The sequence below is a fragment of the Siniperca chuatsi genome, linkage group LG4, assembly GCF_020085105.1.
Source record: "Siniperca chuatsi isolate FFG_IHB_CAS linkage group LG4, ASM2008510v1, whole genome shotgun sequence".
NCBI lineage: Eukaryota > Metazoa > Chordata > Actinopteri > Centrarchiformes > Sinipercidae > Siniperca > Siniperca chuatsi.
In genome coordinates, this window is record NC_058045.1 from 29917551 (window position 1) to 29969636 (window position 52086).

Below are 52086 nucleotides of genomic sequence, written 5' to 3' on the forward strand. Positions count from 1 at the left end.
TTTTGGACGTAGGGGCCCGGGCTTGGGCCAGCGTTGCCTCATTTCACAAAACTATGTTGTCAGGGTTGTTGATCCACACCAGTGACTCATCAGTGATTATTTGATCACCCTTTTGTTCACTTTTGTTTTAATGACTGATCTTAAAAAAGGTTTAAAGTTTTAAAGGCAAAAACCTTTAAAGCACTTTTATTTGTCCAAGAAATATTCAAAAGCTAATCAGAGGACTTCCCTTCCCCATATCACGTATCGAATGTTTTCACTTTAGGAATAAATTATGTGGCTAGTGTCTGTACTGTCGACCAGTACCTGCATTTGACTTGTTTTCCTCAGATGAAACACTCTCAGGTTTTCGGGCGTGTGATATTTTTCATGTGCATCATTTCATTTGTTGCTTTGATGTGACTTTGAGGTTTATTTGAGGATGTTTTCCATTTCTGTCCCCCCTTCAGGACATATTTTACAAAGAAGTCTGCAGACACACTAGTGCCACTGCGAGGCTCTGACACTAATTATACATGGCATGCACATGTTGCACACAGTGGAAGTTGTTTCTCTGACTATCCAACATGGCTGCCAACAGCTCCGCTGAAATCCTCTCTTTATGTGCACAGAAAAAAATACACAACACAGGAGAACTGAAGAAAACTCTTTATTTGCAGTGCATTTACATTCAGGTAACATTTTTCGCATTGCATAGTCCTTGTTGCATATTTGGTTTACAATCCTAAGGAAAAAAAACACAGTAAATGCAGGAAACAGTTAATGCATCATGATGAGTGAAGTGAAACTCTTCAGACCTGAACTTCACCTGAAGGCTTGTTTGAGATGGAAGTGCTGATTAATACTGGTACAGAGACTTGTTACAGATGCTACATGTTTAACTTTAAAGACCAGAAAGTTACCGAGACTCAACCTTCATTAGACATCTTTGGGATGACCCGACCCGAACCAGGTCTCAGGTCCTGGATTTGGTTTACCATAAAATGCTCCAGGTCACTGGTCTGTGATTGGACCACAGAACAGTCTGCAACAAATTAAAAACTTGAATGTGCGTTAAAATGAATGAGTGTGCAGCTGCCACAGAAAAATCAATCCTGCTGTTTACTGGGAGAAACACAAAGGCGTGATCAGACTGAGAGCAAAGAGAATTTTAGGAGTGGTGCGATTGTGTACAAAGTATATGAAAAGACACAAGTGGAAACGGACTTCCTCTAGGTGGCACGAATTGAGTTGAGAAGACACATTTGCGCTAGTTGAAAATGTCAGTGTGAGCAAACAGAACTGCGTTTATCCTGAAGTCAACACGTCCATCAAACTAAACCACAACACGTCATTTGTCTTTGCCCTCCAAAACAACAGACATGAGCTTCTTCTGATCTGACGACAAAATTATTTGGCAGTGTCTTCCAAAACTATTACAATGATTCATATAACTGTTTTCTGCTCTGCCGCTTCTATGGTTAGTGTTTGGCAAAGTTTAGGTCACTAAAACTACTTGGTTAAGGTTGGAGAAAGATTGCGGTTATGGTTAAAAGAAAACTGTCACACAATCTGTGTGTACAATCAACCATCCACCCTGACCTTCTTCCCAGCAGGTCTTTTGCACCAAATGTTCAACTAAATTGAACTTTGGCCCACAATCCACAGACCTCCACAACGTGCGTCCAGTGGGATTCTGTGACTGATGGGAGGTGGAAGGTATGACGGCACCGATTTTACAGTACTAGAAACGAATGCTGGAAAAGTTTGTTTTGTGCGTCTCTGAATTCCCAGAGTTTTGTGACTCTACACTCCAGTCCTAGCGGAAGTAGAATAAAAAAATCAAAACCCTGGCAATATATGTTCCGGGAGAACGGGGATACCAGGTTAGAAAGTGAATGTTGTTTACATTCTGATGTAGTCGGTAGCATCAATGAAGTCCTAAACGTGATCAGAGTAATGAAAGTTTTAACATCTACAGTTTTACGACAACCAAGCAAACTTTATCTGCTGATGAAGGTTGAAAGCTCCACAACAAGCGAGGAAAATGGATGATGGCGCTTGTTTTGTCAACTGCTCGGTAGGGTTAAGCTTGGAATGGACCAGGTAAAAACCAATCAAGACCGAGAAAGAGACAGGCCAAGAATTTCAAACTAACTGGAGGCTTCAACAAACCGGTAAGAACAGTTTTTCTGGATTCTGATCTGTTCGGGTCCATGTCAGGTTTAAGAAGACTGCCTTGCCTTCTTTTTACATCAGGTACACATTATTAGACTCAAGGAACCTGCATTTAGCCTTCAGTCAGCTTTCTGCTTCCAGTCATATTTTTGCAGGAGATTATTCTTTAACACTTTATTTACTGCTCTATGTTCCAACTTTGGTTTGAACTGAAACCACCAACTTTGGCAAGAAGTAGGCGTTGCTGAACCATAGAACCACAGATAGCCACTGAGTCATGTATTCAGATACAGTATGTGCTCTTTTACATCCTGTTCAGTGTTTTGTCATACCTACAGTACTGTACATCAGCTTCAAAGACAGAGATATAACTGCTTGGTCCACTCAGACACAACAAGATGAGATATCATCAAAAACTAAACACAGTCTGTTGAACTGAGAGATGTAGTAACATCAACCTCTACATAGTCACAGAAAAGCAAACCTGATCCTCTATACTTGTACTTATATCTATATAGAAAAGATACAGATACATAATATTTTGAAATCAATAGCACCTACAGCATGTGCACGCCACGTCCCAACAGGCTCAAATATGAGGCGAGTATAATGTAAGCAACAGTACAAAAAATACACACAATGTATAATGTCAAGTAACATAACAACAGCTTATTGTTGACAGAAAAAACACGTTTCATGCCATTAGAAATAAACTAACAGCAATTCTTAATGGATGTCTTCAAAAAACACAACTGACCAGTTGTGTGTTAGTGATCATTTTCCTATATATGGCTGTGTGGTAGTATTAGCACCCTTTGGTTTCCATTGAAAAGCTTGGCTGTTGTGTCTCCACAAAACTAACTGTAGGATCGCCCTGCAGTGAGCCAGATTTGACTGTGATTCTATTGAACTGTGAAGCTTTAAGAGTTAAAAACATGGATCATGTCCTATCCAGTCCTCGGCTCTGCAGTGGCACTGGATGATCATCATGTCAAACCTTCTCTTTACTGAGTGTAACAGTTTAACAAACAGTATGTACATTTACTAATTAACATTCCTGGAAGAACTGATGCAGTTGTTGGCAAAAGAGGCAGTGCAGATGGTTGCAGAAGTATTACAATTAACCAAACCTCTGTGTCATGTAAAGGGCCATCACACTCCTTAAGAAGAAAGTGTCATGTTTTTACACGTTACTTTTCAACACAGCAGCTCTCAGAGAAAAAAGGCTTCGTTTTCATTTCACATTGAACACCATTCATTTTAAAAGTTTCTCTTCCACTCAGCAGCGACCTCAGCTGAGCGCTAATGTGTGTGATCAGTGTGTCGATCAGCTGAAGTTACTCTAATGTTCACTAGTGGATTACCATGACATTTTGAACAGACATTTACGCTTCCCAGAGGATAAACTCTACTGACTTTGGTGATCCCATGACCCCTGAAATTTGCTACACACACCAGCCCCCCTCAGGATGAACTGTAATAACTTTGGGAATCCCCTGACGTTTCCGTCTAGCGCCATCATCAGGTCAAAATTCCAGTTTGTGAAATACTTTGGTTTGTGACCAAATACCAGCAAAACTAATCAAGCAGTAACAGAGTAAACAAGCAGTTTGAAGAATCGCTTTGGACTCTGGGAACTAAAGATGAACATTTGGTTTTATTTGACATTTTAAAAGGCTAAATGATTATAGCCTGATATTCAGACTGAATTAGCATTTTGGTTTTTTTTTGCTTCATTAGTCATTCTGACATTGCTTTCATGTTGGCTGTCATGTCGATCAAAGAAATATGTCAATTCAAGTTTTTATTCCTTTAAGTCATCTTACAACTAGGCTACCTGTACAGCTGCAAACATCTCATCCAGCCAGGGAAACAGCCGTTAATGAGCACAACATCAGACCTATTTGAATCACTGAACTAATCTAAAGATGTGGGCAGTGATCCAGTGGTCTGGAACCAGGCCAAAATGATAATTGTTTAGTAAAAAACTATCACTAGATTCACTGATCAGCATTTGGTAAGTCTTTTAAACGGGGTGAAACAGTAACATCCTGGATTCAAATTCAGCCAAAGACCAGTTCGTCTCCATCTTAAATCAAAAATATCCTACTGTCTGTGTGTTGAAAAGTAACATCTGTACACAGCTGTGTTGAAAAATGACTGCTCCTTTTGTCAGAGTGCATCATACGACTGTCTTTACTAATGATAAGTTCAACAGGAGCATCAACAACATCAGGTGAAGGCTGTACCCGGTCAGTGTTGCCTCACTCTCCCCTCCCTCCTCCTGTATATCCTGCTCGTCCTCCCACTCCGCCCTCCGCCTCTCCTGCTCGTCCTTCTCCTCCTTCCTCCACGGCCCGTCATCCTCCCTCACTTTGTTGATGCTGTCACAGCTCTCTCCCTCGTGGCCTTCGTAGCAGTGGCAGCGAAACCTCTCAGTCAGCAGCTGCAGCTCGTGCTGTGAGTGCCACCCAGTGACGGCAAAGTGCCCATCAACGGAGGGCTGGATGTGGTAACTCTTGGCGCTCAGGTGGAGGTAATGGCGGGCGAGGGGGTCCCGGCGGACGCAGCGGCCGTTCCCCTGGCACAGGAAGTCGCTACAGACCTCGGCTGCTCGTGTCACGTTGGTGATGTACCGGCCAAGGCGGTGTCTCAGGAAGGATTTCACCTTGGTGCAGTTATGCTGTGGAAACAAAACGACACATGATGTGATTCCCTTTGGCGATTCGTATGAAACACCATCCACATTTTCAAGTGATGTCTTCCAAAAAAGCGAGGGCTCAATTTATCGTAACACTGATGTGAATTTTTATGCCAAATGACAAAACAGCAATGACAACTGTTGGTTGGGTTGTCTTTAGTTGGATAGTTAAATTATTTTGATTAAAGCTGCATTAATTGATTTTTGGCCACTTGGAGGCAACAGAACAAGTGTAAACAACAACATCATCAGCTTATAAAGTAGTTGTGGCTAACATGTTTGCAAACAGCTGCATACTTCCACATCCAGCAGACACAGAGCATCATAATCATGGAGTCATATTTGTGTCCACTTGATGAATAAAATCCAGTATTCACTTTCTTTTAGCTCATAGTTTTTGTTTGACTGCACATTTAGTGTTCAGTCTCAGTGTTTCCAGCAGCAGGCAGCTGTTTTCATCAACCAAGCTCTGATAAACCCACTGTGCACTACCTGCCCAGCAGCAAACAGCAGACAGACACAGTTAGAGACGAGCTGGTGAGGAAAGTTGAACATCTAACAGCTAAAGAGCCAGGTACTTTTCTCAGGAGTTGGTGGAGACCAAACCAGAGCTTTTGAGTTTGTCTGCCACCTGGTGGCCAGAAAAATCAATGAATGCAGCTTTAAGTGTGTAAGTGTCCCAGTGACTGACAGTAAAAGATCCAGAGTTAGTACCGAGATAATGACGGTTGACATCAGTTTTGGCAGCTAGCTAAGATTGTCCAAACCAAGCTGATACAGCAAGTTTTAAGAGTTAAGGCGGGCCAGGTTGAGGGATAACAGATATGCACAGAAAAATATTGCACATTTTTGTAGCTGCAAATTCATAGAAGAACACCCTCTAAGATTCTGGTAGTTCTGCCTGTCAAATGCTGTTGGGATGAACCCTTTTCCATGCAGATAGGATCACTGCAGGCTGTAAAAACATGTGCATTATAGTTTTCCAAATGTCAGAGTGGTTTCACAACACACAGCGACCACATGATGTCAACTTTCTATTGTCTGACTATATTTACTGCTGTGGTTTGTTTGGGGTCCAAAACAAACCGAGAAGCTTGAGAAAAGAATGTTTTTAACATGAAAGTACACAGTCAGACTTCATCTGTCTCAACGGCACAAATTAGAACAAAAGGAAACGTCTGTCAGCAGATCTTCTGCCACAACAACACGTATGACCTGTATTTCAATATTCTTTGTGAATCATTAGCTGGCAGAGGGAGTCAGGGGATCCTTTCCATCTGTTGGTTTTACAGAAAGTAAGAGGCGATAAAGATTTTGGGGGCTTTTTGACAAAGGGTAGAGGACACCCACCCTGGACGAGGTCAAGTTCAAGTCTCCCCAAATGACGAATCCTGCAGCTCCCAGAGCAGCACACTCGCCGATAGTGTGGATCAAGTCTTTCTGCAGGAAACACACAGGTACAGAAGTCACATCACATGGTCTGCCTCCGTCACTAACACACATATAAAATCATCTAAGACACGTTACTTAAACAACACCAGGCCCAGTGAACGTTCAAAGCTTTGAGAGAGGCGAACATTTACTTTTATGAACTTTTATCTCTTGATTCCAAAACATTAAGGGAACTCATTTAGGGACAAGTGGAAGAGCAAGAAGGGATTTTAACGAACCAAAAAGCTGTTAAATTATCAAACAAAACAAAAATGACATGCTGCTTTTGAGAATGGATCCTTTCGATCACATGGAACACAGTACATAATGATCATTTGTATTATGAATTTGGAAAGACATTTAATGTGCGTGACCAGAGAGAAAAGTTAGGTGGAGCAAAGAGCCACCAGATGGCACTTTAATCTGTTCAAGATCAAGCGAAGAAGAACTGAGGTATTTTTCAAATAAGCCTTTTTCTAAATTAAAGAAACAAATATCCACCTTTTGTCCAGAATTGTGAGGGCTTTTTGTTTGTTTCTTGCTACCTTATACCTCAGTGACTGAGATATTTCGAAGGTTATTTCTAAAACTCCTCAATTAATCTGCAGACTAGAAGGCAAGAGACTCCCTCTGGTATTGCTGATGGTAGTGTAGTTCAGGTAGAACAAGGAAGCCACAGCACTCTAAGTTTGTATTTGGTGACTCTGAGCTGCTTTTCTGTGGATCTCCATGAGAGGGCAGTAGTGAATAAATTCAGAAAGTAAACTCTGACCTTCAGTCGGTGCAAACAGCCAGTGTTGTGAAGAAAAGAACATCTTAATGTCAGAGATTTGTATTTGTTGTAGTGTCTTTAATAATAAGTTGCATTAGTTTGATACTATGGCTTATGAAGCTTCTCCACAATACACTTATCTAAAAATGAAAGGTGGTTAAGTAACAGTGGTGGGAAGTAACTAAGTACATTTACACAAGTTGTGTACTTAAGTGCAATTTTGAATGCAGGACTTTTACTTGCAACTTAGTATTTCTACACTGTGGCATTGCTACATTTACTTAAGTATACGATCTTACCACTGGTTAGTAAATTTAGTTGTGTTTAACCTCCTCTACATCGCTGGATAGCAGAAGATGCTGCCTTCATCCTTCTAGTGAGACACAGATTACTGTGAACTAAAGTCCAGACGTCATTGATTATAATTAAACTGTAAAGTTGTAGCCCCTTTTACAAATTTTAAGCCTCGCCATAACTCTTTTGCCTCCATGTTGTCTTTCTGAGGATATTGCTATGTTGTAAATATTTGAATATTTGAAGTTATTCCCTGTCTTCACTGTACTGTTTGAAACTTGCAATTAATAATAAATCATAATAAAACAGAAGCAAATGAGGTTATCTTAAAATTTAACTTAGATAACATAAGGTTGTCCATCTTGACGCTTCTTGTATTGTGTTCACCTGTTGTTGTAAAGGTAGCGGAGCGGAAAGGTTCATCAGAAGCTCAGGCGTCAGCGCTGTTGTGAAAATGTCCATAATTTGAGTTAACATTAGATTAGAATAGATTAGATTCAACTTTATTGTCATTACACATGTACAAGTACAAGGCAACGGAATGCAGTTTAGGTCTAACCAGAAGTGCAATAAGCATGTGCAGGATGTGAAGTGTGTGCATAAATGCAGGATAGAGCAATATTATGAAAATATTTTACAAGTGGTACTATGGACATTATATACAGATGGCATTACTATAAACAAAGGTATACTGTATACACTCAGCCTTTCCCCACCATTCCTCACCCCGTCTTCGTCTCTCTGTTGCTCATGCTGCTGGTGACATCCCATGGGCTTGTGAGTACTAACTATCCTTGCATGTAGGGCTGCGCGATTCTCGACTAAATGAGAATCAGGATTTTTTTCCCACTCAGAATTGAGGTCAGGTCTTTTTTTTTTGGTACACAATTGGGCAGGGTATGGTTACGAGAGAGATTTGAGTGAGATGCTTTAGGTTTGACTGGGTTGCTAAAAAAGTGGATGTGGCTCAGAGAATACAGCTGCGCAATATGGAGCTGTAGCTGTTAGCCGCTGAGCTGTTAGCTCCAACTTAACCATGTAAAAGCACTTCAGACGAAGGTGGGAAACAAGTAGATCGTCGCTGCAAACGGCTTCCACATTCAACATAATACATGCTTTTATCTCCTCACGCCGCGATTATTGTAACAGCCTGTTCACTTGTCTTAATCAAAGAACTTTGAAACGACTGCAGACTGTACAGAACTCAGCTGCTCGGCTGTAAACCAGGACCAAGAGGTTCGACCACGTCACACCTGTTTCAGCCTCTTTACATCGGCTCCCTGTTTGTTTCAGGATTGATTTTAAGATCTTGTTGATTACTTTTAAGGCTCTTTATGGCTCCAGACTAAATTTTAGACATTTTAATCCCTTATGAACCATTATGTAGTCTGAGATCTTCGGGCAGGGGTCTCCTGTCTGTTCCTGAGTCCAGGATGAAAACTAAGGGGGACAGAGCTTTTGCTCTCAGGGCCCCGAGGCTCTGGAACAACTTGCCCGAAGAAATGAGGTTGTCTGAGTCAGTGTCTTTTTTTAAGTCTCTTCTCAAAACATATTTTTATCTGAAAGCAGATCCTCATCTTACCTGAACTGGCTGTTTATTTTATGTACTTTATTTCTATATATTTCATCATTCACTGTGGTATTTTATTTCTCTTGTTGTGAAGCACTTTGTACTTTGTTTCGATAAGTGCTCCATAAATAAAGTATTATTATTATTATTATAAAACAGGGCTTGCTACAATGCATGGGAAATGAACTACTTCGTCATGGGCCAATATGGCAACTGGAGTAAATAACTGTCCAACCAGAGCTGAGTATATAAATCACATGCTTAATACTGAACTCACAGTAAAACAACTGCATTGCTGTGATAAACTTTGCTCTTACTGCTGTGAGGAAGGCCAGGGCCTCGTCTCGGTAGCCCAGCCGCAGGTACACGTAGGTGGGGAGGTCGTACTCTTTGGAGGTCAGCGAGGCGACGCGGAGCGACTCTCGGATCCTATGCTGGGAGAAGTGCAGGTTGCTGATGCTGTTGGTGTGACTTTTCCTGATCGCCACAGAGGGGAAGAGCGCCGTGCTGCTGTTCCACAGCCACAGCAGCTCGTCGTTCCTCAGCCTCTCCAGCAGGGGGCAGAAGCCTGTGTAGTTCTGCTCATGCAGGTTGTAGTTGTGGCAGTCGGGGTAGAGATAGAAACCCCAGAGGGCATTGGGGCGAAGGCGTGTCCCCAGCTGGATAGTCCTCTGCATGAATGCCCTGGCGCTCTTCTCAAACCGCCGCCGTGCCAGCTCCTCCACCTGTGCCGCCGTCACATTGACGTATGCCTTGGCGGTCAACTCCCTGGACTTGCGCCGGTAGATGTCCTTCTTGTGCCAGTTACGGTTCCACTGAGGCCGCCAGAACTCCCAGTCAATGACAGCCAGGCCACGGAAGTCCTCTGCGGGGATGAAGTGGTTAATGTCCTGGTAGGCCTTGAACAGGTGCTGGTCCAGGCTGCAGTTCTGCGGAAGGCCGCCATGCACAGCAACGCCCTGCGGTGTGTAGTAGGGGTAGTAGCCCAGCCGGTTGGCGTAGAAGATGGTGACGTTCTGGCCTGTCCAATCAGCACGCGGGCTCCCCTGAATGTGGAAGAGGCGGTCAAGGTTGGTGGTGACGTTGTACTTGATGGTGCACATGTCGAGCGGGGCGTTCCAGGCGGCGATGAAGGGCTTCCGGCCAATCAGCGGCAGCTTAGCTGGTTTCTGACCAAAGGCGGCGTGGAAGAGCAGGAGCATCCAGGAGCAAGTGAGGGCGACAGGTACGACGTGGTGGGAAGAGGATGCCCCGCCCACTGGCACCACAGGCATCCTGAGGTTCAGGTGGAGCAGCTGTCAATCATCCTGAAGAGAGAGAGTGTGAGAGAGAGACATAGGGAGGAAGGCAAGAGAAAAAGTTATTTTAAGAGTTTTTTCTAGCAAGGTCATTTTTAGCTCTCAAGATTCTCGTGACCACAGGGGTTATGTAAATATTTAATTTTTTTGTCTTTATTCTGTGGCTTCTCACTCTCCAGGTCTGCAATCTGTTGAACTATGGGTAGCATTTGTTACACAATTTTGCATGAAAGGATAGGATTAGGATTAGGGTGGAGTTTGGCATACTTCTGTCCCAAGTGTATCATATACAAATGGTGATATATTTCAGATATTTCATACGTTTTGGAAGCCCCTAACGAGGCACCCATATCTGGTCCAGAGACAACAGACAGCATTTCCGTTTTAAGCCTGAAATTTCAGGAATTTATGCAAATGTATTCAAAAGGATGTAACACGATTAACTGAGTAGCAGTAATGATGATGTATCAGGACATGACTATGTTTACAGTAGAAGAAGTAGAATCAGGGCGCGCGCCCAACGTCAAGGTGTATTTGAACAATCTTTGTATGTCAGCCTTTATCCCATCTTCACTTTTTCAGTATTTCACCTCTCTTTTCAAACGGTTCCCGTTGTTTAGGAATGTTTGATATTTCCTCTAGCGCCACCATCAGGAAAGAATCCTTACAAATGAGATATCAGTGGACAGAATTTCATAATTATCAAAAATATTTGAAAGAATCTATTCGTATATTGTTGTGTAGTGAACATTGCAGCATAAGGGGCAGTAGTAAGGCTTAAGGCTCTTTTTAAAGAATATTTCAAAACAAAAATTCAATATACAAGTTTATATTGAGAAATCTCCAGGGATGTTGGACTATACACGTGGCCTGACGCTGGGTCCCGACCCCGGGGTTAAGACACTCTGGCGTGATGTCTCCTGCAGCATTTTACAATGCTGTAGAATGAGCAGCGACACTGAACAGAGACACTAAACCAAAAGCTTTTAATGACAGTATGAAGTGTTTCAGCCCATCTGCAGAAGTCTCTTCAACTTCATTTGACCTTCTGACTGTTTTTATATTGTTGCTGTTCAATGAGTTTATGGAAGTCACAGCTGGATGAGCTCAACAGTTCCAGAGAATTTACCCCAAACTGGTCGGCCACAGCTTCTGTCATATATGACAGAACATCTGTTTTACTATTCTCTCTGTCTGTGAGTGTTACGGAGCAATAGTGGATCGTGAAAGCTTTAGCATTTACTTTTACATGTGATTTTATGAGACAATAGCTTTGTGCATGTCTAAGTCTGTGAAAGCATCTGGGATGTATTTGGCATGCTGACATTCTGCACAGCCTTTTATTGTAAGAAACTGTTGAAATTTTATTTAAAATTCTTTGGAGAGCCCAACAGTTTTCACAGAATCCAGAGATACAATAAACTACAATACAACAAACAGATAGATATATAGAATATCAGGCTTTTGGGTAAATGTATGCACAAGCCATGTGGATTTAGTTAAATTGGATTGGAGCAAACAGAAATTCAAAAGTTACTTAAAGTCACTTAAAACATTTTTTTTTAAATCAGGCTTCAGAAGCATAAATGAATCATCTGTGTTGATGATTTGGCATTGATTAATGGTTAATGGCTGACACGGTTTGTTGTAAAATAACTGCTGGATTAGCGTGAAATTAGCTGTGGATATTTCTGCTCCCCAGAGGATGATTCCTAATATTGTTTGTGAGCTTTTCTCCTAGAGCCACTATAAGAACAAACTTTCCAGTTGTACACGAAAATCCTGCTCATCCGTATGTTGTTTGCTCTGTCCAACACTTTCATATTGAGGCTATAATGAACACTGTAGCTTCAAGGGGAAGCTAGCAAGAATTTAGACTGACAGTCTGGTTTTATTTTACTCAGTAATTTCTGATGTTTTTTTGAAAACCTTCATAATGATATAATTCATTCATATCTGATTTTTCATACATACATTTCTGCCCTACTTGTTCTTGTATTAATTGTAACTGTTTCCCTCCACAGGATCACTGGTTTCATTGTATCTTGAATGAATTTAAACATTTAATTTTCATCTGTTGACTGTTGCTGTCCTGGGAGAAATAAATAGTTCTTGGCTCATTTCCATGGCACCCAAAGGTCAGAGGTCACAGAGAGGAAGTCAGTTGACACCCAGGGACTGGAACGAGGACTTCAGCCGAACAGACTGCTGCTTTCCTGTCCACATCTAGTCCTTCTCTGACCAGAGCTGAAGCCTCAGGCCATAATGACAGACTTCCCTGCCAAATGTCTCAGTGTTTGCTGTATCTGTGCGTCCCGTATACAGACGGTTGAACCAGACATCCAGTCAGAGAGCAGACAGAGAGACCAATCAGACGGTTGAATTCTGTACTTAAGTCTTATTTCTTTCTGTGTCACTCAGTGAGATTCAACAGTTTATTTAATACCCTACCAGCCATGTGCTAGTATGTGAACTCCAGGTTTGACCTCACTGGTTGACATTCTTGAAGGTTTCTTACTTCTTAACTTTTGTAAAAGTATCTTGTACTTTATTTATTGTAACGTTCAAAAATAATTGAATAACATTCTATCAAAAAGTTTGACTTTACTTTGGATATTAAATTGTTTACTTTTATCGCAAGCCATGTTAACTTGTTCACACCTCTTTCACCTAACTGTATCAGCTAACTATGAAATTTAAATTCAAATTTTATGTTTAAGGATATGTTAACAAATATGTATAGTTCATAGACTGTATAGAACATGGACGTGGTGTCCATGACGTCACCCATAGGTTTCTGAAGAGCCAGCAGTCGCCATCTTGGCAGTGCCTGACTCCGGCTAATCCAAAAATAGGCAAAGAGGTGGAGCTGAGGCGGGCCGAATGAAGCCCGGTTGCTGAGCCACCTAGCGGCAAGCCATCTGAGAGGGCACCCACCTGTCAATTAAAGCAGCCACGTCCTTAATTATGCATAACTTTAAGCCTTAATATAATTTAAACGCCCTGTACAGTTGTCATGAAGGGAGAAATTAGCTATAGAGACCAAAACCGTTTTTTGTACCAGGCTGTCAACATGTTTATTTCTGCTGTGAAGTTGGGTATTTTAACATGGGGCTCTATGGGGACTGACTCGCTTTTGGAGCCAGCCTCAAGTGGCCATTCGAGGAACTGCACTTCCGGGTTGGCTTCATCTTTCAGCTCCAGAGGTTGCCGCTTGGAAATAATTTCACACTATTTGAAACTAAAAGAAAAAATATACTGTTGTGTTAGTAGGGACCCTAAAACTTAAAATAGCCTATGAAAAATCATTAGCATGGAGCCCACTGTCACTTCACTAGCAGTGTGTATGCTAATGCATTAGCATGACGCCTACTATCATTGCAGGGCTGCAACTAATGATTATTTTCATTTTCAATTAATCTGCAGGTTATTTCTTGATAAACTCTTACTTGATAATGTGTATGCCAAAGCTTTAACATGGCAGAGCCTACTATCTTCTAACAACGTATATGCTAAAGTGTTAGCACACAACCAACTGTCTTAAACAAACTGTATGCTAAAGCGTTAGATCCTAATCTATTGTTAGATATTAAGAGTTAGCTTGAGGCATAAGTTTGTTAAAGTGCATGTTAAAGTGTTTCACGTCATCTCTCACTTTACAAGGCATAAGCTAACATGTTAGCATGGAGAATAATGCCACTTAACAAAGCGTATGCTAAATCGTAGGATGGCAGAATGTATACTGTCATTTACCTGATGAGCCTTGAGCGACGCGTTAACAGTGTTCACAATCCATATCAGCAACCACCTGTTCAAGGATTCCTGAGCTCAAGTTTACCTTTTGCGACATACACCAATGTTTTTAAAAATGTATAAGTTACAATTATTGTTCTTAAGAATGATGTTAAATTGCGAACATTTAACCATTTTTAAAAGGTAACAAGGCCGTTTTGTTTTCAGTCACCTAGTAACGGTGTCATCATTTTAACAAAGATCATTTTGTGTTTCACACTTACAAAGACCTCATCGGTTCAATGAGGTTAGCAGTGGTGTATGATCTATAGTTCAGACAGCAGTACAGATGAAAATCCTAAATCTATTTTCAAAAAGGTATCGTTTCATGTTCATTTAATAATTTGTAGTTGTATTCTGAGAAGTACTATAAAGCATTTTCATTTTGTTCTTGTAATTTTATGGGAGTTGTTTCTTTTCCCTATCTGAGTTATGTTGGTTTGGAATCAAAGTCTTTCCCTTTCTTTGTGTTCCTGCCAGTGTTTCCCTGTAGGTTTGGAAATAATTTGACTGCTGCACTTAATGAAAACAGATCATTTTTCAAAGCCGACTGTACTGCAGCGTTACAGTAAATGTATGGATGCGCGACTGGATAATGTTATCAGTTTGAGCTGAAATCACTTCCATCCAAAGCCTGGCAGAGAGTAGATTTCATTTTTCTATTATAACCTGGTTATATATATGTTGCTATATATAATTTTGTTATTATAATTCTGTAAAGGCTTTAATTATTTGATCATTTTGAATAATTCCTTGCTCTTAGAACGACTTATACTGATACTCACTGTTGATGGAGGGTCTAATGTAGGAGGAGGAGTTAAGGTTAGGGAAAGATTGGGATCGTGGTTAAAAGAAACCGAGTGTGATTGTTGGTCTGAAATGAGATGCAAAATGTCCCATGCTTTGTTGTACGTCAACTATTTCCAATCGTTGACGTGCATTAACTTTACAGAAAACCAAATCACGTTTGCTCAGTGACAGTGACACACCTGTCTACACCTGTCCTTCCAAAGAGGATTTTCATAACCACAAGTAGGGCTGCATCTAACGATTATTTTCATTATTGATTTAGTCATTTTCTCTATTAATCGATCAATCATTGTGTCTACACAATGTCAGAAAATAGTGAAAAATTATCATTTTTCTGTCCCCTCAATTGATTGATTGATTATTTGACCAAAAGTCCAAAACCAAGGGAGGACTGAAACAATGAATCCATTGTCGAAATAGTTGCAGATTAATTTTCTGTCTAATACATTATTCGTTTCAACTCTAACCACATGTTTGTCAAAGTGCTTGAACAAAGGACCAATGCCATTGTGTTTCAGGTGAGAATGGTGGGGATTCAAAACAAGCCTCATTGTAGATGGTCTGATCAAAGGAGTTCATTTGGTTGTGACCGCAGTCTGCGTCCACCTGGGAGGCTGAACTGAACCGAGACTTCATGTGCTCCAGTCGATAGTTCTTATCACGATAAAAGACTGAGGGAGCAGCCTCAGATTAAACGCGCTGGAGTTCATGTTTAATGTTTAATGTTTGTGTCAAAGTGAATTATTTACCCAGAGGAGCTTGGAGCCGCGGGCCGGTCTGGCATCGATTAAGATAAGAGTTTGTTGATGTCTGTGGTTCTTGTGGAATGGCTCCACTCATTCACCAAAACGAAAAGAGAGGGACTGTCTACTTTTCAGTGTATCTGTTGGAAAATTGGGGTGAATTTGAGCCACAGTTGCCAGCGTCTGAAATTCAGACGGTTCTTTTGGCCTCTCAGCAGTGTCCCTGAACCAAATGACGATGCAGGGCAAAGGTCATGGGGAAGATACAAGGCAGGAATGCTGGCACACCACCTCGCCGTTATCTGTAACTGCACAGCTGATAACGGATCAGTTCATGATCTCTTATATGTGTCACACGAGGACTGAAGGAAAGCCAGCTTTTATCTTTGGTGTAGGGCTCAGTGTGCCGCCGCACGTCCTCAACATCTTCAGCAACCAGGAGCTCATTTCACACCAGTTACTCCTGGAACACGGGCAAATTTCCTGCCCAAAGAAAGCATTTTGAACTCAGGAGTAAATGAAGCCGACAGTTCGATGGGGGCATTTCTGAGAGGATGGAAAGACGAGAACACTCTGAGCACCTTCAGAGATGCCAGGAGAGGGAGAAGCATGTCCTCGGTTTGATGTTTGGGAATCAAGCCGAACCCCTGATGGAAGGCTGAGGAGTAGGAGCCAGAATAACAGATTCCCTCACATGCGCCATCTGTCACGTAAATATGTTCCACCACCTACCTGACGTCACCAAGTCACATTACTACTCACTCAGTCTGATTCTGACTGTGTAAACGCTTTAAACACCATGAAAGCATTGAACATTTCATGCTGCTGTCTGGTAACAGACCTGTAGACCTGTATCTACAAATCATAAATAGATACCTGCATGTCATTCAAGTCTCTGCAAGTTGTATATAGACAAAAAAAAAAAAAACCTTTCCAGTTCTATAGAATTAACTGGAAAGGTCTCCTGGAACGAGGAAAATCAACCTGAAAACTGAAGGTGTGATTTAGAAAATACTCAGCAGTTGAAACTCGCTGTACTTGTTGTAAACTGTTATTGTGTCAAACATGGAGAATTGCCTGTAGTATTAATAGAAACCATTTCAATTAACAACAAGCATTCTAAGTTGGTCCAAATTCATCCCTGTGACTTCTTCTTGCAATGACCATGACTAAAGAAAATGACCATGAAATGGTTGTAATGAAATGGTTGCACAAAGAAATAATTAAAAAAAACAGCGGTGCTCTTTGTAGAAATATAACGTGTCACCTCACTGCATAAAGCACCATCAAATCTTTTCCACTTAAAACTACACTTGCATGTTATACAAGCTGCATGGCCAACACTCATGATAAAAGAGCTAGGGCTGCAATGAATTATATATGAATCAATCTGTGTGTCAATGAATAATCTATAGATCAATATTCGATTAATTTAGTCCATAAAAAATGTCCAGTTTCCAGAGTGTAAGGTGACGTTTTCAAACGTCTTTTCTATCATTTAACCAAAAAAAACATGTAACACAGAGAAAAGACATATGACATATAACAAAGAAAAAAACAAGATTGACGTCAGTCGCCCCCTGTAGCATACACCGCACGCACCGTACAGACACAGGAAGTAGCCTAGGTACAGCAACCCACATATGTCGATCTGTGGATTGACTATGATAAAAACGGGTGCTTTTCTAACCCAAGGGGTTGCGAGATAAATCTGAAGGGTCACAAGATGATTAACAATCATTCTGCTACACAAAATTGGATTTTTAAAATGCATTCTAACCTAGCCCTTTTCTCGTTAATTACTGGATATGTACTTGTATCTCCTCAGGCCTCTCAACCAGTAACAGTGTCACAGGGAGACACAGCTTTGCTTCAAGGCAAAAAAGGTTGGGAACCACTGTTCCATTGAAATGACACATGTTGGTGTATGTCCCCTTGCGATGACGATGTGTGGAGAACAATGGGTGTGGGTGTTGAGTGTTGCCCTTAACAGTCTGCAGTCTTGCTAGCATCCCCTAGAGGCTGCAGTGTTTATTACAGCCTCAATATCAAAGTTTTGGACAGAACAAACAACATCCTGATGATTTAGCTATTCTGACAGCCTTACCAGTGGTGGAGCTAAAACCGCAAAGTTAGTCCTGAGCGTGGCCCTATAGGAAAGGTCATGTGGTCATTAAAATCTAAAGGGTTCATCCTCTGGGGAGCAGGATGGAGATCAGGACATTTCATCACACTCTGAACAGTAGATTTAGAATTTTCCTGTGTAGTGGAAATGTTGTCCTGTTGGTAGCGCCAGAAGAAAAGGCAACACACACCGTCTGTGGTATAACGTGTCAAAACACCATTGCCTGTTTATTTCTACGTTAGCTCATACTCTAGTGGCGTTAAGACATGTGTCACGAAATACCACTCTCCTATTGGCCAGCGTTGATGATCCAGAAAAGCAGCAGTTAACATTCTTAGTCTAGATGGGCACATCGCAGCTTTCGTGCCTTGGCTACTTCTGTGTGTGCGGCGCGGACATCAAATAGTGCAACATGACACGACCTGATTCGGCAGATGTGTGTCGCATCCTCATCAGGACCCTCTGCATTTACAAAAATATGATTTTGTAATGTAAATGTAGCCTGAGTAAAAAGCTGAGTCAGATAACTGCTGTCAGTCATGGTGATGCACTGCAGCTTATCATCTTCATACAGTGAAAACAGCGTATCTGAGCACAGTGTAACTGAAAGAGCCTTGCCTTCAGGCTAATGACTGTGTATTAAAGAGTTTATCCAACTGATTCCTTCAAGTGTTTTATAGAGAGTGGCCTCAACACACAAAAGGAGCCCTTCAACTGAAAATGAACCATGAAAATCCTCCAAACTGAACTGTAGCTACTCTCCTCCATCATCTCTTCAAACACTCAGTAACATGACTCTGCATCAGGACTTTCCATGAATCACACACAAAGCTGGTTGAACCATGTTAACCAGAGCAAAGAGAAACATTTTAACAAATATTCCTGGTGACTGAATGTGGTCGTGATTCATGTTCCTCACACGAGAGCCTGAAAACAAAAGCTGGAGAACAGGAACCACCAAGGCTGAAATCTTTCCACTCGACAGAGCCAAAGGTAATCACAGCGCCTGGTGAGTGCCGTGGCTCCAGAAATCACTCTGCCAGGACGAAGACGATTGGTGAGTTTGGGTTTTGGGGTGGATTTGTCAGATGGAGAAAACAGATGGATGACCTCAGAGGAAGAGAGAAGACAGAAGTGATGGAGATGAAAATAATGAAAGGGAGGCAGAAAAACTGTTTTCTAACCAGGATCTGATATTTGTCAGAGGGAGCTGCATGATTAGCCTCTTGACTGCCTTTGTTTATTCTGATGGTCTTTACTTTTTCCAGAGTATCCTTTTGTTTTCATCTCAATATCAGAGCTCTATCCATTCATAGCAACTTCCTGGTTGGTTTGTTTGGCCACTGTTGAGGGTGGAGGAGTCATGCGACAAAGTGATGTCACTGCAAACCGTCTATCGAGGAGGCAGGTGGAGAAAGATGCTTTTTTCAGCAGAAACAATGAAAGATGTTGCACATTTGATCTTTTGAAAACCCTTTATGTTTTCTGCGAACAAAAATGTTTTCAGTGAAGCTTTTTAGCAAGAATATTCATGCATGTTTTTATATTCTTTGTCGATTGAGATACCACTAATATTAAAAAGAATATTAATCATGAATGAATGAATTAGAGCTACAGCGATCCTGGATTTTTGAGGCAGGTACCAATGTCAATATTTGGGAGTTCAAAAATTCTGTAATAATATATCGTCCGATATTTATTTTCTTACATAAACACAAACTGTAACATACACAAACATTTTTGATAAAGTAGTTTTTTGAAACAAGCATGTACTGAGTGCGACATTTTACACTGTAAAAATAATCTTATCAGTGCTCTCTGGTGGACACATCATGTAATGGTGGCTCTAAATGACGTCAAACAGTAATATCTTATATCAGCTGACATATATACGCTGATACCAGTGGTGGAAAGTATCAAGTAAGTAAGTACATTTACTCAAGTACTGTACTTAAGTACGAGGTACTTGTACTTTATTGGAGTATTTCCATTTTATGCTACTTTATACTTCTACTCCACTACATTTCAGAGGGAAATATTGTACTTTATACTCCACTACATTTATTTGACAAGTATAGTTACTAGTTACTTCGATTTTACATACAAAACATATGATTAACTTATAAAATATGATGTATTATTAGAGTAAAGGCGTTTTCTGATAGCTGATTACACAAAAGATAAAAGAAATATCTTTCAGGACCTTTGGGTTTCATAATTTAACAGAGGCTGTTCTGCATAATGAGGACTTTTACTTTTTGATACTTTAAATACATTTTGATGGTAATACTTGTGTACATTTACTCAAGTAGAATTCTGAATGCAGGACTTTGACTTGAACAGAATATTTAAAAATTGTCATATTTCTACTTTTACTTAAGTAAAGGATCTGAATAGTTGGCTAGTGGCTGATATCAGGCATGCTGAGGTGTTGATCTGGCTACAGTGTGAATCAGTGTGTTACTGAATGGATTAAGAGACTTAATCTGCGCAATGTATGTATCTTTTATACAATTATTGAAAATCACTGTAAAGATTTTGTAGGAGTTCATTCACAAATTGTTTCTTGTTTTCTAAATTAACACTGCTTAGATTTCTCTCAGACTTGGTTCTGAGATGTTTACCAAAGAAAGCTAAATTCAGGCTCTCTATGGGGATTGATCCATGGGGATCAATAAAGTTCATCTGAAACCACCACAATGTTACAGTTTGACTGCTCCTTATCATGCGATGTGAAGATACAAAACCTGACATTTGATTCTCCATATCAATACATATCATAAGATGTCAATATAATGTATATCATTACAACAATATCTCTTTATTGGAAGATGTTCTGGCTGTGTCACTAGAATTCATCAATGAAACACCTGAAGGCAGAGCATCCTTCAGATTAACTGCAGAGCTGAACGCACAATCCTGAAATCCTGTCAGCTAATCAAGACTCCCAGCTTCAGTTTTTGATCTTTAACCCCAGACACTCTAACCTTCTGTCTCTCTGTGGAGGGCAGACTGAAAAACATCACGCTCCCATAAACAGAAAAGAACTTTTTGTAGCTGGTTGTTATGAACTTTAATCCAGCTGCTCTCGCTGACATTCCTCGAAAACCGTGACCTCCCGCGTTGTCGGCTTTTCTGACAATTTACTGTAAATCGTTAAGAGTGGCTGCTAAATGACGCCACCTAAATGGGACCTTTAATGTCTCCATTGTGCAGCTTTTGAGCAGAACATTAATGCCTGTTGGGTAAAAACACCACTCGGAGACTTAAAACATGTGCTGCTGTGCATCCAATTTCTAAATTAGAGAAACTTTCACCACTGCGAGGGTTTTGTTAAGGGTCGGCCAACATTCCTGCCATGACAGGGCACTCACCCCCTCCTCCCCCTTCAAGCTCAAGCCGTGCTTTAACACCCAGGGTTGCCGCGTCCCTCAGGGTTTAAAAATATACTTTATTTTCCTCCTTGTGTAGCAAAACATAAGCTGCAAACTTGATTTTTTTTTAGCCTGATAAAAATTTGAGGAACAAGCTTTCAACAGTTACTGTAGATGGTGAAAACCTGGTACCTGAGTTTAACAGCTCACCTGTAGATGCTGCACACCGACCAGTAATTAGCAGTCCAGGGGGGAGGTGGGGGTCTCTTCTTCGGGGTCCCCGCAGGAGTCATGGTGGCCCTCTGCGCCGTACGTCCGAAAGGCTCGCATTCATTCCCTCTGTCAGTCTGAAACACAAGCCAGCCATCCACACTTATATACAGCCCAGAGAGGAGAAGAGAGGGAGGAGAAAGCGTCACCACCACAACACAGCGATTAGAGAAGGAGGGGGGGCAAGAGACGTAGAGACACACAGTAAAGAGAGAGAGTGAGAGAGAGGTTTTAAATCCCTGTGAGTTTGCTGAGCTCCTCTGAGGTCTGATCATCTCTGAAAGAAAAGTCTCAGCTCATCCACTTCAATCAGCGTCAGACAGGAAGACACACGTAAACACACAGTTGTTAACAACAAATCTCCATGCACATGTGTGTGTGTTTGTGTGTGTGTGTGTGTGTGTGCGTGTGTGATCACATACATCTACATTTACATACCCTACATGAGTAAACTCCACCTTGTCTTCTTTTTAATGTGGATGGAACAGGCGAAGGGGAATTCAGATCCACTTTAAAACTGTTGTGTTTTTAAGATGTTAAATTTGAAACTTGATGTTTCTACATTTCAGTCTGTTTTGAGTGCAGGGAAACTTCTCGTTCATGCACAAAGTCCTTAAATGTTTGAAGTCTAAGTCCTAAAACTACTCAGAATGTTGTACCATGTACCAAAGCCCCAGAACAAGCTAGTAAGGGGACATAGCCGTTTCCGAGGTCAAGAATAAACTGTCAAGCTCAACATATTTTTATTAATTCATTTGTATGGGACCACGCACTCAGACTGAACTATTGTGACTTGTGTGATTTTCAAATCTCTAGAGCTGCAAGTTGAAAATCTTTCAACTTGAGAAATTGATTTACCCTTATCCCAAGGCTTTTTGAATTGACTTGGTACTTCTCCATACCATTTCAATGTTTGGAAAGAGGGAGAAGGTTTGCTATTCAAAAAGACGAGCTATGCTGAAATATAATAAGAAATAATATAAGATAATATATATAATTGTAAAAAATTAGTTTATTGTATATTGTTAATGATTTGTTCCAAAAGGTTTACAAGCAAGATGAGGTTAATATATGGCTTAATCTGCATTGTATAAGTGCTGGGCCACTAAAGACCCGAGGAATGTTAAAGGTACTTTTGCTTGTTCTGTGCACATGCACATGGAGATATGCATGCGGGTGACACAATACACATTCCTGCCAATGGTTTTACATTATTCCACTGATCTACAGGTGGCGGTAACGTGCCAGGAAACATGTTAATGCGCAAGACTCCAAGCTAGTAAACATGGATGTAAGCAATGCAGAACTCAAACTGTGGAAGGAAATAGATTCAGCATGTTGATCAGGGCTCAAGGACACACACAATGCATTTGGTGAGAAACACTGAATGTAAATATGACTTTTGTTCGTTAACAAGAAGCATTCAATGTATATGATGTAACTTTATAGCTTTTATGGTCTACAACTGTCTTTTTGGAAACATTAAAGGTACATTCTCTGATTTGGAGGTGGTATAACTAACTGAATACACAACGCTGGAGCTGAGAGGTCTGGGTTTGCAGTTCAGTGGTGGGAACAAGCATTGAAGCTTCAGGGCCTGTGATACGGGGAGTCATCCTGAAATGTACAATACTTACTGCATTTGTTGTGCACCACTGCGTGCACTTTTGCACCCATGCTTTCTCTCTAATTTTGCTAAACATTCGATTAGGAAATCTCATATAGTACATGCGAGTCTGCTCCTTTCAAAACCAGTTTAATAAGTGAAACTGCATAAACTCAAAAAGCCCTGAGAAAATCTGTGTAGCAGAGAGAACAGGAAATCATCAGGGTCACATGACAACATATGTCTATTTATTTTGTTGCCAAAATAAGTATGCAGCAGAGTTAACTAGTATCTTAATCTCCATGTATTTCTTAATTTGTATTCTCACTCCTCGGTGCAGCAGTGTCACTGTGCTGATTAAATGACATTATATGTGGACCCAGCACTTTAACCCAGCCCAAACTGAGATTCCAGTGGTTAACCACACATATTTACAACCAGAAGACAAAAGTCACAGTCAACTCCATCCCTGCGAGTCCCTCCGTTAAATATACACATGGATTTTCCCTTTTTCACTGTGTGTTTTCACCGTAAATATGTCATCCAACTAAACGGCATTTACAGTGATTTCTATCTGTAGTAAGAAATACAACATAGTTTGTATTTTTTAATTGTAGATGGTCATGATATATTGTAGGAGAATATACAATTATGGGAGAAACCTGACTCTGTCTCTGCATCAATAAAACTTTCTGCTGTTACTTATAATTAAAATATTAACAGCTTAGATCATCTGTGTTTATTCGTTATGACCTTCCAACATCAAAGAGCACGCTTCCTTCTAGTGGTGTGGATCTAAAATAGAAAAGTTGTCTCTTCATTTTTTATCAGTGTAACAGTTTGTTTTATTTTGCGTAATGACCTAATGAACTTATAATGAAGTTCAGAATCACTAACAGAACTAGTCTGGACTTGTCAGGTTGTCTTATAAGGTTAATGTTAAGAAACTAGGGTAAAAACAAAGCCGCCGGTCTGCAACAGGCAGTCAGATAAGGATGGCCTGGACAGATGCATTTCTGTGACCATTAAGCTCATGTTTCATGCGCTGGTTGGCTGCAATTTGATGAGCATAAGTCAACAAGATAATGTCCTCATGTAACACATGCTAGAGCTTCTCGGTGCTTGCTGCTATGTGCACGTGAGCTTACTCTTTCCTGCTCCTTCGTGATTTTAGATACAGAGCCCTCAAGCACTTTGTGATTTCACAGCCCTGAGCCCTTGTTGATTAGATTATTGTCGGATATTCACTGGCTCCTGCAGAGAGTGTTACATTATGGGTCGTTTGTAGCCTTAATGTCGTTAGGCTAGCGAGATTCTTCAGGATTGCACAGAGATGAAACTGATCTCCACCTTCTCATGTGTGAAGACAGAGAACAAGAGGGTTTACCTAAATACCTTTGAGTTTCTGTAAGATATGACATCAGAAGTAGTGTGCGTATGCGTGCGTTTCTGTGTGTTTCCTTCAAATCACCAGCTACTGTGAGCCAACCTCAGATGTTTTTTCCTCTCTCCTGGATAATCAGTGATCAGTGACTCCCTCAGATCTTCTCTTCAGGTGCAATTTTCTCTAATTTTCTCCCTGAATGCACCTTCCAATTTTGTCTTTTTAAAACAAAAGCACACACACACACACACAGCGTGTGTTTCACTGCCAGGCCGAAGGTCGAAGCTGCAACCTAGGCTGTTTTGACCGCCAATGGGACGCTCCATCAGTTGTACTTGGACTGTGGGTGGTAATTAGATGCTCTGCATTTCTGCATGGGAGGGACATGAGAGAGCCGTTTGTTGAGGGTGACTGAGGAGCACTGGTTGGTGAAGTCATCTGTGTTTGATTGTGTTTTCTGATGCTCAGCAGCTCAAATGCACTCTTCAATAACGTGTCACTTTAAACAGAGCTGTTTGTTTTGTTTGTTGAAATTCAGGGGAAATTAGCCTCCAGCTAACTTTTCCCTGAATAACTAAAGGCTGTTTTCCATCAAAAGAGCCACAGGAGCCAAAGAGTTCAGGAACTACAAACGTTCCTCAGCCGTTAAAAAAAATAATTTTAAAAAAAAAGTTAGGTTTGACACGCAATGAGACAACAACAACACAGCATACATGGAGTTGGAGCTGTCGTTTTGTTGTTTGTTCTTTTGTTTTATTTGTTGCATGAATGTCATATTGGTAAATGTCATACTGTGATATGTGATTAATGCAACTTCCAATCCAATATTGGTAGTGGTAAATGTGATTAGGCCTTCAGATCTAATGATTTGTAAATTTATTTAAAAAATAATGTTAGGGTTAACGATCTAAAGGACAGAGAGAGAGAGAGAGAGAGAACTGGATGTTAGTTCAGTCAGTCTTTATTGCAAATGATACAGTGGATCAGTTGTAGGTGAGCGCTCCAGATCGGGCGAGGCAAGTGGAGGATGCTGGAGCCGGCAGGACTCCCGATGAGGCCCTCGGCTTACTGGCAGGACTCCGAGGGCGAAGGCGGCGGCTCGAGAAGCGCCGCAGGCAGAGAGGTGAAATCAGCTTGACTGGAAACCCGAAAAGACTCCTGTTGATCACGCTGGCTGAGATCACCGGCAGGAAATTAATCTGAGGCAGAGGCAGACAGGAAAAGCAAGCAAACTAGAGAACTAGACTGGGTCAGGATTTGGCCATAGCGAAAGAACCACAATGGCGCACTGAGACGATCTGGCAACGACTGAAGGGTAGAGCCGGGTAGATATACTGTGAGGCTTGATTGGATGATGAGCATCAGGTGTGCCGGTGATCAGCAGCAGGAGGGAGACCAGAGTGCCACGCCCAGGCCAGTACACACACACACACACACACACACACACACACAGACAGGGGACCGACAAGGAACAAAGGGAGGGGAGAAACAACAGATCACACAAGGAGAGGCAGAGAGATGTGGCTGGACTCTGACAACTAATATTAGAGGTTTTGAAAGTGTTAGAAAAATATCCACATTTCCAGACATGTCTCTTTTTTTTCCTTACTTTTTAAAAAAATGTCCTGACTCAAAAAATGTTCTGACTTTCTTAAATTGTCTTCCCATAGCTGCAAACTCGTCGCCTCTCGGTGAAATTCACAGTTTTGAATGGAAAATATGGCACCCTCAAGATCCGTGTAGATCTGGAGAGTTTTTGCTGCACCAGGCTTGACCTCATGTTTGTACTGCAAACTATTTTCTGTTGCTGTTGCTGTTTAACTGATCTACAGTAAGGTTAACTTGTCCAAAGTGAGCTAACTTTAGCTGAGTCTGGCCCAGCGACCTAATGCAAGTAGTAATGTGTTGAGGAGCGAAGTTCACCTGCATTCACTTTCTATGGGACACTTGTGATTCGCTTGTCAAGGCACTGTAGCCGATAGTGTGCGGTGAGTGTTAAAACACAGCATCTATTGTTTTCTGTGTGAAATCCCTCACACCAGCAGCATCTTGACACACATTAACTCTTCAGAAATATTGGAACTGCTGTCACCTTTTTTTTATCCCACTTAACTTTGCCTGCTTCAATATCTAGAATGTCCTCACTTTCCAAAATTGTCATTACAAAGTTTTTGCACTTTCCAAAGGTGTCCTTTTAACAAAGTACAAATAGACACTACTGGACATACAGAACAATACACACACACACACACACACACACACACACACACACACACACACTTTTTGTCCTTACTGTTAATGCAAATAAATGCAAACTCACAGGAAAACAAACCTACAGACTGATGTAATAATACTCCTACCTCTGTGTGTGTGTGTGTGTGTGTGTGTGTGTGTGTGTGTGTGTGTGTGTGTGTGTGTGTGTGTGTGTGTGTGTGGAGGAAACCACATTCCCACAGTGGGTGGAGGGGTGGTTGGTGGTGGTGGGGGGTGTATTTGGATTCTTCTGTGATCCTGACTGCAGATTAGTTTCCACCAACTCTGTGGATAAAAGACCCACACTGAACCCCACACACCATCCTCACCCCCAGCCCCCCCTCCCCTCACCCGCCCACTCACTCACCCCTGCACGGAAACCTCAGTGTCCCTGGCTGTGGCGGTCAGAGCCTCCTCACGAACATGTGGACTGTGTTATGAAAATGTCTTGGCTCAGACTGCGCAGATCCTCCCACCGCTTTAATGGCCTCAGCTGTAATGAGGCATCGAGTTGCCCGGAGAGGAAGTGCTGGTTCAGGGTCGGTCTGTGTTCAATACATACTGTAAAATATGGAGGGTTTCATCTGCAAACTGCAAACTGATTTCTGCGTTTTTTGCTGATGAAAGGTCATCATCCCTTTATCATATTGACTGTTTTAACTATTGGTTCCCTGTCACTCCCATCTCCTCTAGCTTTGAAGAATCATACATAGTTTTGCATGTTATGCAACTTATACTTATACCTATTTTTTAAACTCCTGCTGATCATTTTCCAGATCACTCTTTAAGTTTTTGCATTTCCTTTCAGGCATCCATTGGTTTATTTTAAAGGGATAGTTCAGGTTTTTTGAAGTGGGGTTGTATGAGGTACTTATCGATAGTCAGTGTGTTACCTGCAGTAGATGGGGGTCGGTGCGCAGCCAGTTTGCAGAAGCCAACAGATGTTCAGCTCTGGATTGTTGTGAATGGGGATCAACAGTAATACGTATTTTTACCGCCAAAAAAAGTTTGAGCTAAAAAAATCAATATCAGTCACGTGTACACTATAAATGTAAAATTCTCACCGCTTTACCGTGCCGTCAGACGGCCCTTTCCTTTGGTACTATATCTTCTCAAATGCGGGACTTCCGTATTCCTTCGCAGCACACTGTATTACACCACTCATAAATCAGCTGTTTGGGTCGTAGTTCGAGTGGTTTATTGATGAGACAACAAATACAAGAAAATAAAACTTGTATTTGAGTGACGAAGAAATGCCGTTCACCGTGGAGACAAGAGGATACCTTTATGAACCGGAGTGTACAGAAGAAGAACTGCTGCAGATGGAGACAGAGGGGAAACTTCTGAGGAAACTAGAGGCCGAGCTGGAGGCCGAGAGAGAGCCCGAGCTACCTGGTGGTGCAGATGTATGAACTGAGCCCATGCCCACGGACCCGGAGAGCTACTGCTGCCCTGAGCGGGACTTGGTTGCAGCACAACTTGAGGATCTTTCTGAATCCGAGGATGCCGGCGCCTCACACACAGTCTGCATCACCAACCATCCAGAGTTACCTGCCTTATTGACTGCCAGAAAAAACGTCCCAGACCGGAAGGGCCTAATGACCCGTCTGGGTTTGTCTAAGTAAGTTTTTAGTTCTCACTACATTTTATTGCATAATGACTGATTATTAGACAACTAAAGTTTCAGGCTAAGCTTTCCTCATCAACATATATTACTTGTGTTAGCGCTCAGCAAACTAAGCTGAAATCACAAACACTACAGCCATTAGTTTACTGTGGCATGTGTAGCCTACAACACCTGAGGCTGTAGTACACAACTTTACCTGTGTACTTTACCATAATACTGCGAAGCAGCGCGTATGCGTAGGAATACGGAAGTCCCGTGATTGAGAAAATGCAGTACCAAAGGAAAGGGCCGTCTGACGGCGCGGTAAAGCGGTGAGAATTTAACATTTATAGCGTACACGTAGACTGATATAGATTTTTTTAGGTCGAACTTTTTACTGTTGATCCCCATTCACAACAATCCAGAGCTGAGGGTCTCTGGCGGAGCAGCTGTCTGCGATCGATAAGTACCTCATACAACCCCACTTCAAAAAAAGCTGAACTATCCCTTTAATTTCTGTGAAAATCTTCTTGCAGAGACTTAAAATTTCCTGCGAATTTATAATCCTTCACAGTCAGTGTTTAGTTAACTTTTTTTTCTACATGCAAATCTGGGTCGACTATTCCAGTCCAGAAGGAGGTGGTTATGCACCTGAAGCTGTCTGGCAACTGCCAGAAACGCCAGAAGAAGAATGACTTTAGCAGTTTAGTTGCAACAATAACAGTTTAGCTAATGTCAGGTGACAACTAGGTACCAATGTTCCCTCACCCACACAGAACACTCAGTGGTCACCTGATCAGGGATCAGATGAAAGCTACAGCAGCTCACTTCGCCTTGTATTTGATCATATGTGTTAAAATGGCCGGAGCTGTTTTTCCTTGTTGCTTTAATGAGACAGAGAACAAATCATTTTAGTGTAATTTTACTGTGACTTCAGCTGCTGTTATCACACGGACAGAGGAGACAAACAATGGACGTATGAAGAAAATCAGACAGTGAGTAAATATTTCCACACACTGCTTTCTGACATAATTATATTATGGGAGCAGTAAAGATGACTTGGAGAGACCTTTTACACATTTTCAACATCTGGCTAGAATGCTGGGTGTTTTGAGCAAATGGATTTGAATCCTCTTGAATGCTTCTTAGCTATTTTGAGAACTATCCGATCTGCTCAAGACGCATCTAGGGACTAAGTGTAAATGGGGTCTAAATCATTGCTTTTAAATCTACCATTGGTCTAATTTACTTAATCTCTGTTTTTCCAGATGGAGGGGAAATGCACAGAGAAATGTACCAAATTAACTTTGAGCGTTTCTGTGACTGTTTGGTCAAAAAGAAAAAACTGTTTTTAGTGTTCTTCCTCCACTCCCTCACTCTTAACCTCCCATACAGAATAAAACTTATCTCATTTGAAGAGTTATGTAACAAAGTTTATGGTAAAGCAGAATTATCATTTCTTGTTTAAAACAACATCTTCTGTCTGATCTTTTTCATCAGACAATCACACAGAAAGAAAATGAACATAATTTCTTGTATCACAGTCAGTCTGCTGTGGCTCTGACCTTTGACCTCCAGGAACTGAAGCTTAGTCTATTGTCTGTAGTTATTAACGCATGTTAAGAACACAGCAATGAGAGTCCAGTGATCTGCAGGAGTCTGTGTCCTCTCGTACAGTTCTGCGGTTTCTTTCAAACATGTCTGTGAATTTCACACACTGTGTGTTTTATTGCAGGGTTGCCAGTTTTCCCCAGCAGTCATATTATTGTTTCTGATGCCATCTTCGCCCACCAACCTAACTCTGCATTTTATGGCCCTCGACAAGCTTCACGGAGTTGTTGTGTTGATGTAGGATCAGGATCTGACAGGTCGACTGGATTCAGAATCAACAGCCTGACGCCAGGCTGCTTGGACAGCAGCCATGTTGGTGTTTATACTGGAGGAGACGATTTCTACTCACCCTGATGAACTGTTTCTCTTCTTTCAATACTATAAAATGCCTTAGAGTGATTCAGCATGTTGTTATGTTGTCATAATTTGTTTTATAAACCAGGTTAAAACCTCAGTCAGATCATTCTGACTTTGTGTCCCACATCTTAGGTTCAGTGATGTCTTGACTGATTTTCTGTGGCTGTTCCTGGTTCACACAAGATGAATCTTAATGATTTTGGTGACCTCATGACTTTTTCCCCTAACAATACCATCAGGCCATTTTGCCTTTCCAACACTGGTCCATGACAAGCGCTGCTGGCCAGATATGCATGAAATCCCCTGACTTTTCCTCTTGTGCCACCTTGAGGTTTATATTTGTGATTTGTATTATATAATACAACGCTGTGCCTATACGTACAGCCTCACAGAGCTGCTAGCATGGCTCTAGACTCTTTGTCTTGTTTTGAGAACATTGTTTTAAACAGTTTCACACAGTTCTTGCCCCCACTCTTTTAAAAATGGTTGTTCGCAATGTTTACCACAGTTTTGGCCCTCTTGTAGTGAGCACAGCTCAGTTGTACAAAGCGAAAATGAAAATGGGGAGAAAACACCATTTAGCTGCTGACTTTGTGAGCAGGACCTGTTAAGTTAGTAACACAACTATAAACTACTGCAAACAATTAACAGTATACACTGCAAATGCATTTTTTTATCCGAATCTCATCCAAAAATGTTGCAATATTGTTATTTAATCCAAATTGTATCAATTTTAACATTCAAAGGATACGTAACTTTGTCTACAAAGGACAAAGCCCTACTGACACTGACTGACTGACATCCGAGCTGTCCTCCAGCTCAACTTGCACTCTCGAGTCTCAACTTATACACATGACATCAGAAAAAATGAAAGAAGAAAATCCTTGGTTTTTCTCTCTCTACTTCAGTCAAGATTAAAACTTATGAGATCACATCTAACAGTAACAGCTGTTGGATCTTTTGCTTCTCCTATACATACTTTAATTTTGATGACTAACCCATCTTTCCAGAGGGTTAGTCATTAGTCTTTGCTTACAGAGAGCGGAAGTGGAGGTGGTTTGGATGGGGTTTTTTTCCATCAGAAGGCAGTTTTGGAGGTGAGACATCTTATCCATCTTGATCATCAGTCGTTCTTGTTTAGACCTTGTTAATTGCTTGTGTACCAAGGTCGTAAATGTTTAGCTGCTTTCCCTCCCAGCCTGTAATCAGCAGCAACAGATGAAGTGATGGAGCTGCAGTCTACAACCGGTCAGACTAAGAAACTTAAACTCTGATCATTCGTTTTAAATCAGTTCACTTTGAGATTCTGGGTCGATTTAGTTTGAATTCAGTAACTATGGAGACAGGTTTTGTTCCCAACTGCAAATACTCACTATAAGATATAGCATCAAATGTGGCTTAATCCGCTGCTGAAAATAGTTCCCAGCAAATGCACCAATTCTTCCTGTTTGAGTAAAGTTTTCCAAAAACTACAGTGTCCAGTGTTTTAAGAAAATACTGAGCCTTTTTAAAATAAAATTAAACTATATATTTGTGAGCTGTTTTTGATGGATTAACACATTGTTGTTGTTTTTCATTTCATGGGGTTTAAGGACAAGGAAAACATAGAATAATGCCACTTTCTGATTTTTGATATCTATAATATGCAAAGACAGCGTTAGGGTCCTTTAAAGGCTTTCTGCTGTAACTTGCCGATTGCTGGTTTGATTTCTTGGAGTGAGATTTTTCAGTTTGAGAGAAAACATAAAACTCATGTTGAGTCTCTGCCAGCTTCACTGCAGATGAGCTGAGCATCCAGAGTGACTGCTGACACTGAACTAAAGCTGATTATGGTTATTAGTTAAAGTACAGGAGCTGGCTGCTGTCTGTGGCTTATAAAATTACAGGTGTTTGGTTTCTGTATACTGTATTTAAGACGTATTGAATGATGAACCTCAAGAGTTTATTTTATGAAGGTAAATAGGATACAGTGTTTTAGAAAGTGAACTCTTTAAATGTGGTCGTGTAAAAACAGTTGAAGGAAACAAACTGTACGAAAGTTGTCTTTAGAAAGTCATACTATTTTCTGATCTAACTTTCATTGACAACATACAGTAATTTTCTCTGTTCTCACATTCTCAAGTTTGTGTTAAGAAGATGAAAAAGAAAAAGACCCTGACATGAAACGGAGAGGACTGTGAATTGCAGATGCTGAGGCTGTTTACTTCCTTTGGCTGTCAGTCATTGTAATCCGATAATAACACCAACAGAGTCACGCTGTCAGAATTATTCAGCCGAGTCAGCTTCAGCTCTGCCAAAGTCCCATTTACTCATGAAGAGATTTGAAGGCCGTGAAATCTGGTTTAGACATTCATTGTCCACAGAGGATGGATCCTAATGACTTTGGTGATCCTCTGACTTGTCATCTAGTGCCACCAAAAGGTCAAAATATAAGCTTGTTGAAAATTTCATGACAGGATGCAAGTCAATTCAATGTTATTTATGTAGTCCAGAATCACAAATATACTTCAAAGAGCTTCACAATCGATTCAGATGAGAAAAAACATAACCAAAAAACCCTTTCACAGGAAACAAGAGTCTACAGCCATGCTAGCAGTATAAGGCTGTATTTAGGCACAGCGGTGCTTTGAGCAAAATGCTAACATCAGCATGCTAACATGCTTACCATGACGATGCTAACGTAAAATTTACCATGCATGTTGGCAGGCTAACATTTAATAATTTGCATGCAACAAAGTACAGTTGAGGCTGATGGGAATGTCATTAGCTTTGCAGGTATATGGTCATTAACCAAAGTATTGGACAAAATGGAATTTTGACCTGATGATGGTGCTACAGGAAAAGTCAGAGGATCACAAAAGTTATTACAATTCATCCTGAGGAGGGCACGAATCTCTGTATCAAATTTCATCCAATCCATCCACTAGCTGTCGAGACATTTAACTCAAAACCATAAATGTCAACCTCATGGTGGCGCTAGAGGAAAAGTCAGGGGATCACCAGTCTTTATGGTACATCGTCTGGGAAACATGAATGTCTGTACCAAATTTTATTGCAATCCATCAAATAGTTGTTGAGATATTTTAGTCTGGACCAAAGTGGTGGACCAACCGACCGACCGACTGACCAACATTTCCATCCATAAAGCCATGCTGCAAGTTGGCTAATAAAATTATTAGTGGGGCTGTTTTTCCAACACTTTCTCATACACACAACATATCTATACATACTCAGCCAGTCCTTTGAAATCATTTTGTGAAGTCTTTCCTCTCTCCTCAGGTTGTTTCTTTACAGTCGACCTCTCAACAGGAGTCTTCTTTGTTTGTTGTCACACCTCTTCTCAGAGCTGCAGATCCCATCAGCTGATACGTGATCACTCAGCACAGCTGCAGACTACAGGCCAACATCCGACCGAGCGCTTCGGCTGAACATCCACACGGACGAATGATGAGCTGCAACAGCATCATCACCAACATCAAATACAACTAGCGTGCAGGAGGTCAAAGCCCACAATCAAGAACTCAAGTGAATAAAATAATAACTCTGATAATCTTTTTTTTCCACCAGCTGAAGTGATTGAAATGCATACTACATAATAAAGTATATAAACAATTTCATAGTGATGAATTATGATGATGATTATGGCAAAAAACAAATATCTTATACTGAAGCAGAAACCACCACCACTGAGTGTTCAAGTCAGAGTTTTAAAATGTAGTTCCTCTAATTTTCACTAGATGCTGCTAAATAAAACTGACTATTAATACTACAAATACAAAGTTACACAGTTTTTGCACAAGTTCAGATCTCAAGAGATAATTTCACTTTTATAAATGATTGTCGATCTCACTCAGCTGTGGTTTTTGATGTTCACTCATCCCATTTCACCTCCACCTAATCTCCACTCATTTTGCAGATTTCCTCGCTCCAGACAAAGATGGTGGCAAGTTGAAATCCCAAACTCCAGGCTTCAAAATGTCCCTTCAGGAACTTGTCAGGAAACAGACACTACAGATGGCTTTGTCAGCTGTATTACCACACAACGGTAAAGTAACCTCAGACAACAGCATGTAAAATGCGATAAATTCACATGTACTTTTTTATTTGTCTGCATCTGTTGATTTTCATAGACATGAACTGAAACTAATGACTGACAGGAAGAAAGAAATCTAAAAACTGAAGGTATAAAATGTGGGAGGGAGGGCGGTCTGGTTGTGATTATTTGTCATTTCTTCAAAAACAACAAAGCCGGGAGTGAATGAACGTTCCTCCCGAGTGGACCTGACAGTTTCCACTCTGGGAGGAGTGTTTGGTGGTTCGTCAGTCCAGTCAGAGCGTAAGTCCTCTGAGGAGCTGAAAACCACTAAAAGTTGCTTAATTGTGTTTTTTCTGGACAAACTCTTTTATCCATTATAAAATATTCTGAGTCACTGTGTTTTATGTGCCCGGCAACTCATATTTATATCCAAAACATGTTTAATGAACAGGTTCATCAGAAGGCGATTTACAGAACAGCAAAGTATAGACAGCCCTTTGCTTGCTGGAATACTAAAGTAAAATTTATTCCAAGGCAGACAAAGATATTGAGTGTTCAAAGAGCAAAGATGTGGCAAGATGACATGATATAATGTACTTTACATGCAACAATCTAATTCATTCCCAGCCATGCAGCCATCAAAAATAATCAGTAAGACACAATTCATCTAGTGAAATGAAATTACAAAACTCTTCCACCTAAAACCTACTGGGCTCAGTAATAACTACAGATAAATATATAGACAAACAAAAAATAAACATAAAAACATGGCCTTCAGCTCCATCAGTTAATCTGCAGGTAAAAACATGAATATCATGCAGCTCTCTGATCCTCCAGCGGCAGCAGATTAGTGATGAAACTCTAAAGCTTCTGTCGAGTCGAGTTAGTAAAGACCCTCATTTATAATCAGCTGACTTCAACACTTTCTGTAATCCACAGTTGACTCTGTTTTGAGAGTTCTTTTAACAGGCGTGCATCATGAACCTCCAGTTGCAACAGAAGCTTCTCCTCCCTCCTCTCATCACCCAAAGCAGTGTTTGACACTCGGCCGTCCCTCCCTTTCCCGCGGGACAAACAGGGACTATTGTTAAACTGTTGGGTCATGTGACCTCTCCCACCACAGCTCGCTATGACTCATTTGACAGATTGCTCCATCGCCACCAAAATGCAGATTCACTCATCAGGCTGATGAAGTGCTGGCTGTGATGTCAGCCTCATTACAGTCATTATCCCAAATAAAACAAATGACTGTAAATTGTCTGAACTGTCTGAACTGTCTTTGTTGATTTACTGATTGTTTTAAAAGGTTGTTATAGAAGAGTAATGTTTATTTTGTTCTCCTGCTGGAAAAAATTAACTGCAGTTCAGGCTAAAACACAATAATTAAAGAAGGCATTTCAAACTTTTTAAAAATCATAAACATTTTGTAGCAGCTGATCCTGGATAACAGACCTGCAAACTGTTTTGTTATAACTCATAAAATATGAGTGGTAATTAGTCAAGTTATCTCTCTTTATTTAGGCCGTAAAAAGAAGCATCATTTTTATAGGAAAACTTATCTTTTGAGTATTTTCATGCCCTGCAAGCTCTGAAAAGTTCATAGCTTGCAGTCACATTGGATTCACATGGAGACCCAGTTTCACAGCAAAAAAAAGGCATCAAAACGTCCATAGAAACTTGGCAAACATTTCACTTATCTGCTGTTGATCTGTATGTTCTTTCACTAGCAACAAACAGAAACAGTGTATTTTAGATATTTTTCAAAAATCCTTGGGCTCAAGAACAGAGTGGAGTTGATCCTGACAGCCTGATTACCAGTGTTGCACTATGAGACTAGAGATGTAATTCATAGGTTATCCATGCACTATTAACAGTGGCCTGCTTTGTTTTTGGCTGAATGAAAGTAGCTTCTAGCTTTAGAAACAAATGTACGAGGAGCTGGAGAACGTGGGTGAGGAGAGGGATGTCCGGGCTAACTTGCTTAGCCTGCTGCCACCACGATCTGGACCTGGATTAGTGGCAGAAAATGGATCGATGGACAGAGATTATTGTCGGTACAGTTAGAAATGTCTATGGATTTTTAATTCCATTTTTTGCTGTGAAGTTTGGTCTCTGTTGTGAATCCGAACATCGATTTTTAGTGAAATATTCCTGTTATTAAAAAATGATTTTCAAAATCACCACTAAGACACATTAGATGAAGTAAACCCAGCTACTTAGAACTGACTGTATTTGTTGATTGTAGAGAGAAGTTGGATGTTTTCCCATTCATTTCAGCATCTAGTGGACATTAGAGGAGCTGCACTTGATCACACTTTAAGTCTGGCTAACACTCAGCTGTAGCCGCTTATTCTACAGACCTGTGTGTTGTCCTCTCCACAGCGGCTCCGGGGTCCTAAAATTAAGTCTTGGTGTCTATAGTATCAGACACTTTATTATCAGACAGAGTCCCAGGAACATGATGATACACAGACAGGAGAAATGGAGGGATAGGAGGAGCAGGATATCTCCCAGCAGGCTGTTCTCCCTGGGGTGAGGCAGAGGGATGGCAGGCTGAGGTGGGGGAGGAGGAGGACGGGGTGGAGCCTGTGGCATCTCACAGTAAACGCCAGTCCAGCCCTGGTAGCACTTGCAGACGAACTTGTGCTTCATGTCCAGGATGTCGTGGTTGTTGAGGTGACCGCTGACGTGGAAGCGGGGGCCCCTGGGCGCCAGGTTGCGGTGGATGTGGAAGAAGCGCGGATTCAGGTGCAGGTAAGCGCCTGAGTCCAGGCTCTTGCGGACGCACCTGCCGTTCTTCTTGCAAAGTGCTTTGCTGCACAGCTTGGCAGCAGAGGTGACGTTGATGACATAATGTCCCAGCGTACCGTCGATGTACTTCTTCACTGTCAGGCAGTTCCTCTGGAAGAGGCAGGAGACAAAAGACACTGTCATTAGTCTGTAAAATTATAGGATCTTACTGTTCATGTTTCAAATCAGTAGCCTAAATCATCTCCACATTTCTGCTGAGCATTTTCCACGCCATACCGTCAGTTTTTAGATTTCCTACCTTCCAGGCATTTTTATTTGGTTCAAAGGCCTACACAAATTAGAGATATGGGCTGAAATGCTAAACCACTTATCATTAAAGAGACAGTTAGGACGCATACAGGTTTTACCTATTTGTTTCCTTGTGTTATGAGCAATGGATCACTTTCTAAGCTCAGTCCCCTTTAGTTACTGTTGCTGTGCCAATCAAGGGACTATTTTCTTTCCACCGATTGTTCCCACATGAAACTGCTCACAACAAGGTCTGTGGATTATCTTGAGTAACCGGGTCATGATTTCTGGAAAGAGACGTTGCTGTTGAGTTTTTCAAATGCATTTTTTTGGCGCTTTGAGCACAACAAGCTGAGGACCATATAGTCCCATTATATTCAAAAAATACAGACATATCTATGGCCAATGTCTCCAAATACTCGGCAACTCACACCAAAACAATCTAGATGGATAAACACCACTACAGGTAAGAGGAAAATGGGTATTTTTGATTTTTGGGTGAACTGTCCCTTTAAGCGTTATACATGGCTACATACATGTCATGCTAACTCAGTGCTGTGAAATGATGCAAAAAACTTAGGGTAACGCTAACAAGAAACAGCATTGTTCTTGTATTGGAGGGTACAGTTGTAGCACATAACAGTATGATAAGGAAAAAAACATCAAACTGTTATTAACATAAGACCATTCAGATGCTTACTATAGAAAAACATACATGACAAACATTTTAGATTTCTGCTTTATTGCTGGTATGTTTTAAGGTTGAAGACAAACTGATGAGTTTGACAAATCTCAGGTAAACTTCCCCAAATCCATTAAAGAGCAGGACAGAGATGCTAACGTTAGCCTAAACTCTGATATTGTACCATCCAGGACCGGCTCCCACACAGTAGGCCTAAATGTTCCAGTCCTGAACGAGGCTTTTGTAACGTATACTGTAACACCACAAAATAAGATAAGCTAAAGTTATGCTAACTCATAGCTTTAGAACTAGTTACAGGTAACAAGTTAGCTAGGCATGCTAACATCAGCAGCTTATGTTAGAGCAGACAAACACTGTTTAATCCACTCCTCACACTTTTGCTGTTGTGTTTTTAGTTTTGGAAAGGTAAAAAAAATATGTCTCTTGCTAGAGCACCATGCACACCACTTCAGCATGTTGAGATCTCAAAATAGTGGGGAAAAAATCTGTTCAAATAAATGAGAAGGCTGGGATTGCTGACAATTTCCAGGACTTCACAGTGATAAGTAAAGGGTTTCAAGAGTCTGATGAATGACCATGGAAATGTTCAACTTTTGTGAGAACAAGCTAATTTCTACCATTTCAGTTTATTTCTCAGTGATGACTACATGACATATTCTTCTTCTCCTAGCTTTACAGCTGAGTCTGCTGTGAACAGGATATGAAACAATCCACAGTTACCAACAGAAATCCTGACCACTTTCACGCATAAATCAGATGCTTTGTCACCTGGTTTTTGAATGTCAGAGTTTGGTCAGAAAAAATATCACAATTTTTGGAAACATTAGGTTCTGGAGGAGAAAATAATGACGTCTGTTCATATTTTTCACGGTCAGAAATTATGAAGCCTTGTTTTATGCACAGTGATTGCATGCGATTTCTGTCATTAACATTTTTTGTTCCTTAATGCTTTGTGGCTTGTTTTATGTAATGTATGCTATAATGTAGGGGTAATCCTATAACATAATAAGCATTTAGTTTAAGGCTGCTCCTTTGATCTGATTTTGAGAGAATGTAAGGCTTTTGGGGGGGGGTTATATAATTTATATTGAAACTTATTTTAAAACCTTTGTAGTGCATGTTGGTAAATAAACACCAAGTTTACACCACTTTAATCAGTTCTAACTCACCAGTTTGAACTGATTATCGGCTTTTTACCGTTACCTGTGATCGAGCGTACTCTGATGATCCCCAGAGGACAACGCCTGACACTCCCAAGGCGGCGCTCTCCCCAATGGTATGAATCAGGTCACTCTGAAACAGAATGACAAGGACATTTTCAGCCAAATAAACACCTGAATCCAACTATAACTGTGTACTTTTCATGGCCTTTTACGACACATGCAGCAATCCAAATGCTTCGCTGCTTCTCTTCCACGTATTCATAATCTACAAATGCTTATATACATACTGAGAAGTGTCTTTCTTTGGGAAAGCATCTAAGAAACATGCTCAATTCAGCAAATTAAGCACTTTTCTGCTTATTTAAGATGCTCTAAGGAGGACTGATTCTTCAAAAAACTAAAAACTGAAAACATACCTCTGAAAGAACCACAAAGGTGTAGGCGTAGAAAGGTCTGGAATAGACAAACACAGGCAATGTGAAGTCTATACGGGCGATGGACGCGATCCTCATAGCTTCCTTGACTCGATGGTGAACAAACTTGACAGTGTTGGGGGAGGACTTGAGCTCATAGTCCAGGTAGATGGATGGGTAGAGGGCCGTGCTCTCCTTCCAAAGCCACATTAGATGGTCGTTGCGTACATGCTCAACGTTGGGGCATTCACCGGTGTATCGTTGCGGGTGCTGCTTATACCCATAGTTGTAGCATTCTGGGAACAGGTAAAACCCCCACAGCCCGTCCGGCCTGCGACCTTCAGCCAGGGCCAAGGTAAGGTTCATGAAGGACTGGCCAGCCCTCTCGAAATTTTCCTTCGCTTCCTTCTCCACCTTGCTCTCGGGCCAGTTTGGGTGAAGTTTCCGGATTTGTTCCTTAGACTTGTTGCGGTAGATGTCCTTGGAGCCCCAGTTTCGGACCCACTGAGGCCTCCAGTTCTCCCAGTCGATGACACCCAGGCCTCGAAAATCCTTGTGGGGGATTAGCTTATCGATGTCTGCCCGGGCCTTGCTCAGGTGTTTGGAGATGCTCTGGTTCTGCGGTAGTCCACCGTTGATAGGGACCCCAGAGTTGGAGTAGTATGGGTAGTATCCCAAGTGACTATGGTAGAATATGGTGACATTTGGTCCGCTAAGGGTTTCGTTGAGGTTCGCTACAATGTCGAAAACACTGAGGTCCAGGTCCACCTTGAATCGAATGCGGCAGGACTCAGTAGGAGCGTTCCACACTACAACAAAAGGCCGATGAGGGATCAGAGGTGTCCAGGCTGGCTTCATCTGGTCGCCCCGAACTTGGACCTTTACTCCGACACTAACCCACAAGGCCAGTGCCAGGAGACAGAGCTCCATCAGCGACATGGCCCCTGATTCTTCATGGAGCAATTAATTATCCTACACAGGCAGAGAAGAGATTTGACATGTCTGAAGAGAAAATAAACAAATTATGAGCTCCAGTGAGCAGAGATAATCAAACAGGTCTGAGTGATGATCACTGAAGGGAATGCTCCAAATTCCACAACAACAAAACACAAAGCTCCCCTGTTCTCGGAGGGAGCAGGACTGTGATGGTTCAAATCCCAAAGCAGCAGAGACAGTGTGGAGAAGCAGAGCAATTAGGATAAGCTCTCCCCTCTCCCTTACTTTTTATCATTTAACACCCATTAAAAATCTAACCAGTAACTAAAGAGATGCTTTTTCCACAGTGAGTCCTACTGTGGGCTCTACTGCACTGAATGCACTGCACTAAGGACTGAATTCATAGATTCTTACTGATTTCATCCATTAAAAACATCACAGAGATACAATGCTACTTTGGTAAAGAACTCATCTACTGCAGTTTTTCTTGTCATGATGTTAACACACAGGTTTTATGGGAGAAATGTGCACTTCTCAGCTGTCCTGGTCACAGTGAAGAAATTCAGAATGTGGATGTCATCTTCCTACATAGCTAGCAACCTAGCTATATCAATGAAAAATAGGGACAGTAATACAGCCATGAAAATGTTGACGAACGTTGATTAGATGTTCGCTGCTGTACAGGTTGTTGTAAGTCGACTTACAGAAATAACTCTTAGATCAACATATTTCTTAAATCGACATGACAACTGCTCCTAACAACTGCAACCACAGCTTCTGTGTCAACTGAAAATAACAACGACAGGACGGATACAAACGAAATGGACATTCTGTCTGATTATGAGGGTAACTGTTGTCAGCAGTTCTTTGTGATGTAACCTCAAAAAACTTTCTTCTTCTTGGGGCCAATAAAGTTAAAATGTCAAGATGAGGTTTATATGAATTTCTGAAAAAGAGTTATATCTCTGGTTTACATAATTAAAGTAGGCGACACAGTGACAACAGGATCCATTTGTTTTAGATTAGTTTCAGAATTAAGCTGTTTTTTCTCAATGGAACTGGCTTAAATGAAATCAGTACTTTTATTCAGGAACTATAAAGCTTTAACACCCATTCCGTATATACTCAGTTACACATTCAGTAAATACTCAAACACAGTTTCTTTGTAGCTCTGCCTTTTATTTTCTTCTCTGTCATTCTTCTGAAACTGTTCCCTCCAGCTCTTTATGTAAGAGCCCCCCACACTCTCCCCATCTAATTGCTCTTGGCGCCCCCTCATATGCAAGTTATTCATATTTCAGTTTTTCCAAAGTTGGGGGAAAGACATTGTGACCCAGCTCTTGGGAAACATGGCCACTGAGGTTGCCTCCATGGACGCCACGGAAAATCTCTTTGCAGGATTGTAACCAGAGCAGCGGAGCAGAAAACCACTGGTGGGCTGAGGCTTCTCCGATCATTTCAACTTTTCATTCATCTGAGGAGGCACTGGCCTGGAGCTGATGTTCTCTAATGACTTTAATGGCACTAGAACTTTATGATCGCAGTAATCTTAGATGTGGATCAGTGAGTGGAGAGTTGGAGGAAAATATGGTGGAAGAAGGAGGACTCAGAGTTATAGTCACAAATAAATTGTCTAAATGTTTCCTTCAAAACATTTTAAGAAGGCTCTAATTTATCAAAAAGTTTCCTCATGTCCAGCTCAGCTTAGGAAAGCATTTCTTCAGGTTGTGTGTCTCACACCAGTTTCATAATCCTCCCAGCTGTTTTTTCTGGGGATGCTGATCCAAGTCAGAGTGTGGTGAGGCCACTCCGGCTATCCTCCAAACCACCGAAAGGCCCAGAACCTCTGGAAACACCGCAACTCTAGACCACAAGAAAGACCCCCCAAACACAAGGTCTGATTCCAAACTCAGTCTGATGTTTTGTCTCAGACAGACATAACGAAAATGGTAAAAAGCAGCTGAACTTAACTAATTGGATCCAGGTGAGGACAGGGGGGTAAACTGTCAGTGTGAGCTAACCCTCACACGTGACACTACTGGCATGGCTGTAGGAATGGCAATGTCAGTCGGTCGGTCCACCACTTTGGTCCAGACTGAAGTATCTCAACAACTATAACTACTGGATGGATTGCCATGAAATGTAGTTGAGATATTCATGGTCTTTTGAGGATGAATTGAAATAACATTGGTGAGGAAACAGTGAGCCAGAGAGTCCAAACTGGAGGAAGCTATGAAAGCTTATTAGCTGTGTTGCACCACTTTATTTAACCTCATGTGAGACAGAAGTCAATGGTACAAATTTGTTCATTTAATAAACTGTGTGAACTGATTGTCCCATTTCCAACTGAGCTAATGAGGTTGCTAACACTTAGCAAGCTCACCAAGTGAGCTAGCCATTCAGACGCTGAGCTAGTCAGTCACAGTAGCTTTTAAGGCTTCATTGTATTTAGTAGTAGTAGTCTATTTAGTTAGTAAAGTCAACTAAATTTTATTTATAGCCCAATATCACAAATCACAAATTTGCCTCAGAGGGCTTTACAATGTCCTTAGACCCTCTTGGCATTTTGTTCTCTGGATTGTACATCATTTTCATTCAATAGAGAGTTACTGAGGAGGGAAAAAAGCTCTCCGAGCTAGTGAGCTTGTGTTAGCTGGATTTTATCTGTGAACTTGTGGCAGCGGTGTGTGCAGATGTGGGGATGTTGTATTCGGGGGTCTCAGGCTGGTCTGGATCGGTCTGAGCGAGTGTGTTTGATTCAGGACCAGCTTATATAGTGTAATATGGAAAATGTGAAGCCAGCCTTGAATTAGCAGTTAATGATCCAGCGTTAATGTCCAACAACCAGAGACAGAGTGACTGTCGTTATTCAGCAACACCACACATCATGGAGTGTGTGTGTGTGTGTGTGTGTGTGTGTGTGTGTGTGTGTGTGTGTGTGTGTGTGTGTGTGTGTTGTGGGACTTTCAAGCCACAGAAAGTCTGAGTCAGACTGTTGATTTGACTCCCAACATGTTCATAGATTATGCATGTGTGGAGTTACAAATGTGTCTACAAGACAAGTGTGTGTGTCTGTCTGTGTGTGTGTGTATAAGAGAGATGGATGTGCATTAAGGCCTGATTTAACATATTATTCTTTTGACTAGGGGTCTTCATTGACCTGATCCATAACAGACCCTTGAAAAAAAGAGACCGGATCCAAACCCAAGGACAGCTAGAACTGGTCTGAATAGACCTGAGGATAATCCAACCTGATCCAAACTGCGGTGGAGCTGAACAGACCCGAACAGAGAGGACAGCAACACTGGCATGATGCTCCATCAATTAACGAGCAGTCGTGGTGGAAAACAGCAGCAGTACGTGTCATTTTTTTCTGCTCTTCACAGTTTACAGTCTTCGTCTGCCTCAAAAAATAAATTTTTCTCCTGCGATGATGATGACAAACTGTGTGATCAGAGCTGAGAGAGAGTCTGCTTTGAGCCATTTTGGTTTTAGACATATTGACACACAACTCTGAGACCTGCGGCAGTACAACAGGACTCTACCAGAACAGAACAGATTAGATTAACGCCCAACTCGTGTCCCCTGTGGGGCGTTGGTGGCTCCTTGAAGACCTTTAGTCTAGAATATAAACACTAGCTGAGAACCTTCCCTGCCTCCCTTTTGACCGATCATCTCACCAGAGGTTATCTAGAAAGAGGTTATCATTGTTCATTGTTTTTCTTGGAGTGAAAATTTCTCTACAAAATATAACTTATGTGCTTCTGTGTTCAAAATATCCCATCATGTGTTCAGAATTGAGACACAAATATAATAACACATCCAACAGAACAAGATATCTAAAGGCCAGATTTCTTGGAAATTTTGTTCGTTTCATGCTCCTCCAGAGAATGACCCCTTTAGATTTAAATGACCCCATGACCTTTTCTAGCGCCTCCCTCAGGACAAACTTTACAGTTTTGTTCTCCACTACAGGTAAAGCTTTAAGAATAGCTAAATTATCAGGATGTTGTTTGTTCTGTCCAACACTTTCTAATTGTGGCTGTAAAACATTAAGTATGAGAGTTTGTGTCACTCACAAGCATCCATAAACACAAAGATAAAATGTGCAGTTGCAACTCAGTTTATCTGCTTCAATCTGGTTCAAACAAAGTGTTTGTTGGATCATCGACATCTCGAACAAACTATTTAATTTGAAGCCGCTGAGGCCTTTATACTCCATCACTCTCACACACACTGATTATATCTGGTTCATTTCCAGGTTTCAGTGGAGTCTTGATTATGTCCACGTGTGGTTTTCAGGCTGCGGTTTCTCTGCAGTAATTTCCAGATGTGATGTTATGGTTTTATTAACACCAGCGCTTAGACACTTCACTGCTGCAACAACAACAAGCTGCATTTTACATTTTACTTTCACAGTTTAGTCATTAAGCACGTCTGTCTGCCCATCTGTCTATTTTTTATCCAGTTAATGATCCAGCTTTCAAAATTTTACTTCAGTAAAAGTACAAAAGTATTAGCATCAAAATATGGTTAAAGTATCACAAGTACTCATTATGCAGAATGGCTCATTTCAGAATAATATATTACTGGATTATAATTATTGATGCATTAACGTGTGAATCACTTTAAAGCTGCAGCTGGTAAAAATTGGGTTTATTTTAACCTTTTTTATTTTAACTAATGTAGTGCATTAAAAAATACAATATTTCCCTCTCAAATGTAGTGGAGTTGAAAAGTAAAGTAAAGTAGCAGAAAATGTAAATACTCAAGTACAAGTACCTCAAAATTGTACTTAAGTATACTACTTGAGCAAATGTACTTAGTTACTTTCCACCACTGGTTTTATCCCTCTGGAACTATATATGATGTGAGCCTGTAAGGAGGCTTAAAGGGTGGTTTGTTTGGAGGTTTCTTACCTTGATTGACAGCTGTATCAAACTATCAAACTATCAATATGGAAAGCATCAAACTATTGAACTCCAGGTTTCTAAATGACCTTTCAGAAACCACGCTGATCCTGCTGTGTGAACTGAAGTTAGCATGATAATGAATATTTGATGGTGTTTCTATATCTTCGGTCAGCAGCCAATTACAGGCAGAGAAATGTATTTGGGATTTGTGTTCTTTAAAATAATTGTACATTTAATTGTTTAATTGTTTTCTTCACATTTTGCACATTGCACATCCCTGCACAATCTGTCATTTAAAAAACAGTCATGTTGTACATATTCTTAATTATTTTATAAAAATTTTTGTATTCTTTAATATCTTATTATCAATTTAATATTTTATATTTATGATTCTTGACCTGCAGTACTTGCTTGTCTTTCTTTATATTTCTACTATGTTTATTGTTTTGCACTAAAATACCAAAGCAAATTTAATACAAATTGTATATGTAAACCTACTTGGCAATAAAGCTGATTCTGAGTTAAAGGATGTCACCTTTTCAGTATCAACTAGCCTACTCACTCATCAAATGCTAATCCCCTTGAGCTTTACTCAAAGATCACCAATGCTACCAGAACGTCATGACGGTCCTCCAATGATAGATGACATAACAAAGAAATGGCAGAAATAAAAAAATTTAAAAACTATGGAAATACTGATACAGGTATTTTTTTATGATGGAGCTAAATTAGATATTTAAAGATCTGCAGGACCTTTGATACAACTACCATTAATGGTTTAATGAGAAAAAAACTCTCAATGTAAGGAAATAAAAACTATGATAAATATGACATACCCTGCTGCCTCCTGTTGGATGATTTCCTCATCTCTTGTGTTTTAAACCTCAGATACAGAAGTTGTTCTTCTGATAAGCTGCTGAATTGTATGTCTGTCTCTGTCCCAGCTCTCTCAGGTCCCTGGCTGCTCTCGGGGCAGAGATGCCCCACTATTGTTGGTTTGGCCCCTCCTCATCTGTGCCCAACAGGACTCTCATTTACTGGACCAAACAGCCGATGAAGTCCTGGACAGTAAACAGACTGGAGCATATTCTAGGGTACAAAGACCTATTGTGGACTACAATTACCTTGGGACTTGATATAATTTAGGAATTTACCCCCCACAACAAAAAAACTAAAACTTTCACTGTTTGATGGAGGAAAAAAGTTTACAAAAAACAAGTTCAAGTTCTTTATTGTCATATGCAAAACAATTACAGTGAAGCAGTCATTGGCAATGAAATTCCTAGTTCTCAGGCTCCCTCCAACAAAGCTCATACAATGTATAAAAAGAAAAAAGTCAAAGAGAATCCAAGACATAAAATAGTGTAGAAGTTAAAATATAGGAATATACATAGATTCAAATATAATACTGTGGTTGGCGGGAGTACAGTGATGATAAAATGAATGAACTTTAATGTAGACAGGTTAGGGACAAGTAAGAACAGGATTTTAGACAGGCAGATTACTCAAATATATACACTGTGGTGCAGGTACTAAAAATAAATAAATAAATAAATAAGTGTCCTGGTGAGGATGCTGATGTTCAACTCCCACTTGAGATCCTAAGTGATGATGGTGCCCAGGAAGTGGAAGCGGGGGGGGCTCTTTCTTTAATCCACAACCATCTCCACTGTCTTAAGGGCATTGAGCTCCAGGTTGCTGACTGCACCAGGTCACCACGTGGTCAATCTCCCACCTGTAGGCAGACTCATCCCCATCAGAGATGAGCCCAATGAGGGCGGTGTCATCCGCAAACTTCAGGAGCTTGACGGACTGGTGACCGGAGGTGCAGCTGTTGGTGTACCTGAAGGGAACCGGTTCTGATGGTCCGTGAGTCAGAGAATCAACCAGCCTCACATGCTGCATCCTGTCAGACAGGAAGTCTGTGATCCACCTGCAGGTGGAGTCAGGCACAATGTGCCATGTGTGCCTCCCAAAAAATTTGATTTTGAGGTTTTCATGGATCCCAAGGTTTTAATTAAGGGGTCCGAGACTCCCTGAGATCCCTGTAGCACACGCCACCCCACCCCAGAAACTCTTGACCAGACACCAAAAATAGTTGCTCAACATGTTTCATTATCTGAATTTTTGATATTTTAACAAAATGTAACCGTATATATATATATACCGTATATTGTATGTTCATTATATTTCTAAATATAAAGATCAAAATGCTGTTTTAATGCCTTCACCGCATTGCTAGGAAAAAAATATTTTCTGCCAAGAACAGTAAAAATGTTTTTACTTGTACCTAATACTTGTATGTTACAAGTAACCAAGCGTTACTTTTTAATCATTGGATATATCTGCCTCCAGGTTGCTAAACTGCATAAAGTCCCAGAGAAACTACAGAGGACATGACGTCAGTGTCTTCTGTAGAAGCTACGGCCCTGATTCCACATTTTCAATTTCACTGTAGTGACCCTGGGAAAGGTGTTGTGCTCTCGTCAAGTTTTTCTCACCCATCTGTATCCTTCCAGCTGAGAAAACATTATTATACTGTCAGTACAGCCTCACCTCTGCATCAGCAAATCAGAAATGTCCAGAATCATCAGTTTACGGCTGCACAAACAGACGGACTCGACACCAAAGTTGACTTTATATCACACTTTCTAACAGCTGTCACACAATATCACATGAACCTATCTGCAGAGTTGCTTACATAAACTGTAGATACAATCAAAGTACATTCCTTCAACTCAAGACCTTCCTGGAGAAACAACTGAGCAGAAACTGCAGATGGTAAAGAAATCCCTTCAAACTTTTCCACTTGCTTTCTTCCCTCAACGGGTTGAGTGCATCCGGTACAACACGCAGAAAAGTCAACCCTATTCATTTTCAATGGGATGCAAGTGAGATGTCTCTCAAAGCATTGTGAGATAGCAGGCAACATGGGACTGACCAGCTACACAAAAAAAGAGAGTTGTCGAAAGTTAAAACATTTCATCTATACAAATAAGGGCGAAATGTATGTCTTTTGTATGTCCCATGCTTCCAAGATTACAGATACAAACAAAAAGGAAGTGCTGTTTGGCACAAAGACACGTAGACTGTCTGAGAGAGTTGTAGGTTGCTTATTGACGCAACATTTACTAAAGAGCAAGCTACTCGCTAACGAGATTCCCACAGCGACAAGCGGGGAAGTGGTGGCAGCGGTGTCACATGATTTGTTCACTTCACCGTAATGGTAAAAACCCACTGAAGGCAGCGCAACGTGAAGTTCACCCCATTCTATGGGACACAAGCAAATCGCTTCGCAAGGGATTCCAACTGACGGGGGACGGCAACAAACTTCATTTGGATAAAGTTTGAAATGATTTACTTTATGCAAACGAGGCCAAAATTCGCACCGTAGTAATTTGCCATAAAAAAATGAACAAGAAGTGACGTATTGGCGGGACAGAAAGTTGTGTTTATCTGCAGTGGATGAATGTCTGTGGAGGTGAACATCTTTGTTGTATGTTGTGGTTCTGCTCGAGGTTTCTGCCTCTTAAAGGGAAGTTTTTCCTTGCCACTGTCGCCAAGTGCTTGCTGATGGTGGGAATTGTTGGATCTCTGTAAAAAGTATTATAAAGAGTACGGTCTGGACCTGCTCTATAGGAAAAGTGCAATGAGATAACTTCTGTTGTGAACTGGCGCTATATAAATAAAATTGAATTGAATTGAATTGATCGCATAGCTAATTGGTTGATGATGGAGTGATGAGCTACTTTAGTTCAAAAACAGCATCCTGTTTTGGGTGTGACAAGGAGTGATGAAGAAAGATGCAGCACAGACAAACAGCCAACTCCAAGGTAATTACCGCACAAAGGTCCTCTAAAGTCTGTCGATTTTTTTCAGAACATTTGGCTCAGGGATTAGAAAGCATTGCTGATGGGACTTTAGACTGTCTGGTTTTCTAACTTGTTTTTTCCTTCTAAGCAACAGCCACTGGTTCGTCCTCATGCATTCACCGATTAGACTGGGTGTCCCGAGTGATGCTGTTTTACAGGTAGTACAGCAGACGACCACAACACACAGACAAACTGCAGCAGAAGCTTGGTTTCATAATGCAAAGCTGTGGAGGTGAAGCAGTTCCTGTCAGCTGCAGAAATATAATAATAATAGTATAATGCTAAGCAGAGCAGGTGGAAGTTAGTACTGCACACGCAGAGCTGGAGGAACAAGGGGAAGGGTGGTTTCCATAAAGCTTTGTCATCAGTCTAAAGAATTTACATAGAACAAGCTTTCATGCAAGCTTTGAGACCTCCTTCACACCTACATTAAGGTGGTGCATTTGAGGTAATTGCAATTTGAGGTGACTGATCTATGCAAACACACTCTGGAGGTGTTTGTTGACAATAAAACAGTGTAAATGTGCCTAATATGCACACATAGGAGCCACACTAATGGAACATTTTGTATGTATTGATCTTCTTTTGTCTGCGACTGTATTACTGGAGTCCGTATGTGCTTTAACTTGTCAGTAACTTCTGTGTGTGTTCAGTGTTTTTAGCCAATTTTTTGGCTCTAGAGTTATCAATGCTTGTCGTTTTGTCCACCACTTTGGTCCAGACTGAAATATCTTCCACAGCTATGGATGGTCATGAAGTTTATTTCATACATTCACGGTCCTTGGAGGATGAATCTACTGTAGACTTTTATGGTTGGATTATGCTGGAAAAGACTTGCACAATTGCTACACTCGAAGGCAGGGTGAAAAGCCGGCCATCACAGAGAGGGGGGACACACTATCATTTAATCACGGGTATAACGGAGCACATTTTCAGACAGTCTCTCCTTGGAGACATTCATAGAGTTGCACTCATTTGTACTCACCAAAAGATAGAAATAGTTGTGTGAAGAATGAAAAAGAGAGAGAGAAATGTAACCACTGCTTACTGATCACTGTGAGGCTGTGATTGTTGTATTGTCTGATCTGTAAATGAACTTGTAGACAGGAAACAACACAGACAGAGACAATGACTCCCATCATGCTGCTCTGTAGCAGTTTTGATTAGATTACACTGGCAGACTGAGAGAAAAGAGTCCAGGTTACGTCTGGGCCACAGAGGAGAATTCTAAAAAGAGGGCGTCATTACTCTTCACCTTTGTCTGAACCTTTTTGTTTAACCGATGGATGAATTTCAGTCCATTTTGGTGAAAGTCAAAAAATCCTTTCATTGAACTAAAAATGACAACATGATGGACCAGTACCATCATTCCTGGAAAGTAAAACAGTATTGTATTCTGATTTTATTTATTAAAATATAATTTCAAAATATTTTATTAAAATATTGCGTTCATGCTTGTGTGTAATGTGAGCTATATGTGGGATGTGTGGCCCATCTGATTGGTCACATGCATCCTTTAACCTTGCTAATAGTAATTTATCAAAGAAAGAAACTGGTTGTCATCAATAGTTTGGCAAAGAAATAATAAATATAATGGCTCCTCATTTACTATAAATCTTTAAAGCTGTAATGAGGGACAGGTGCCCTGCTCCAGAGCTCATAGACAGTGGTTGGTAAGGGAGCAGAGAGTACTTTAGGTCCGACTAATGAACAATTTCTTAAGAGGAAAGTAATTCATAGAAATGAAATTCAGCTGTGCGTCGCAGCAGGCAGAGAAGTGAAGCTGACTGTAAACGACTGTGATGCATTAAAGCTCCAATACTGAAGGTTTATTCAACACTGACTCAAAGATAAAGCTTTTATTGATGAACAGAATGCAAATGTGCATTTGGAGACAGATTGAGCAGCTTCATAAATGTGCAGGTTTCATGTTTTACAGTTTTCTATTTGTCATTTATGATATTTAAAAGTTTTTTTTGCATTTGATGTGAGAGTTTTATGTTTTTTTAGTATCAGAGTTGGTATTTTGACCAGAGCCTCTTTTAGTTGTTGACTGCATGTAACAACACATCCCCTACCTATGTCCCTCCTGTGTCAATGGGTTAAATCTTCAGTCCCAGCTGGAGTTTGATCATGTTCCGGCTCTGTGTACAGTTTGGGTGAAATCAGAGAGGTGAGTTTGGACAGCCCAGTGTCTAACGCCATCTAGTGGTGCCATTAGTGAAATACATGAATATACAGAGGCACTGAACCCCACATTGCTCCCAGCACATCTTGAACAACTTTACAATTTCACTCCATTTCAGTCATTAAAATAACTGACATTCTTCTTTTAAAATTGCAAACAAATCACAAAAACAAAACAAATGCTAAGTTGACCCCCCACCATCTGTTAAAATAAAGATCATCACTGTCGTCTCGCTTTCCCAGGTGTGTATGAAACAAGATAAAATAAGTTGGAACTTCATTTATTCATGAGGAAAAAGCCGTGTTGGTCTGTTTCAGCCACAGTGTGGGGCCTCAGCATGACAATGGCATTTTGCTAATTCGTGAGTTCAACAGTTTTGGTCAAGACAGGAGAACAAGACAAAGAGTCTACAGCCATGCTAGCGGCTCTGTAATGCTGTACTTAGGCAGCAGTGCTTTGAGCTAAATGCTAACGTCAGTATGCTAACATACTCACAATGACAATGCCACCATGCTGATGTTTAGAAGGTGTAATGTTTGCCATATTCATCATCTCAGTTTAGCAAGTAAACACAAAGTACAGCTGAGGCTGATGGGAAAAGTCATTAGTTTTGCAGGTATTTGGTTATAAACCAAAGTATTGGACAAATAAAACATTTGACCTGATTGT

The 52086-nt window shown here is 40.9% G+C and overlaps 2 protein-coding genes and 1 long non-coding RNA gene across 6 annotated transcripts; 1 reads left to right on the plus strand and 2 right to left on the minus strand.

Annotated features, from left to right (window-relative positions):
* Nucleotides 1-636: 636 nt before the first annotated feature.
* LOC122875208 (hyaluronidase-4) lies at nt 637-21435 on the minus strand. 3 transcript variants are annotated; one of them, XM_044194094.1, is made up of 4 exons: nt 21278-21430; nt 9243-10232; nt 6209-6298; nt 637-4840 (listed from the first exon to the last, which is right to left on the minus strand). In XM_044194094.1, exons 2-4 carry the CDS (start codon nt 10197-10199, stop codon nt 4340-4342), a joined length of 1548 nt encoding a protein of 515 aa, XP_044050029.1. In that variant the 5' UTR covers nt 10200-10232; nt 21278-21430; the 3' UTR covers nt 637-4339. The 3 variants fall into 3 exon arrangements, with proteins under 3 accessions (XP_044050029.1, XP_044050030.1, XP_044050031.1); XM_044194095.1 differs by lacking the exon at nt 21278-21430 and adding an exon at nt 13977-14321; XM_044194096.1 differs by lacking the exon at nt 6209-6298 and having other exon boundaries at nt 21278-21435.
* Nucleotides 21436-32131: 10696 nt separating this feature from the next.
* On the plus strand, nt 32132-46405 carry LOC122875307. 2 transcript variants are annotated; one of them, XR_006377794.1, is made up of 4 exons: nt 32132-33679; nt 34071-34199; nt 43591-43800; nt 46302-46405. It is a non-coding gene; the product is annotated as an uncharacterized LOC122875307 (long non-coding RNA). The 2 variants fall into 2 exon arrangements; XR_006377793.1 differs by having other exon boundaries at nt 32132-34199.
* Nucleotides 35689-46314, minus strand: hyal6 (hyaluronoglucosaminidase 6). The gene is made up of 4 exons (XM_044194276.1): nt 46194-46314; nt 39512-40480; nt 39136-39225; nt 35689-37091 (listed from the first exon to the last, which is right to left on the minus strand). Exons 2-4 carry the CDS (start codon nt 40445-40447, stop codon nt 36606-36608), a joined length of 1512 nt encoding a protein of 503 aa, XP_044050211.1. The 5' UTR covers nt 40448-40480; nt 46194-46314; the 3' UTR covers nt 35689-36605.
* Nucleotides 46406-52086: the final 5681 nt, after the last annotated feature.

Coding starts and splice junctions, on each gene's coding strand:
- LOC122875208 (XM_044194094.1), bottom strand. CDS start 10,199: ATGCCTGTGGTGCCAGTGGGCGGGGCATCCTCTTCCCACCACGTCGTA. Junction 6,299..9,242: donor CCCTGGCCTTCCTCACAGCA/GTAAGAGCAAAG, acceptor TGTTTCCTGCAG/AAAGACTTGATCCACACTAT. Junction 4,841..6,208: donor TGAACTTGACCTCGTCCAGG/GTGGGTGTCCTC, acceptor TTGTTTCCACAG/CATAACTGCACCAAGGTGAA.
- hyal6 (XM_044194276.1), bottom strand. CDS start 40,447: ATGTCGCTGATGGAGCTCTGTCTCCTGGCACTGGCCTTGTGGGTTAGT. Junction 39,226..39,511: donor CCTTTGTGGTTCTTTCAGAG/GTATGTTTTCAG, acceptor ATTCTGTTTCAG/AGTGACCTGATTCATACCAT. Junction 37,092..39,135: donor CAGAGTACGCTCGATCACAG/GTAACGGTAAAA, acceptor TGCCTCTTCCAG/AGGAACTGCCTGACAGTGAA.